This window comes from Oncorhynchus gorbuscha, linkage group LG21, assembly GCF_021184085.1.
Source record: "Oncorhynchus gorbuscha isolate QuinsamMale2020 ecotype Even-year linkage group LG21, OgorEven_v1.0, whole genome shotgun sequence".
NCBI classification, from domain to species: domain Eukaryota; kingdom Metazoa; phylum Chordata; class Actinopteri; order Salmoniformes; family Salmonidae; genus Oncorhynchus; species Oncorhynchus gorbuscha.
The window spans coordinates 52,416,357-52,477,620 of record NC_060193.1 but is presented as its reverse complement, the minus strand read 5'-3'; the positions used below and the strand labels follow the sequence as shown (position 1 = coordinate 52,477,620).

At 43.4% G+C, this 61,264-nt stretch overlaps 5 protein-coding genes across 6 annotated transcripts in view; 2 read left to right on the top strand and 3 right to left on the bottom strand.

Annotated features, from left to right (window-relative positions):
* Window positions 1-3,501, top strand: part of LOC124008649 (heparan-sulfate 6-O-sulfotransferase 1-A-like) — a 37,071-nt gene extending 33,570 nt beyond the window's left edge. Inside the window, exon 4 of the mRNA XM_046320125.1 lies at window positions 1,230-3,501. Within this exon, the coding sequence (XP_046176081.1) occupies window positions 1,230-1,541 (312 nt within the window). The 3' untranslated portion in view covers window positions 1,542-3,501. The remainder of the gene's footprint in view (window positions 1-1,229) is intronic.
* Window positions 3,502-13,023: 9,522 nt separating this feature from the next.
* LOC124007804 (UDP-glucose:glycoprotein glucosyltransferase 1-like) lies at window positions 13,024-29,249 on the top strand. Of its 2 annotated transcripts, XM_046318571.1 has the most exons (39): window positions 13,024-13,157; window positions 14,712-14,868; window positions 14,966-15,045; window positions 15,134-15,264; window positions 15,351-15,463; window positions 15,584-15,758; window positions 15,846-16,021; window positions 16,142-16,242; window positions 16,360-16,459; window positions 16,648-16,708; window positions 16,801-16,892; window positions 17,000-17,150; window positions 20,117-20,236; window positions 20,321-20,406; window positions 21,348-21,483; window positions 21,600-21,731; window positions 21,820-21,984; window positions 22,151-22,271; window positions 22,348-22,446; window positions 22,585-22,608; window positions 22,914-23,008; window positions 23,097-23,303; window positions 23,414-23,545; window positions 23,635-23,861; window positions 23,955-24,057; window positions 24,155-24,234; window positions 24,382-24,571; window positions 24,742-24,900; window positions 25,010-25,095; window positions 25,245-25,329; window positions 25,465-25,553; window positions 25,664-25,768; window positions 25,916-26,000; window positions 26,126-26,308; window positions 26,410-26,570; window positions 26,698-26,812; window positions 26,950-27,066; window positions 27,163-27,313; window positions 27,388-29,249. In XM_046318571.1, the coding sequence occupies exons 1-39, from the start codon at window positions 13,124-13,126 to the stop codon at window positions 27,408-27,410; spliced, it is 4,647 nt and encodes a 1,548-aa protein (XP_046174527.1). In that variant the 5' UTR covers window positions 13,024-13,123; the 3' UTR covers window positions 27,411-29,249. The 2 variants fall into 2 exon arrangements, with proteins under 2 accessions (XP_046174527.1, XP_046174528.1); XM_046318572.1 differs by lacking the exon at window positions 22,585-22,608.
* A 117-nt stretch (window positions 29,250-29,366) lies between these two features.
* LOC124007806 (zinc finger protein 501-like) lies at window positions 29,367-33,191 on the bottom strand. Its single transcript, XM_046318575.1, has one exon. It carries the CDS (start codon window positions 33,189-33,191, stop codon window positions 32,148-32,150), a length of 1,044 nt encoding a protein of 347 aa, XP_046174531.1. The 3' UTR covers window positions 29,367-32,147.
* A 53-nt stretch (window positions 33,192-33,244) lies between these two features.
* Window positions 33,245-44,406, bottom strand: LOC124007805 (zinc finger protein 436-like). Its single transcript, XM_046318574.1, has 2 exons — window positions 43,600-44,406; window positions 33,245-34,755 (listed from the first exon to the last, which is right to left on the bottom strand). The coding sequence occupies exons 1-2, from the start codon at window positions 44,017-44,019 to the stop codon at window positions 33,256-33,258; spliced, it is 1,920 nt and encodes a 639-aa protein (XP_046174530.1). The 5' UTR covers window positions 44,020-44,406; the 3' UTR covers window positions 33,245-33,255.
* A 1,121-nt stretch (window positions 44,407-45,527) lies between these two features.
* LOC124008189 (zinc finger protein 79-like) lies at window positions 45,528-50,374 on the bottom strand. Its single transcript, XM_046319288.1, has 2 exons — window positions 49,601-50,374; window positions 45,528-49,302 (listed from the first exon to the last, which is right to left on the bottom strand). Exons 1-2 carry the CDS (start codon window positions 50,003-50,005, stop codon window positions 47,758-47,760), a joined length of 1,950 nt encoding a protein of 649 aa, XP_046175244.1. The 5' UTR covers window positions 50,006-50,374; the 3' UTR covers window positions 45,528-47,757.
* Between the last annotated feature and the right edge of the window lie 10,890 nt (window positions 50,375-61,264).

Below are 61,264 nucleotides of genomic sequence, written 5' to 3'. Positions count from 1 at the left end.
ACAAATCTCTGTCCCAGTCTCAGGTCTTTTGCAGACTCCATCAGGTTTTCTTCCAGAATGGTCCTGTATTTGGCTACATCCATCTTCCCATCAATTTTAACCATCTTCCCTGTCCCTGCTGAAGAAAAGCAGGCCCAAACCATGATGCTGCCACCACCATGTTTGACAGTGGGGATGGTGTGTTCAGGGTGATGAGCTGTGTTGCTTTTACGCCAAACATAACGTTTTGCATTGTTGCCAAAAAGTTCAATTTTGGTTTCATCTGACCAGAGCACCTTCTTCCACATGTTTGGTGTGTCTCCCAGGTGGCTTGTGGCAAACTTTAAACAACACTTTTTATGGATATCTTTAAGAAATGGCTTTCTTCTTGCCACTCTTCCATAAAGGCCAGATTTGTGCAATATATGACTGATTGTTGTCCTATGGACAGAGTCTCCCACCTCAGCTGTAGATCTCTGCAGTTCATCCAGAGTGATCATGGGCCTCTTGGCTGCATCTCTGATCAGTCTTCTCCTTGTATGAGCTGAAAGTTTAGAGGGACGGCCAGGTCTTGGTAGATTTGCAGTGGTCTGATACTCCTTCCATTTCAATATTATCGCTTGCACAGTGCTCCTTGGGATGTTTAAAGCTTGGGAAATATTTTTGTATACAAATCCGGCTTTAAACGTCTTCACAACAGTATCTCGGACCTTCCTGGTGTGTTCCTTGTTCTTCATGATGCTCTCTGCGCTTTTAACGGACCTCTGAGACTATCACAGTGCAGGTGCATTTATATGGAGACTTGATTACACACAGGTGGATTGTATTTATCATCATTAGTCATTTAGGTCAACATTGGATCATTCAGAGATTCTCGCTGAACTTCTGGAGAGAGTTTGCTGCACTGAAAGTAAAGGGGCTGAATAATTTTGCACGCCCAATTTTTCAGTTTTCGATTTGTTAAAAAAGTTACAAATATCCAATAAATGTCGTTCCACTTCATGATTGTGTCCCACTTGTTGTTGATTCTTCACAAAAAAAATACACTTTTATATCTTTATGTTTGAAGCCTGAAATGTGGCAAAAGGTCGCAAAGTTCAAGGGGGCCGAATACTTTCGCAAGGCACTGTATATTGGCTGTACTTGGTTGTTAAATTGTTGAACCAAGTTGAACAGACAATTCCCCACCACCCACAGATGTTTGCATCAGGACTGTCAGCTGACACCCTCCCTCCCTCTCTGTACTCCAGGTGCAGCGCATCGAGGAGCTGAATGAGCTGGACATGGAGTTGTATGATTACGCCAGAGACCTGTTCCAGCAGAGATACCAGTACACCAGGCAGCAGGAACGACGGCTGCAACGACTCAGGACCCACAACCAGAACCACAACGGTCAGGGGCTAGGGGTCGAGGGTCAGGGCCTGGAAGTGGGCCTGTGGCCTTCTAGATCCAAACTAACCCCTGGACCAGGAGAGGGAGAAGTGGAGGACCCAGAGGATGGGGAGGTGGGAGGGAGGTTACCGACGGAAGACTATATGAACCAGATAATTAAGCGTTGGTAACGCACACACACTCATCGGAGGTTAGAGGTCAGGGGTGAAAGTGTATAGGGTAGTTATGGAGACTGAAGTAGAGGAATGGATTGAATGTCGCTGATAACCCACTTTCATCGTTCCCTCTCTCTCGCTCTCCCTTGCCTCCTCTCTCTCTTTGAAAGTGCGCGGTGAAAAAAACGATAGTGGTGAAACTCCCAGAAATCCCTTGAAAAGGACCTCTTTACTTCCTGGATGTATAGCTCCAATCAGAGAGCAGAGCTTTGAACTATTGGACAGAAAGTTTTCCTTTGGCTGAGATGAACCAAGAATATGAAAATGAAACATTTACAGTAAAACGTCTACGTAAAGCAAGAGTTGGTCCATGAATAAAAAGCTTTTTGCTTGGAAATCAGCCACCATTTCAGACATGAAAATTGGGGCGGCAGGTAGATTAATGGTTAGAGTGTGTTGGGACTAGTAACCAATTGGTTGCAAGATCGAATCCCTGAGCTGACAAGGTCAAATTCTGTCGTTCTGCCCCTGAACAAGGCAGCTAACTCACTGTTCCTAGGCCGTCATTGAAAATAACAATTTGTTCTTAACTGACTTGCCTAGTTAAATAAATGAACATGTGTCTTAATGACGCAATTCTCATTTTAGAACCACTATGTTTATTATTATATAGTTTTTATGTGTTTTTTAAAAGCAGCATTGTGATGACACTGAGACCGATGTTACTGCCTAAAGAAAGTGATTATTTTATTTGTATGTTTTTTAAAGGAAATGTAACCGATAGATGGACGGACGTACCATGGACCATAGCCATTATTTAAAAATGATGGGGACGTTATGCATATATGTGTGTAGACAACTGGGTAGCAATCCATCCAAATGACATCCTATGCCCTTTGTGGGGCACTACTTCCATTCCAACACCCTATTATTCCTTATGTAGTGTGCTACTTCTGGTGTCCCAATTCTCTATATAGTGCACTACTTTTTATCAGAGCCCTATGTGGCCCTATAAGGAATAGGGTGTGGTTTGAGACGTGGCCATGGATGTGATGAATGTTAGAGCTGATCTGATGCAGTGTAAATGGAACTGAGCCCAACCCTACTTCTGACTGGTAGTTAGTGCCTCTTAGGACAGACATGATGACTATTAGACCTACCTGATATTTCAGGCTCACACAACTTTTTTGACTACTTTTCCACAGTGTTTCTGTGTGTGTCTCTCTGTGTGCACATGCACATGTAAATAGTGTAAATAGTGTGTATGCGTTTGTAAATATCCTGTGTGATTGTGTGTGCGATAGAGAAAATTGCAGTCACTTTGCTGTGTGATTGACTTGCTATATGACCAATCGCTTACCATTAGAGGCTTGAAGGGGAACCCTTTTCATGTGTTCTTAACATGGAGGGAGAGACACACTCACACAGAGATGAATGCTTGAGGTAGACGTTTCCCTTAACCGTAGGTCACCTTGATATCTACCACTGTGTCACTCTCACTCCCATGTCCAAAATAACACACACACACACACACACACACACACACACACACACACACACACACACACACACACACACACACACACACACACACACACACACACACACACACACACACACACACACACACACACACACACACACACACACACACACACACACACACACACACACACACACACCATTATGTCAACTACAGCACTACTCAGCGATGGTAATGCTTTTGGAGTCCCTCAAACTCAAATTATACCAGGCCATACTGCTATAAACTTTCTTTACAATCGTATCGCTTACACTAGTGTCTTAAATATTTCCCATCACAAACGTTTACTTCCTGTGTGTCTCAACTCGTTTGTTGAATGTTCTGCCGATGGTGTCCCGTTCCCACTATCAGCGTCATTCAGGAAATTATCTTATGATTGCAATAACGGATCATCAAAACCACTCATTAAAACATTCCATTTTTGAAAAACTGCCCCTTGTTTTTGTGTTATTTCCAACATTGGTTCACTCATATACTGTATATGTTGTACTTTCTCTCTCTAGTTCTTTTTCCCATTCTCTCACACACACACACACAGTAGAACTGCAGAACCGTGACCTCAGAAAACAGCCGGTTCCCTCTTACTGACAGCCTTGGTCCTGTCAACACTGATCTACTGTCTAATTCAATCGACACACACGTGAACACACACCTCCATCCAAGGCCAGCCGGAAACAGCCCGTGGCTTGAGTGGAGGGGAGTAAATTACACTTCATGTCCTTGGTGGATTGAGGAGAGGAGGAGGAAGAGTGGGTGGATTGAGGAGAGGAGGAGGAAGAGTGGGTGGATTGAGGAGAGGAGGAGGAAGAGTGGGTGGATTGAGGAGAGGAGGAGGAAGAGTGGGTGGATTGAGGAGAGGAGGAGGAAGAGTGGGTGGGGTAGAGGGAGCCAGGATGAGGCAGAGTGGGTAGGGGATCAAGTAGAGTCAGGTCGTTAGAGGTGAGGTGTAAATGACAACACTTGATGCCCTTCATGGAGCAAGGACAGGAGAGCGAACCAGTTATAAGGACAGGAGAGAGAACCAGTTATAAGGACAGGAGAGGGAACCAGTTATAAGGACAGGAGAGGGAACCAGTTATAAGGACAGGAGAGCGAACCAGTTATAAGGACAGGAGAGAGAACCAGTTATAAGGACAGGAGAGGGAACCAGTTATAAGGACAGGAGAGAGAACCAGTTATAAGGACAGGAGAGAGAACCAGTTATAAGGACAGGAGAGGGAACCAGTTATAAGGACAGGAGAGAGAACCAGTTATAAGGACAGGAGAGAGAACCAGTTATAAGGACAGGAGAGAGAACCAGTTATAAGGACAGGAGAGGGAACCAGTTATAAGGACAGGAGAGAGAACCAGTTATAAGGACAGGAGAGAGAACCAGTTATAAGGACAGGAGAGGGAACCAGTTATAAGGACAGGAGATGGAACCAGTTATAAGGACAGGAGAGAGAACCAGTTATAAGGACAGGAGAGGGAACCAGTTATAAGGACAGGAGAGGGAACCAGTTATAAGGACAGGAGAGGGAACCAGTTATAAGGACAGGAGAGAGAAGCAGTTATAAGGACAGGAGAGAGAACCAGTTATAAGGACAGGACAGGGAACCAGGGAAGAGCAGTTATAAGGACAGGACAGGGAACCAGGGAAGAGCAGTTATAAGGACAGGAGAGGGAGCCAGGGAAGAGCAGTTATAAGGACAGGAGAGGGAGCCAGGGCAGCCTTATGATTATTTAATTAACCTTTATTTAACTAGGCAAGTCAGTTAAGAAAAAAATATTATTTACAATGACGGCCTATCACAGACAACACTGGGCCAATTGTGCGCCACCCTATGGGACTACCAATCTCAGCCAGATGTGATAAAGCCTGGATTCGAACCAGGTACTATAGTAACACCTCTTGCACTGAGATCCAGTGCCTTAGACCACTGTGCCACTCAGGATCCCAATATAGCAACCTAGTGATCTTTGATTGATTGATTTTATTAGCCAGTTTAAAAAAACACAAGAATACGTACATTTGAAAAACAATAAAGGGGAAGTCAGAGACTTATTTCCATTGTAGCCCCAAAAGTGCACAGACCTCTGACAACACAGGGCTGGACAATATTTCCCTGGATAGAGAGTACATGGTGGACTATACTAAACTCCATGTCTATGATCTGATTGGCCCTTTGTGTCAGTACACACAGACCCTGGCTCGCTGTCATTCCAAGAGCAGACAAGTATAACCAGCAGTAATGGGTGAGATGCAGCGGACTGGAATACAAGAGATAATACAAGAGATGCAGCGGACTGGAATACAAGAGATAATACAAGAGATAATACAAGAGATAATACAAGAGATAATACAAGAGATAATACAAGAGATGCAGCGGACTGGAATACAAGAGATAATACAAGAGATAATACAAGAGATAATACAAGAGATAATACAAGAGGTGCAGCGGACTGGAATACAAGAGATAATACAAGAGATAATACAAGAGATAATACAAGAGATGCAGCAGACTGGAATACAAGAGATAATACAAGAGATAATACAAGAGATAATACAAGAGATAATACAAGAGATGCAGCAGACTGGAATACAAGAGATAATACAAGAGATGCAGCAGACTGGAATACAAGAGATAATACAAGAGATAATACAAGAGATAATACAAGAGATAATACAAGAGGTGCAGCGGACTGGAATACAAGGAATACAAGAGATAATACAAGAGATAATACAAGAGATAATACAAGAGATGCAGCAGACTGGAATACAAGAGATAATGGCTTAGGAGCAACTCTCCTATCTATCATGTGTGGATTCTTCTATAGGACAGTGAAAGACGGTTCGTACCGTGACTTACCATCTCATCAGGGCCCCAGCCATCCTACGAGGTCGAGGCTAAATCGTACCCCTGTGACAGTTCATAGAGGGTCCTTATAAAGAACATAGCCCAGAGGCTGTGTGTCTGTATTGCTTGTTAATGTCAAATAAATATACAGTAGAACCCCACTGACGCCCAGAGATGTATACTGTCCAGTCTATCTGGCCATGACCCATGGCTTGCCCTCTTGGACCCTCGGTTGAATTACCATTAATCAGACATTTATGGACACACACACACCTAACGGGAAAGCAGATGTGGGTTCGGCTGAGTCAATGGAAGCTATATGGATTACAAGAGATGAGCCGTAAGAGATGAGCCGTAAAGATGAGCATATTACAACCTGTAAGAGATGAGCCGTAACAGATGGGCCGTAACAGATGGGCCGTAAGAGATGAGCCGTAAGAGATGGGCCGTAAGAGATGGGCCGTAAGAGATGGGCCGTAAGAGATGGGCCGTAAGAGATGAGCCGTAAGAGATGGGCCGTAAGAGATGGGCCGTAAGACATGAGCCGTAAGAGATGGGCCGTAAGAGATGAGCATATTACAACCTGTAAGAGATGAGCCGTAACAGATGGGCCGTAACAGATGGGCCGTAAGAGATGAGCCGTAAGAGATGGGCCGTAAGAGATGAGCCGTAAGAGATGGGCCGTAAGAGATGAGCCGTAAGAGATGGGCCGTAAGAGATGAGCATATTACAACCTGTAAGAGATGAGCAGTAAAAGATGGGCCGTAAGAGATGGGCCGTAAGAGATGAGCCATAAGAGATGGGCCGTAAGAGATGAGCATATTACAACCTGTAAGAGATGAGCCGTAACAGATGGGCCGTAACAGATGGGCCGTAAGAGATGAGCCGTAAGAGATGGGCCGTAAGAGATGAGCCGTAAGAGATGGGCCGAAAGAGATGAGCCGTAAGAGATGGGCCGTAAGAGATGAGCATATTACAACCTGTAAGAGATGAGCCGTAACAGATGGGCCGTAACAGATGGGCCGTAAGAGATGAGCCATAAGAGATGGGCCGTAAGAGATGAGCCGTAAGAGATGGGCCGTAAGAGATGAGCCGTAAGAGATGGGCCGTAAGAGATGAGCATATTACAACCTGTAAGAGATGAGCCGTAACAGATGGGCCGTAAGAGATGGGCCGTAAGAGATGAGCCATAAGAGATGGGCCGTAAGAGATGAGCATATTACAACCTGTAAGAGATGAGCCGTAACAGATGGGCCGTAAGAGATGGGCCGTAAGAGATGAGGCCGTAAGAGATGAGCCGTAAGAGATGGGCCGTAAGAGATGAGCCGTAAGAGATGAGCCGTAAGAGATGAGCATATTACAACCTGTAAGAGATGAGCCGTAAGAGATGGGCCGTAAGAGATGAGCCATAAGAGATGAGCCGTAAGAGATGGGCCGTAAGAGATGGGCCGTAAAAGATGGGCCGTAAGAGATAAGCATATTACAACCTGTAAGAGATGAGCCGTAAGAGATGGGCCGTAAGAGATGGGCCGTAAGAGATGAGCATATTACAACCTGTAAGAGATGAGCATATTACAACCTGTAAGAGATGAGCATATTACAACCTGTAAGAGATGGGCCGTAAGAGATGAGCATATTACAACCTGTAAGAGATGAGCATATTACAACCTGTAAGAGATGAGCATATTACAACCTGTAAGAGATGAGCATATTACAACCTGTAAGAGATGAGCATATTACAACCTGTAAGAGATGAGCATATTACAACCTGTAAGAGATGAGCCGTAAGAGATGGGCCGTAAGAGATGGGCCGTAAGAGATGAGCCGTAAGAGATGAGCATATTACAACCTGTAAGAGATGAGCATATTACAACCTGTAAGAGATGAGCCGTAAGAGATGGGCCGTAAGAGATGGGCCGTAAGAGATGAGCATATTACAACCTGTAAGAGATGAGCATATTACAACCTGTAAGAGATGAGCATATTACAACCTGTAAGAGATGAGCCGTAAGAGATGGGCCGTAAGAGATGGGCCGTAAGAGATGAGCCGTAAGAGATGAGCATATTACAACCTGTAAGAGATGAGCATATTACAACCTGTAAGAGATGAGCCGTAAGAGATGGGCCGTAAGAGATGGGCCGTAAGAGATGAGCATATTACAACCTGTAAGAGATGAGCATATTACAACCTGTAAGAGAGGGGCCGTAAGAGATGGGCCGTAAGAGATGAGCCGTAAGAGATGAGCATATTACAACCTGTAAGAGATGAGCATATTACAACCTGTAAGAGAGGGGCCATAAGAGATGAGCCGTAAGAGATGAGCATATTACAACCTGTAAGAGATGAGCATATTACAACCTGTAAGAGATGAGCCGTAAGAGATGGGCCGTAAGAGATGGGCCGTAAGAGATGAGCATATTACAACCTGTAAGAGATGAGCATATTACAACCTGTAAGAGAGGGGCCGTAAGAGATGGGCCGTAAGAGATGGGCCGTAAGAGATGAGCATATTACAACCTGTAAGAGATGAGCATATTACAACCTGTAAGAGATGAGCCGTAACAGATGGGCCATAAGAGATGGGCCGTAAGAGATGGGCCGTAAGAGATGGGCATATTACAACCTGTAAGAGATGAGCCGTAACAGATGGGCCGTAAGAGATGGGCCGTAAGAGATGAGCCGTAAGAGATGGGCCGTAAGAGATGAGCCGTAAGAGATGGGCCGTAAGAGATGAGCATATTACAACCTGTAAGAGATGAGCCGTAAGAGATGGGCCGTAAGAGATGAGCCATAAGAGATGAGCCGTAAGAGATGGGCCGTAAGAGATGGGCCGTAAAAGATGGGCCGTAAGAGATAAGCATATTACAACCTGTAAGAGATGAGCCGTAAGAGATGGGCCGTAAGAGATGGGCCGTAAGAGATGAGCATATTACAACCTGTAAGAGATGAGCATATTACAACCTGTAAGAGATGAGCATATTACAACCTGTAAGAGATGGGCCGTAAGAGATGAGCATATTACAACCTGTAAGAGATGAGCATATTACAACCTGTAAGAGATGAGCATATTACAACCTGTAAGAGATGAGCATATTACAACCTGTAAGAGATGAGCATATTACAACCTGTAAGAGATGAGCATATTACAACCTGTAAGAGATGAGCCGTAAGAGATGGGCCGTAAGAGATGGGCCGTAAGAGATGAGCCGTAAGAGATGAGCATATTACAACCTGTAAGAGATGAGCATATTACAACCTGTAAGAGATGAGCCGTAAGAGATGGGCCGTAAGAGATGGGCCGTAAGAGATGAGCATATTACAACCTGTAAGAGATGAGCATATTACAACCTGTAAGAGATGAGCATATTACAACCTGTAAGAGATGAGCCGTAAGAGATGGGCCGTAAGAGATGGGCCGTAAGAGATGAGCCGTAAGAGATGAGCATATTACAACCTGTAAGAGATGAGCATATTACAACCTGTAAGAGATGAGCCGTAAGAGATGGGCCGTAAGAGATGGGCCGTAAGAGATGAGCATATTACAACCTGTAAGAGATGAGCATATTACAACCTGTAAGAGAGGGGCCGTAAGAGATGGGCCGTAAGAGATGAGCCGTAAGAGATGAGCATATTACAACCTGTAAGAGATGAGCATATTACAACCTGTAAGAGAGGGGCCGTAAGAGATGAGCCGTAAGAGATGAGCATATTACAACCTGTAAGAGATGAGCATATTACAACCTGTAAGAGATGAGCCGTAAGAGATGGGCCGTAAGAGATGGGCCGTAAGAGATGAGCATATTACAACCTGTAAGAGATGAGCATATTACAACCTGTAAGAGAGGGGCCGTAAGAGATGGGCCGTAAGAGATGGGCCGTAAGAGATGAGCATATTACAACCTGTAAGAGATGAGCATATTACAACCTGTAAGAGATGAGCCGTAACAGATGGGCCATAAGAGATGGGCCGTAAGAGATGGGCCGTAAGAGATGGGCATATTACAACCTGTAAGAGATGAGCCGTAACAGATGGGCCGTAAGAGATGGGCCGTAAGAGATGAGCCGTAAGAGATGGGCCGTAAGAGATGAGCCGTAAGAGATGGGCCGTAAGAGATGGGCCGTAAGAGATGAGCCGTAAGAGATGGGCCGTAAGAGATGGGCCGTAAGAGATGGGCCGTAAGAGATGGGCCGTAAGAGATGGGCCGTAAGAGATGGGCCGTAAGAGATGGGCCGTAAGAGATGGGCCGTAAGAGATGGGCCGTAAGAGATGGGCCCACACACACACACCTAACGGGAAAGCAGATGGGCCGTAAGAGATGGGCTGTAAGAGATGGGCCGTAAGAGATGGGCCGTAAGAGATGGGCCGTAAGAGATGGGCCGTAAGAGATGGGCCGTAAGAGATGGGCCGTAAGAGATGAGCCGTAAGAGATGGGCCCACACACACACACCTAACGGGAAAGCAGATGGGCCGTAAGAGATGGGCCGTAAGAGATGAGCCGTAAGAGATGGGCCGTAAGACATGAGCCGTAAGAGATGGGCCGTAAGAGATGGGCCGTAAGAGATGAGCCGTAAGAGATGGGCCGTAAGAGATGAGCCGTAAGAGATGGGCCGTAAGAGATGAGCCGTAAGAGATGGGCCGTAAGAGATGGGCCGTAAGAGATGAGCCGTAAGAGATGGGCCGTAAGAGATGAGCCGTAAGAGATGGGCCGTAAGAGATGGGCCGTAAGAGATGGGCCATAACGTGCTTCTCTTATATGTGATTTAATATGTTGAATAATATTAAAATGATATGCCAATATATCATCAATAACTGGGACTAGTCAGTATTAATACCAAATACAACTGCTTCCTACTCCTCTCTACAGGTTCATGTTAATGATAGTGTTCCCCGCTTCACTAGTGGGGAATTAGCTTCATGTTGGGGACCTCTCCTCACCCCCATTATACTGACATGGAGACTTTAATTAGCAAGGACTCACATGAAACCAAAGACTCACAGACACACAGTAGAGTGTGTTAATATTAATGTGAGTGAGTTTAATTGAGGTTGTTTGCACAGTGCTGGTCCTGTGTGTAACCTATAAAATGGCAGTCGTGCGAGGTGCGACAGCAGCCAGGGAGAACGCTGACCTCCCACCCCAGGGACACCATGTTGTATTTGACCCCAGAGATGACAGCCACATCCCATAATTCATCTGGAGACATCACCTTCCTGACAGACAAACGGCCCCTATGGGGAGTGTGTGTGCGCGTGCATTTGTGCATTTGTGTGTTTGTGGGGGAGGAGGGCATGTGTGGTGTGTGTATTGGTGTGTGTGAAGGTCAGGTCTGACAGGATAATTAATGGACCAGCTCTTTGTTGTATTAATATTAAATCAAACCATTGAGCTAGTACAGGCCCTCAGGAACTGACCCTCTCTCCTCTGTTATTTCTAAAGCAGACGGGGTGCAGACTGCAGTCCGGTTACCTACCCTTCCTACAGCTGGTGGCCTGGTGCAGTCGCAATAACCTGTAGATTATGTACATGTCTTTGTCTATATTATGTCTGTATATTTTTTTTCTATTGCTAGCAGCAGCACTTTACTAAGTCAAATTCTGATATGTGAAAATATACTAATGAAGGTGATTCTGATGTGTCCACCATAGATATGCACTGTAGAGCCCAAAAGCCTGTTTTAGCATGGTGTGTGTGTGTGTGTGTGTGTGTGTGTGTGTGTGTGTGTGTGTGTGTGTGTGTGTGTGTGTGTGTGTGTGTGTGTGTGTGTGTGTGTGTGTGTGTGTGTGTGTGTGTGTGTGTGTGTGTGTGTGTGTGTGTGTGTGTGTGTGTGTGTGTAAAGTCTGGGACCAGAAGGCTCCTGAACAGCTTCTACCTCCAAGCCATAAGACTGCTGAACCAGTTAATCAAATGACTACCCTGACAATCTACATTGACCCCCTTTTTATTTGCGCTGACTCTATGCACACTCACTGGACTCTACCCACACACTCACACATACTACACTGACACTCAAACATACACAAGACTACATACGCTCACACACACACAAAACATCCAAACACTCATGCATATTGACGCCACACACACAACCAAACTTTCACACTCTTCACATATGCTTCTGCTGCTCTGTTTATTATCTTTCCTGGTTGCCTTGTCACTTTCACCCCTAACTACATGTACATATTACATCAATCACCTCAACTATCTCATACCCCTGCACATTGACTCAGTAGTGGTACTCCTTGTATATAGTCTCATTATTGTTATTTTATTGTCTTAATATTTAGTTTTTTGATAATTTGTCTTTCTTTTGAACTTTTTAACTGAAGGACTTGAAAACAAAGCATTTCATGGTAAAGTCTACACCTGTTGTATTCGGTCCATGTGAAGAATAAAATTGATTTAATTTGATTACTTTCACCATTTTGAAGTAGTCAACTTACTATAGGTTAAGGAATGATTCTACATAATTCCAACAAGGTCATCAGGAAGGATCCACCAATGAATTCTACTCGTGAGCAAACATTCCACAACTGCAGGTGGCAGTTCTGGAGAGGTACTGGGTGTGCAGGGTTTCATTCCAGCCCTGCAGTAACCCACCTGATGCAGTTAATTATGGTCCAGAGAGAAGGTGGTGTATAGGAACATGGGAATAATATTTCTTTAGTTTTATTTATTTAACTAGGCAAGTCAGTTAAGAACAAATTATTATTTACAATGACGGCCTACCCTATAAGGGCATTCAATCACAAATCAACGATTCTGATGATAAAATAAAAGTGGAAAGTCTAGCAATTCATTGGAAGTTATCTGAATACGTAGAGTGTTGAGTTGACTTGGTGTTGGTACATTAGATGCGGAGAAGGAACTATTTATAACTTCTCTGTTGATACATTGAACAGTATTGCAGTGCCACAAAATGCAATGAAACCTCTATAAGCTGATGAAACTACGGGAAATCTTGGCCCTTTTGAGCCAACATGGCGCCCAAGTTGCCAACTTGAAGCGTGGATAAATGTAGCAAATATTTTATTTTGTACTGCTTTGATTAATTTAAGTGATAAAACATAATTCATACATACAACAAGGGGTAGTCATATATCCAATAAAATGAAACGTAAACTTACAGGCAATACTTTTTCTTAGATTTATAACAGGCAAAAAAAGCAATCTACCTACACTGAAGTTGCCAGGACCCCACCCACTCCCCTCTGATCATGGCAGATGCGGGAAGTTACCAAGCCGGTTTCGGTATGTACGTTTACATTCATTTAATGTTAGCAAAACATTCTGTAAGGTGTCACCACTAGCTACTATTGGTCAGAGGTTGCACCACAAATTGTTTGTAAGTTTGCACGTATTCTGACGCGAACTAACTAGCTAGGTTATCCTGTGTGCAAGCAAGCTAACCAATGAAGGCTGCAGTTATTCTAACGAATAGCTAGCAAGCGACAGCAAGTTAACTTAAACATCAAACATAGCAAGACCAACACGTAGGGTGTCAACTTCTGACACGTAATTTAAATAGCTAAAGAATAGCTAACCATTCGGGTTTAAGTTGCCAGCTAGCTGACCATATCGGATTTTATTGAAACAATCCGGAAGTCCTGTCAAGATGCTCATTGGATATTTCTCCCTCGAACAGCCACGCTGAGCACTCTAATTGGTTAGAATTAGTGGCGCAGTGTTTACAATCATGACAAGTGTGCTAACTGCACAGCTAATTTTGGGCTGATTAGAATTAAGCAATAACGCCCGAGGGGTTGTGTTATATGGCCATTATAAACTGTGTGGTTTTAGCACCGAATGCTGACATGGTATATCAAACCGTATACCATGGGTATGACATTTATCTTTACTGCTCTCATTACGTTGGTAGCCAGTTTATAATACCAATATACCACGGCTAAGGACTGTGTCGTGTGTACAAACTGGGTGGTTCTGTTCAGCCCTGAATGCTAATTGTCTGACAGCCATGGTATATCAGACCGTATACTACGGGTATGACAAAACATTTATCTTTACTGCTCTAATTACGTTGGTAACCCGTTTTATAATAGTAATAAGGCACCTCGGGGGTTTGTGATATATGGCCATATACCACACCTCCTCAGGCCTTATTGCTTAAATATACTACAACTGTCAGCCAATCAGCATTCAGGGCTTGAACCACCCAGTTTATAATATAAAATATACAGCTATACTATCTCAAACACATAAAACAGGGAAGGCAACATCATTACTTGCATGGTTGCCAGTCTTTCAGTCTCAGCACTGATACAATACAGATCTCCATTGACCCTGTTCTCTTTCCTCCTACTTCTCTCCCTCATCCTTCTCTCCTTTCCTCCTCTCTCCAAACTAAACCATCCTTCTCTCCTTTCCTCCTCTCCCCCTCATCCTTCTCTCCTTTCCTCCTCTCCCCATACTAAACTCCCTCATCCTTCTCTCCTTTCCTCCTCTCCCCATACTAAACTCCCTCATCCTTCTCTCCTTTCCTCCTCTCCCCAAACTAAACTCTCCCTCATCATTCTCTCCTTTCCTCTTCTCTCCAAACTAAACCATCCTTCTATCCTTTCCTCCTCTCCCCCTCATCCTTCTCTCCTTTCCTCCTCTCCCCAAACTAAACTCCCTCATCCTTCTCCTTTCCTCCTCTCTCCAAACTAAACCATCCTTCTCTCCTTTCCTCCTCTGCTTTCCTCTTCTCTCCAAACTAAACTCCCTCATCCTCCTCTCCTTTCCTCTTCTCTCCAAACTAAACCATCCTTCTCTCCTTTCCTCCTCTCCCCAAACTCTCCTCTCCAGGCCCCAGGATGTGGCAGCACTGTGCCCTGCTCCTGTCCCTGTCCCTGTCCCTGTCCCTGTCCCTGCTACCAGTGGTATCTGGAGGAGCTGACTCCAAGGGTGTCACCACCAGTCTCACCACCAAGTGGGCCTCTACCCCTCTGCTGCTGGAGGCCAGGTAACATATGCTCAACACATAAACAAGATAAAAAACATCCTTTCTTTCTCTTCATACCCTCTTTCTCTTCACACCCCCCACCCCCTTTTTTTCTCAGTGAGTTCCTGGCAGAAGAGAGTCAGGAGATGTTCTGGGATTTCGTCAAAGCAAATCAGAACATCAAAGGGGAACATGATGGTAGCCTTAATGTTTTATTCCACTGATAATGTTGATTTATGTAGCACTTGGTCTCTGGAAGATCTATTAAAGTGTTGTTCTGTTACAGATACAGACCAGGCGTACTACGACCTGATCGTGAAGAGAGCCAGTGCTCTGCTCAGCACAGTCCAACTCAACATGCTCAAGTTCGCCCTCTCTCTCAGGGCCTACTCTGCTACTGTACACTCCTTCCAACAAGTAATATTACTACAATACTACTAGATGACTACTCTCTCCCTCTCTGTGTGTGTGTAATCACTGTTTCTCGCCTCCTTCTCCTGTAGATAGCGTCCAACGAGCCCCCTCCATCCGGCTGTTCAGCCTTCTTCAATGTCCACGGAGAGAAGTCTTGTGACACGGAGAAACTGACTGCACTGATGGAGACCGCAGCAGAACGGTACAAACACACTGGGAGACACCCACACACAAACTGTGAATATCCACATTGATTGATAAAGACCTGTTGAAGTGATAATAATTCATTAAATAGTCCATATCTCATCCCTCTTTATCCCAGGCCTAAGCCCTACCTATTCAAAAGCGATCACAGGTTCCCGGGATCAAATCCCGACATTCCGGTTGTTATCCTGTATGCCGAGATTGGAAGTTCGGAATTCACAATGTTCCATCAGCTGATGCTGTCCAAAGCCAACAAGGGATTGGCCACCTATGTGCTTCGTCACTACCTGGCTGTAAGAAAAACACCCCAATACACATGATGGGAAACATAATTCCGACAGCATTTTGTGTTCATCTTTTCCTCTTTCTCTTGTTGCCAGTCTCCCAGCAGTCGTAGAGTGTATTTGTCTGGTTATGGAGTGGAGCTGGCCATCAAGAACCAGGAATACAAGGCTAAGGATGATACACAGGTCCAGGGAGCGGAAGTGAATGCTACACTGATGGGGGAGAATGACCCAGTGGATGAGGTCCAGGGATTCCTCTTTGGAAAACTGAAGTAACCAACCTACCAAAATGAAATGCTATTCCACAAACCCACTCTGCTTTGGAGCGTTATGGGTGGAGAAACTTCTTTCCCTCTCATTTTCCTCTCCGTACCTCTCCTCTCCCTCTCCAGGACTCTGTACCCTGAGTTGAAGGAGCAGCTGAAGGAGCTAAGGAAACACCTGGTGGAGAGCACCAATGAGATGGCTCCCCTTAAAGTCTGGCAGATGCAAGGTGGGCGGGACTTTATTTTTTCTTTGCCTCTCTTCTCCTGCATCAAGACAACTGTAACTACAGTAATCATCTCCTTTTCCCCCACTATATTTCATTTTTTATCTCTTCGTGTGTCAGATCTGAGTTTCCAGACTGCAGCTCGGATCCTGGCTGCTCCATCTTCAGATGCCCTGAACGTCATGAGAGACCTCAGTCAGAACTTCCCCACCAAGGCTAGGTACACACACACACACACACACACACACACACACACACACACACACACACACACACACACACACACACACACACACACACACACACACACACACACACACACACACACACACACACACGGAACACAAACATATTTTTTTTATATCTCTGTGTAGTGTGTGATTCTGGTGGTTTCTCTCCCCTTCTCAGGTCCATCACTAAAACAGTGGTCAGCTCTGAGATACGTAAAGAGATGGAAGAGAACCAGAAGGTAAGAGCTCAGTCATCCATAACTCTCCTTCTGTCTCACTCTACTACCCATTAACATGTAATGACCATAACGCTCTTCTTCTCTCTCTCCAGTTCTTTAAGGGAACTCTGGGATTGCAGCCTGGAGACTCTGCTCTCTTCATCAACGGACTACACATAGACCTGGACACACAGGACATCTTCAGGTACACACACACACACACACACACACACACACACACACACACACACACACACACACACACATACATCTTCAGGGACACACATTGACTGTGTGTGTGTGTGTTTCCAGTGTGTTTGAGGTTCTCCGTAGTGAGGCCAGGGTGATGGAAGGTCTGCGTTCTCTCCTTATCGAGACTCCCTTCATCCACGACATCCTCAAACTCAACGTACAGCCTTCTGACTCGGACTACGCTGTGGACATCCGCAATCCTGCTGTCAACGTAAGACACACCTACCCCTTTGTTTAACCCTGACCATCCAACTATGTCATCCGTATATATACTGAACAAAAATATGAACGCTACATGTAAAGTGTTGGTGTCCTGTTTCATGAGCTGAAATAAAAGATCCCAGAAATGTTCCATACCCACAAAGTTTATTTCTCTCAAATGTTGTGCACAAATCTGTTTACATCCCTGTTAGTGAGCATTTTTCCTTTGCCAAGATAATCCATCCACCTTGACAGGTGTGACATGTCAAGAAGCGGATTAAACAGCATGATCATTACACAGGTGCACCTTGTGCTGGAGACAATAGGCCACTAAAATGTGCAGTTTTGTCCTACAACACAATGCCACAGATGTCTCAAGTTTTGAGGGAGCATGCAACTGGCATGCTGACTGCAGGAATTTCCACCAGAGCTGTTGCCAGAAAATGTAATGTTAGTTTCTCTACCATACGCCGCCTCCAACGTTGTTTTGGAGAATTTGGCAGTACGTTCAACTTGCCTCACAACCGCAGACCACATGTAACCACTCCAGCCCAGGACCTCCACATCCGCCGCCTTCACCTGTGGGATCGTCTGAGACCAGCCACCCATTTACATTTACATTTACACTTAAGTCATTTAGCAGACGCTCTTATCCAGAGCGACTTACAAATTGGTGCATTCACCTTATGACATCCAGTGGAACAGTCACTTTACAATAGTGCATCTAAATCTTAAAGGGGGGGGGGGTGAGAGGGATTACTTATCCTATCCTAGGTATTCCTTAAAGAGGTGGGGTTTCAGGTGTCTCCGGAAGGTGGTGATTGACTCCGCTGTCCTGGCGTCGTGAGGGAATTTGTTCCACCATTGGGGGGCCAGAGCAGCGAACAGTTTTGACTGGGCTGAGTGGGAACTGTACTTCCTCAGTGGTAGGGAGGCGAGCAGGCCAGAGGTGGATGAACGCAGTGCCCTTGTTTGGGTGTAGGGCCTGATCAGAGCCTGGAGGTACTGAGGTGCCGTTCCCCTCACAGCTCCGTAGGCAAGCACCATGGTCTTGTAGCGGATGCGAGCTTCAACTGGAAGCCAGTGGAGAGAACGGAGGAGCGGGGTGACGTGAGAGAACTTGGGAAGGTTGAACACCAGACGGGCTGCGGCGTTCTGGATGAGTTGAAGGGGTTTAATGGCACAGGCAGGGAGCCCAGCCAACAGCGAGTTGCAGTAATCCAGACGGGAGATGACAAGTGCCTGGATTAGGACCTGCGCCGCTTCCTGTGTGAGGCAGGGTCGTACTCTGCGGATGTTGTAGAGCATGAACCTACAGGAACGGGCCACCGCCTTGATGTTGGTTGAGAACGACAGGGTGTTGTCCAGGATCACGCCAAGGTTCTTAGCGCTTTGGGAGGAGGACACAATGGAGTTGTCAACCGTGATGGCGAGATCATGGAACGGGCAGTCCTTCCCCGGGAGGAAGAGCAGCTCCGTCTTGCCGAGGTTCAGCTTGAGGTGGTGATCCGTCATCCACACTGATATGTCTGCCAGACATGCAGAGATGCGATTCGCCACCTGGTCATCAGAAGGGGGAAAGGAGAAGATTAATTGTGTGTCGTCTGCATAGCAATGATAGGAGAGACCATGTGAGGTTATGACAGAGCCAAGTGACTTGGTGTATAGCGAGAATAGGAGAGGGCCTAGAACAGAGCCCTGGGGACACCAGTGGTGAGAGCGCGTGGTGAGGAGACAGATTCTCGCCACGCCACCTGGTAGGAGCGACCTGTCAGGTAGGACGCAATCCAAGCGTGGGCCGCGCCGGAGATGCCCAACTCGGAGAGGGTGGAGAGGAGGATCTGATGGTTCACGGTATCGAAGGCAGCCGATAGATCTAGAAGGATGAGAGCAGAGGAGAGAGAGTTAGCTTTAGCAGTGCGGAGCGCCTCCGTGATACAGAGGAGAGCAGTCTCAGTTGAATGACTAGTCTTGAAACCTGACTGATTTGGATCAAGAAGGTCATTCAGAGAGAGGTAGCGGGAGAGCTGGCCAAGGACGGCACGTTCAAGAGTTTTGGAGAGAAAAGAAAGAAGGGATACTGGTCTGTAATTGTTGACATCGGAGGGATCGAGTGTAGGTTTTTTCAGAAGGGGTGCAACTCTCGCTCTCTTGAAGACGGAAGGGACGTAGCCAGCGGTCAGGGATGAGTTGATGAGCGGGGTGAGGTAAGGGAGAAGGTCTCCGGAAATGGTCTGGAGAAGAGAGGAGGGGATAGGGTCAAGCGGGCAGGTTGTTGGGCGGGCGGCCGTCACAAGACGCGAGATTTCATCTGGAGAGAGAGGGGAGAAAGAGGTCAGAGCACAGGGTAGGGCAGTGTGAGCAGAACCAGCGGTGTCGTTTGACTTAGCAAACGAGGATCGGATGTCGTCGACCTTCTTTTCAAAATGGTTGACGAAGTCATCTGCAGAGAGGGAGGAGGGGGGGGGGAGGATTCAGGAGGGAGGAGAAGGTGGCAAAGAGCTTCCTAGGGTTAGAGGCAGATGCTTGGAATTTAGAGTGGTAGAAAGTGGCTTTAGCAGCAGAGACAGAGGAGGAAAATGTAGAGAGGAGGGAGTGAAAGGAGGTCCGCAGGGAGGCGAGTTTTCCTCCATTTCCAGACAGCTGGTGAAACTGACAAATATTTCTGTCTGTAAAAAAGCCCTTTTGTGTGGAAAAACTCATTCTGATTGGCTGGGCCAGGCTCCCCCCTATGCCCTCCCAGGCTCACCCATAGCTGGTCTCCTGCCCAGTCATGTGAAATCCATAGATTAGAGCCTAATGAATTAATTTCAATTGACTGATTTCCTTATATGAACTGTAACCCAGTAAAATTGTTGAAATTGTTGCATGTTTCGTTTTTATATTTTTGTTCAGTATACAATCAAGCCGTTAAAAAAACATATATAACCCAACTCTTGTTTTTTCGCATTGATAATCTAATCTCTCTCTCCTCAGTGGATTAATAACCTGGAGACAGACAGCAGGTACGGCTCATGGCCCTACAGCGTCCAGGAGCTCCTCAGACCAACCTTCCCCGGAGTCATACGACAGATCCGGAAAAACCTTCACAACCTCGTGAGTAGATGATACGTGTGTCAGACCGCGACACCAAACATTATTGGAACTGACAGCAAAAAGCAATGATGTCTTGTGTTTTAGGTGGTGATTCTGGACCCGACCCATGAGAGTTCTGCTGAGCTGTTGAATGTTGCTGAGATGTTCTACAGCAATAACATCCCACTCAGGTGTGTGTTTCTGGTGGATTAAGAAAAAGTTACATATCGGGGTATAATCTTTGACGTATTGCATCTTTTTGACAATATCACAATATTATAACTCCTGTCTTTTTTCCTTCATAGCTCGTTCTCAATCTTTTTACAATGGGAGCCAATTTGTTTTTGGCACTTTTGTTTCCATGACTTTTATTTTGTTTTCTCGTGGCTCTTGTCTCTCGTCTCCCTGCAGCAGACATGGTGAGCAATATGTCTGGAACATCGAATCGCAATAAAATCACAGTATCGAATCACAATACATGTAGAATCGTGAGAATCACAATGCATGTAGAATCGTGAGAATCGCAATGCATGTAGAATCGTGAGAATCGCAATGCATGTAGAATCGTGAGAATCGCAATGCATGTAGAATCGTGAGAATCGCAATGCATGTAGAATCGTGAGAATCGCAATGCATGTAGAATCGCAATACATGTAGAATCGTGAGAATCGCAATACATGTAGAATCGTGAGAATCGCAATACATGTAGAATCGTGAGAATCGCAATACATGTAGAATCGTGAGAATTGCAATGCATGTAGAATCACAATACATGTAGAATCGTGAGAATCGCAATACATGTAGAATCGTGAGAATCGCAATACATGTAGAATCGTGAGAATTGCAATGCATGTAGAATCACAATACATGTAGAATCGTGAAATACATGTAGAATCGTGAGAATCGCAATACATGTAGAATCGTGAGAATCGCAATGCATGTAGAATCGTGAGAATCGCAATACATGTAGAATCGTGAGAATCGCAATACATGTAGAATCAATACATGTAGAATCGTGAGAATCGCAATACATGTAGAATCGTGAGAATCGCAATACACAGCGTATCGGCACCTAGGTGTCGTGAGAGTATCGAGAGGTCCATCCCTAATAACCCTGCTGTGTGTGTTGTAGGATTGGACTGGTGTTTGTGGTGTCTGATGTTGATGAGATCGATGGTATGGAGGATGCAGGTGTGGCTCTGCTCCGAGCCTTTAACTACATCACAGAAGAGCTGGACGCTCCCGCCGCCTTCGACACCATCATCTCAGTGAGTCGGTCTGACCAATGAGAATCATTGATGAGTCTTTTGACCAATCCCAGTGATCTGGAACATCAGCCTGACCAATCAGATGGAAATGCTCTATTTGAATCTCCTCTCTCTAGATGTTTAACCGCGTGCCTAGCGGTGGTAAGCTAAGTGTAGGTGATGTCGTCAAGGTGTTGGAGAAGAAGTTTCCCTATGTGGAGGTCGGCAGCATTCTTGGACCAGACTCCACTTACGACGACAACCGGAAGGTATGGTTCTGCTTTTATGTGCCGTTATGTTTCCTGACAGAACGGTATGTTTTTCATGTACCGTCTTCCTATCTATCTCCGCCTCCAGGAAGGGCGTGGCTACTACATGCAGACTGGTGTAGGTCCGTTGCCAGTGGTGATGTACAACGGAATGCCGTACCAGCGAGAACAGCTAGACCCAGAGGAGCTAGAAACTGTCACCATGAACAAAATACTGGATACTACCAGCTTCTACCAACGGGCTGTCTACATGGTGAGACAGACAGACAGACAGACAGACAGACAGACAGACAGACAGACAGACAGACAGACAGACAGACAGACAGACAGACAGACAGACAGACAGACAGACAGACAGACAGACAGACAGACAGACAGACAGACAGACAGACCTACCTTCTCTTGTTGTGTCTTCCTAGGGTGAGCTGGCCACTGATCAAGATGTGGTGGATTTCATCATGACCCAACCCAACGTTGTCCCTCGTATCAACCCTCGAATCCTGTCGACTGCCAGGACGTACCTGGACCTATCTAATACTAGTGAGTTTTACACACACGCGCACACATACACACACACAGACGGAACCATCTTAACCACCTCTCTCTTTCCTGACAGATAACCATTTCATAGATCAGTACGCTCGCTTTCTGTCCCTGGACAGCAGAGAGAAGAGCACTGCTGTGGCTAACAGCATGAACTACATGACCAAGAAGGGTAAGATAGATATATATACACACACGCACACACACACAGCTACACATGCAGAGCTTCATCTTATTGAGCTAAACATTTCAGCCCTAAATCTCTTGTCTATCTATTCTGTTCTTTCTCCTCTGTGCTTTTGTTCGTCAGGGATGGCCCCCAAAGACCACCATGGTAACCCTTATTTAGTTTCCTGCACTTCCTCTCTTTCTCTCTCAACAGACAGTATTACGAGCCATAGTTCTGTGAATTCACCATATCTCACTTCTCAGCAACATTATCTCACCATCTTGCATCTCTGTGAGATGACATGCTTGGATGTGTTTGTTTCTGCCAACTGCCTTAGAGAGAGAGAGAGTCAGTCTTGCTCATACACTAAGAATTGAGATGGCACTGCAACATCAAACCTCGTATGTTTCAGGATCAAGGTCTGTGACCCTTTTACTCTAATCTCCTCCTCTTCAACTCTCTCTCTCTAGATGATGGCTACATCCGTCCAGTCACGTTCTGGGTTGTGGGAGATTTTGACCAACCTTCCGGGCGCCAGCTACTATACGATGCCATCAGACACATGGTATGATGATGTCACTAACACGACCCAAAAAATCCACACACAAAAAAACCTACCATCTGACAGATTCTCCTAAATCTGCCTTCAACAGAAAACCAGTAACAACGTGCGATTGGGCCTGATCAACAACCCTAGCGACAGCCCATCCGAGGACAACAGTCATGTTGCCAGGGCGATATGGGCCGCCATGCAGACCCAGACGGCTAACAACGCTAAAAACTACATCACCAAGCTGGCTAAAGAAGAGACCGCTAAGGCACTGGAGACTGGGGCCGATGTCACACAGTTCACTGTCGGGGTAAAGAGTTTACACACACTCGCATACACACACGTTATACACCGTTCTGTCTCACCCTTTACTATACTGTCCTACACTAAAAACAATCATTTCTTTCTCCATCTCTCCAGGGTATGGACGTTGCCTTGTTTAAGAGTGCGTTTGAAGGTCCTAAGTTTGACTTCCTGCTGTCTCACGCTGTCTACTGCCGAGACGTTCTCAAGCTGGGGAAAGGACAGAGAGCAGTCATCAGCAACGGACGGGTGAGTGGGCAACACACACACACACACACACACACATTTCCTACTGTGATTGAAGTGTCACAATGGCGTTTCTCTCTCTCTGCCGACAGATCATCGGTCCGCTAGAGGATGGGGAGGTCTTTAACCAAGATGACTTCCTCCTATTGGAGAGTATCATTTTGAAGACCTCGGGAGAGCGAATCAAAAGCAAGGTCCAGCAGTTTGGGGTGGAGGAGGACCGGGCCAGTGACCTGGTGATGAAGATTGACTCTCTGCTCTCCTCTCAGCCCAAAGGAGAGGCCAGGATGGAACATGCCTTTGCTGATGACCAATACAGGTACTGGAACTAATAAAACATTTCACTTCATGTTTTTATTCATTGCCTATATACTTTCTGCTTACCTCTGTCTGGTCTATGATTGGTCCACAGTGCTGTAAAGATCCGTCCCACAGAGGGAGACGTCTACTTTGACATGGTTGCCGTGATAGACCCAGTAACCAGGGACGCCCAGAAACTAGCTCCGCTCCTATTGGTTCGTACTGCTTCAAATAATTGTCACTTAGAGTATTTGGAGTGACAGAACTCCTGTCTCACAGCCATCTGTCTCTCCGTGTTTCTCTCTCTACCAGGTGTTGAAGAAGCTGGTCAATGTGAACCTGCGCGTGTTTATGAACTGCCAGTCCAAACTCTCAGACCTGCCTCTCAAAAGGTGAGCAGACCCCAGCTACATGCAGGTCATCCTATTTTAACTGCTGGGACCTCGTTTCTGTTGTCTTACTTTCCTTACCCTTAGAGGTCCCTGGTAGTACCTGAGGGTTTTTCCTGTGTTTCTCTAAACCCTCCTCTCTTCTCCCAGTTTCTACCGGTATGTGTTGGAGCCTGAGGTGTTGTTCCAGACTGACGGTAGTTTCTCCCCTGGTCCCCTGGCTAAGTTCCTGGACATGCCTCAAACTCCCCTCTTCACACTCAACCTCAACACCCCTGAGAGCTGGATGGTGGAGTCTATACGCACTAGATATGACCTGGACAATATCTACCTGGAAGAGGTTTGTTAACTGTGCTGTTTTGTTTTTAGGATTGTGTTCTATTTATAGCACGGTTGCCTTGGCTAATGTTGTCCTTCACTCTTCAGCTGGAGAGTGTAGTGACTGTGGACGGAGGTATTCTGGTATTTTTTTTAAAGGTTTAATAATGGTTCTCTATTCTCCCTGTCTAGGTGGACAGTATAGTAGCAGCAGAATACGAGTTGGAACATCTGCTGCTGGAGGGTCACTGTTTTGACGTGAGTACAGGTCAGCCCCCCAGAGGACTTCAGTTCACCCTGGGAACTCCCTCCGACCCTGTCATCGTCGACACCATCGTCATGGCCAACCTGGTGAGTCACCCCTGACCTCTAACCCTAACCTCTGTTGATAGGCAGACACCTTTCTATTCTCCGTTGTTGTGGTTGAACGAGGGCTTTGTGTTGTCGTCGTCCTCCTCAGGGTTATTTCCAGTTGAAGGCTAACCCAGGAGCCTGGATCCTGAAGCTGAGGAAAGGACGGTCTGACGAAATCTACAAGATCTACAGGTACGGAGGATCACATCTCGACATATCACGCCGTCTTCAGTTTAGCACATGACTAGTGGAACCAGGCGTGTTAGTGCTGGGTTGGAACGAAAGCCTGCACAATGCACACCCTGTTGTTCTTCTCTCTGACCTCACATCCTCTCTTCCAGTCATGATGGAACAGACTCTCCAGCCGACGCTGATGACCTCATCGTGGTGCTGAACAACTTCAAGAGTCGGATCATCAAAGTCAAGGTACTGCTCTGACCCCAGCTGTAGAGTACAGCTTTCATATTGTTGGTTGCTGCCAGGTCCCAATAAAGCTTAGGTCGAATTCAAGTTGATCAATAAGTCCATTGCTAAGTAATGTATTGGTCGTGTGTTGATCAGGTCCAGAAGAGGCCAGAGAAGTTCAGTGAGGAGCTGTTGAGTGATGGAACCCAGGAGAACGACTCGGGCTTCTGGGAGTCACTCACCAGGTGTCTCTCTCTAAGCATCCAGCTCCACCCTTTACATCGACTGTTTCATACCTATTTGATCTCTGCTGAATGTGATGGTGTTTATTCTCTCCCTGTCTTTCTCTCCCCAGAGGGTTTACAGGAGGTGTGAAGACGGAGGAGAGTAAACAGGAGAAGGATGATGTCATCAACATCTTCTCTGTGGCTTCTGGACACCTCTACGAACGTTTCCTCAGGTGTGTGTGTGTGTGTGTGTGTGTGTGTGTGTGTGTGTGTGTGTGTGTGTGTGTGTGTGTGTGTGTGTGTGTGTGTGTGTGTGTGTGTGTGTGTGGTTTTTCCAAGTGTTTGTCTGTTGTAATCCCACAATTTGTTCTCTCTCTTAGGATCATGATGTTGTCTGTTCTAAAGAACACCAAAACACCAGTCAAGTTCTGGTTCCTCAAAAACTACCTGTCCCCAGCATTTAAGGTAGTTAAGTATAAAATATAAATATATACTACTCTAGGAGTTTACTTTGAGTGTGGCGGTATGAATAGGGTTTCCAATATTGAGTTTTCATTGAGTTCAGTCCAGAATAAATGTTATTCCCACAGGAGTTTATCCCGTACATGGCAGAGCAGTATGGTTTCCAGTATGAACTCGTCCAGTATAAGTGGCCGCGGTGGTTACACCAGCAGACCGAGAAACAGAGGATTATCTGGGGTTACAAGATCCTCTTCCTGGATGTCCTGTTCCCTCTGTCCGTCGACAAGTTCTTATTCGTGGACGCAGATCAGGTACACACACACACACACACACACACACACACACACACTCAATGTCCATGTCTCTGATTTGCGTAAAGCTGAGAAGTACTCTTTCCTCTCTCCTCCTACAGATAGTGCGTACCGACCTGAAGGAGCTCCGTGACTTTGACCTTGAAGGAGCCCCGTATGGCTACACACCGTTCTGTGAGAGCCGGAGAGAGATGGACGGCTTCCGCTTCTGGAAGTCGGGCTACTGGGCGAGTCACCTCGCTGGACGCAAATATCACATCAGGTAACTGATTGTGTGTGGTAAAAGGGTGTGTGTGTGTGTGTGTGTGTGTGTGTGTGTGTGTGTGTGTGTGTGTGTGTGTGTGTGTGTGTGTGCATACCGACGTGTGTGTAACCCTCTGTCTCTCCAGTGCTCTGTATGTGGTAGATCTGAAGAAGTTCCGTAAGATAGCAGCAGGAGACAGACTGAGAGGACAATACCAAGGCCTGAGCCAAGACCCCAACAGCCTGTCCAACCTCGACCAGGTGTGTGTGTGTCTATTAAAAGTGAATATGGGTGTATAACATTCAGATTTTTGATATTCCCAAACAACCTTTGTGAAGTTAAATATCCTCCAACTCTGTATTTATATTTCTAATATTGTCCTATTCTCTGTCTCCAGGATCTGCCTAATAATATGATCCACCAGGTGCCTATCAAGTCTCTGCCTCAGGAGTGGCTCTGGTGTGAGACTTGGTGTGACGACAACTCGAAGAAAAAGGCCAAGACTATCGATCTGGTACGAAGTGTGTGCAGATTCTAGTCACTTCTGTGTTTTTACACTCCACTGTGTTTATTTGGACGGTGAAACCAAAATGTTTAACCCTTCCTCCAGTGTAACAACCCCCAGACCAAGGAGCCCAAGTTGCAGGCAGCTGTTCGTATCGTAGCAGAGTGGAGCGACTACGACCAGGAGATCAAACGCCTGCAGAACAGAGTCCAGGAGAGAGGAGCAGAGAACCATACCACACAGAAGGACAAGCCAGGTACATACATACATAACATAACACTGATTGGCAAACCTATACAGTTGACTAATCCCGCTCTCTGTCTCTCCCAGATGATACACGTATAGAGTTGTGAGACCAGTGGATGGAAGATGTGGCTGTTCTCCTTTGGAACAGCATTGACAGACTGATTGCAAACCAATAACCATTCAATCTCCATTTATTAGTATTTTCTCTGTTGTGAGAGTGGCGAGGATACGGGACAGGGAAGGGGTGCTGGGTGGGGATGATATGGGGTGACTGTTAGTGGATGATAGAGGTGTGTGTTTGTGTGTGGGTCTGTAAAAAATTCCAACAGTCCCCGCCCCCCCAAATATTTTTGATCCATCTGTGTTTGCACTGATTAGGACACCTTCTTAAACAACTGTCTGTGGGTCTGTGGGTAGAGGTTTGAGCTTAGGAGTTAAACCACACTGATAAATAGCAGCTCATCTCATTATGAGATCAGTTTTTGTCCTGTTCTATGCCTTCTGTTTCTGTACTTTAGACTTCAGTTGTCCATGGCCTGTGTCAAACTCAGGGAAAGATGGTTTTGGCCAATCGATCCGATTCAATCTCCTAATGACAATACAAAGAGGACTGGAGCGACATTTTATTTAATGTGAAACAGACATTAGTTCTGTCATGTAGTAAAATAGGGATTAATTTCTCTACAATTTACCTGCAACATTCAGAACGTTGCATCCTTGTGAGCGTGATGTGGAGTTAAGGGATGTGTGGGTGAGGACTGGTGGGGGCGTATCAGCGACAGACGGCACTGGGAGTTCCGTGATCACTCAAATTGATTGTAACAGCGCTTGAAAGGCAGCAGGCATATGACTAGAATGTTGTAGTTCAGGGTGGCCGATCTCATCCACAAAAGGTCTGTGGGTGCAGGGTTTTGTTCTAGCAACACACCAATTTCATCTAGTCGGTCTAATGATAATGATGATTAATGGGCTTGTTGAATCTTGTTGACTGCTTGACTGGAACAAAGCCTAGGGTCAGATTGGCCTACTGTAGTTAACTCCTGTTTTCTCCGCTGTGGTCTGTTCTGGAGTAAACACTGTTAGTCATCCATTACCAACCGCTGGCTGTTTCCGTTCTTTGTTTTGGCTAAATATGTACTGTTAATTGTGGGAAATCAATATTTTGTAATAAAAATCAAGGAGCCCAACAACACTTGTCATTTAGTGATCCCTCTTACGTGTGTTGGTGTTTCCTTTGTTTGTTTTACTGGTAAGACATTTTGATTATACTCTTATACTGTGCCATCTATAATAATACAGTAATGGCTGGAGAATGACTACAGATTTACTACTAAAAGGCTGGGCTTACACAGGCAGCCCAATTCTGGGGTGCGCTCAGTACAGAGAGGAAGAGGCAAAGCGAGGGGGATAACTGGGCCCAAAATCTGTGTTCTCCAGCAATGAGTGTCGAATTTCATTAACACAAAATGTAATGGCTTATTTGATCTAATAACAGTTGAAATGCTTGGGTCCTTGGTTGTTACGAGTGTACTGTTACATCCCGGCTATTTTTAGAAAACTATCGGCTGTGCCTGTTGTTCACATGCTTATTTTCTTTAACCTTTAACCAGGCAAGTCCATTAAGAACAAATTCTTATTTACAATGACTGCCTAGGAACAGTGGGTTAACTGCCTTGTTCAAGGGGCAGAACAACATATTTGTACCTTGTCAGCTCAGGGATTCAATCTTGCAAACTTTTGGTTACTAGTCCAATGCTCGAATCACTAGGCTACGCTGCCACCCCATCTGTCCTCTCATTGGCTAGAATGGTCCCCCACCTGATCTTGCCTCCTCCCGAATACCTTCTACTTTTGAAGACATTTATTTTCATTGTTAGAGTGGCCACTTGAGTATCTTGACAATATAACTGATAATCTGTGGTTTAATTAAACAAACAGTACTGTAATGAATGTCTGAAGAACTGTGTGTACTGTTTTGGGAAAACGTGTCATTCAGTACAAACCGTCACACAACGTAGCAACCTTTTGAAATAACTGAATGCACCCCAGAATTGGACAGCCTGTGTAAACACATCCTACTCATCTTTTATTCAAAATTCTAGTTTGCAATGCAGATTGTATTACATAGTGGGAATAACAATATACAAATAAGAATATGATTAAAAGCAGAAACCTCTTAAATGTGAACCTCTTCCCCATCGAGTGATGTTTAAAAGCCTAACTAATGAAGGTATTGGGTTGCCTGACGATACCCTGAACCTAATTCTGCTGCTCTATTCATCACTACATACATTGGCTTTAGAAAGTATTGATACCACTTGACCACATTGTATTACAGCCTGAATTCAAAAAACATTTTTTTTACTTAAAATCACACCCATCTACCCAAAATGACAAAAGGGATAACATGTTTTTAAAAATGTATTGAAAATTAAATCTCTAATTTACATAATTCACACCCCTGAGGCAATGCTTTGTAGAAGCACCTTTGGCATCGATTCCGTATTTCAGTCATGTATGTCTGTATCAGCGTGGCACATCTGTTAAATTAGATGGGGAGTGGTGAACAGCAATCTTAGTCTTTCCACAGATTTTCAATGGGATTCAAGTCTGGGCCACTCAAGGACTTTCACATTCTTGTTCTGAAGCAATTCCAGCATTGCATTGGCTGTATGCTTGGAGTCATTGGAACGTAAATCTTCGCCCCAGTCTAAGGTCGTTCTCGTCAAGGATCTGCCTGTATCTGGCTCCATTCATTGTTCCCACCATCCTTACCAGTCTCCCAGTCCCTGCCGCTGAAAAACATCCACATAGCAGGATGCTGCCATTATCATGCTTCACAAAAGGGATGGTATTAGACGAGTGATGAGTTGTGCCTGGTTTTCTCCAGACATAGCGCTTTGCATTCAGGCCAAAGAGTAAAAGTGATTTTATCATACCACAGAATCTTTTACCTTGTTCTTTCAGTCGTTCATACTTTTCTGCAACTCCAGGGGTGCTGTCATGTGCCTTTTTCTCAAGGAGTGGCTTCTGTCTGGTCACACTCCATAAATCCCAGATTGGTGAAGTGCTGTAGAGACTGTCATCCTTCTGAACAGGTTTTTCACCTCAGTCAAGGAACTCTAGTTCTTTCAGAATGGTCATTGGATTCTTTGTCACCTCCCTGACCAAGGTCCTTTTTTACCCGGTAGCTCGGTTTAGTCGGACGGCCTGCTCTCGGCAGTCTGGGTAGTTCCGCATTTTTTCAATTTCCCAATGAGGGAGACCACTGTGCTCTTGGAAACTTTCAACACTCTAGAAATTGTTTTATACGGTACCCTTTCCTGGATATATGCATCATCACAATTCTCTCTGAGATCTATGGACAGTTCCTTGCACTTCAGGGTATAGTTTCTGCTCTGACAACTGTGGGACCTTTCGAAAGAAACACACCTGTCTTTATAAAGCCACAGGTGGACTCCAATGAAGTTGTAGTGACCTGTCAAGGATGATCGAAGGAAATTGGATCCACATGAACTCAGTTTGGATCGTCATATGAAAGGGCTGTCAATTCTGTATTTCATTTTCTATACATTTGCTAACATTTCAGAAAACATGTTTTCACACTGTCATTATGGGGTAACGTGTGTAGAAAAAAATATATTTAGAATTCAGGCTGTAACACAACAGACTGTGGCATAAGTCAAGGGGTATAAATACTTTCTGAAGGCGTTGCCATCCTAGACGTCGTTTGTGCGACTTCAAAATGAGGAGCATTGTACAAAACAAACTCATCAGCGACAAATCTTATCCATGCAAAGTATCAAAAGTGATAACATCATCATGGAGGCTGGCGCTGGGCCAACCCATCAATTTCTGGGACCAATCAGAACGGTGTTTGTATTCTAGAAATCTAAGGCAAATCCAGACTCATAGTGGAGAAGAAACGTCAGTTGGCTGGATCGATGTAAATGGGTAGCCAGGCAAGGTATTGGGTTTTGTCTGTAGCGTTCAGTAGTGCATCTGATCTGTAGATGCCCACCCTGCCCTAACTCTGGGTCGCTGATACCTCACAGGTGGCAGCCAGCTGGAGAATTTGTTTGACCTCTGCAGCTTAAGAGCACATTTCAGGCAAACGTATACACTCTCTGAAGGCTGTAGTTGGGAACCTTTCATAGGCATTATTTCAAAGTAGCGTGTGGCCCACCTGATAATCAAAATATCAACATTAAAGCTGCAATATGTAACTTCTTAGGCGACCCGACCAAATTCACATAAATGTGTGTTATAGATCTGTAATTCTCATCGAAATCAAGTCTAAGAAGCGATAGATATGTTCTAGGTGCGCCATTTCTACACTTCCAGTTCGGAAGTTGCCTCTTCCACTTTCGGTTTTGGACACGAGCTGAAAGTACAATATTTTTGGTTCTGGAAAATATATTTCACAACCGGTATAGATGGTATCATTGTACGCTATCCTTGCTTGTTATGTCACAAACTGAAATAGGCGATCTATTCGAATTTTTGCAACCAGGAAAATTGTGGAGCGATATCTGCATTGTGCATCTTTAATACAATATAGCTGACTGCAAACCACTTATGGGGAAGGCCCATCATTTAACAATGACCGCTATTGATAGTATACTATGCCTTTTTGGAACAAAATATTAAAACACATTTAAAAAAAAAATGTTTTTTTAAATACTGCATGAAAACAGTAATACTCAGACTTGTGTATCAGCAACAGTCTGTCTGTGTCTTTTCTACAGTCTGTGGTGGCAATTCCAGGCCACCTGGAGGCAAAAGAACAACTGGTTAGAAATCACATTGGGTGGGTTCCTGCAATGCCAAACACCACTTCTGCATTATAGATCGAGGAAATCTGAGACACCAGAGTAGTGCCTCTTCTCGTGCCGTTTTCTGTCGCCATCTTGAGAGAAGCGTTGCCCACAGACAGAGCATTGGTATGGTTTCTCTCCAGTGTGAACTAGACTGTGTCTCTTCAGTGACTCTTTTCGAAAGAATCTTTTTCCACAGTCTCCGCACTGATGATTTCTCTCTCCAGTATGAACCCTCCTCACGTGTCTCACCATGCCATCTATGCGAGTAAATGTCTTTCCACATTCCAAACAAGGATAGGTTGCTCTTTCTCCAGAGGTATGTGTTAATATATGCATTTTGTACGATTTTGTATATGCAAAACTCTTCCCACACTCAGTGCAGTGATATGGTTTCTCTCCAGTGTGTACTCGCATGTGTATTTTAAAGTTGTGAATCTCCTTCCCACATATTGTGCAGAGAAATTTCTCTCTTTTTCTCAAATGTGTTCTCCTGTGTCTTTCAAAAAGTCCCTTGTACAAGAACTGCTTGTTACAGTCAGGACAGTGGAGGATCTCTCGGTGTACTAAAAAGTGTGCTTTCCAGTCAACCAGGTCTGAAAACCTTTCCTCACACTTTGAACAGCTGTAACTTTTCTTGTGTGTTAGCTGATGTTTTTCAAGCTGTTCCAATCGGACAAAGCTTTTCACACAGTCAGAGCAGTGGAAATTACGTTCCTCCTTCATGTGTGTTTTTTGGTGTGACTTAACATGATCTAATCGCGCAAAACTTTTGTCACAGTCAGGGCAGTCGTAAGGCTTCTCTCCTGTATGTGTTCGCTGATGTCTTATAAGACGATTCTCTAGTCTGAAGCTCTTACCACAGTCGGAGCAGATGTATGGCTTCTCTACAGTTCTGAAACTCTCGGTCCAGTTATCAGAAGTACCTTCAGGATCCTCTTCATTCTCCTGCGTTGTTTGGGGTTGTTGCAGTTTTTCTGAGTGTTGATTCTTTCGAACTGAACTTTTGTAAGGTGAGTCTTTGCCTGGATGTGACTGGCCCATTTTTTCCCCTGGTGCACTAGCTCGCATTTTATTCTTCTGCCTGCCTCTGCTGGCTGTTCCCTGCTGTGTGTGCACACAGTCTACATTCATTTCAGTTTGATGGTTTAGTGTGACATATTTTAATATGTATTTTTTGGTGTAATTTAAGATTATCTAATCGAGCAAAACTTTTCTCACAATCAGGGCAGTGGTGAGGCTTCACTCCTGTATGTATTTCTTGGTGTAATTTAAGTTTATCTAATCTAGCGAAAGTTCTGTCACAAACAGGGCAGTGGTGAGGTTTCTCTCCCGTATGTGTTCGCTGGTGTCTTATAAGATCCCTCACTTTTCTAAAGTTCTTACCGCAGTCAAAGCAGTAGTGTGGCTTCTCTCCTCCAGGACTGAAACCTTCGATCCACTCATCAGAATCATCAGTCTCTAGGGGCTCCTCTTCCTTCTCCTGTACTGTTTTGCTATGTGTTAGTGTTCTCTTTCCTGGAGCTCTAGCTCGTACTTTACTCTGCTGCCTTTTACTCCCTCTGACTTTGCTTAATGTTTTCTGCTGTGTGAGCACCCAGTCTACATTTGATGCACTGCTGGTAGCTTTGAAGGTATTCTCCAGCTGGTGTTTTTCAAGCTTCTCCAATAGAACAAAACTTTTTACACAGTCAGAAGAGTGACAAATCTGTTTCTCTTTTGCATGTTTTTTTTGGTGTGACGTAAGCTTATCGAAACGAGCAAAACCTCTGTTGCAATCAGGGCAGTGGTGAGACTTCACTCCTATGTGTATTTCTTTGTGGATCTTTAGCTTATCTAATCGAGCAAAACTTCTGCCGCAATCAGGGCAGTGGTGAGGCTTCTCTCCAGTATGTGTTTGCTGGTGTAATTTAAGCTTATCTAATCGAGCAAACCTTCTGTCACAATCAGAGCAGTGGTGAGGCTTCTCTCCAGTATGTGTTTGTCGGTGTCTTATAAGATCCCTCAGTTTTTGAAAGCTCCTACTGCAGTAGGCGCAGTAGTGAGGCTTTTCTCCTCCAGGACTGAAGCCATTAGTGTCATCAGTATCTAGGGGCTCCTCTTCCTTCTCCTGTGTTGTTTGGAGTTGTTGTAGTCTTTCTGAGTTTTGATTCTTCTTCTCTGATTGGCACTGGACATTGGCTGGGCATTGATGCTTTCTATATGAAAGCACACAGCCTTCATTTTCTCTTCTGCTGGCAGTTCTGAAGTTATTCTCCTGCAGGTACTGTTGCTTTTCCACAATTTCATTTTGACGAATGCGTGTGACAGCTTTATCCAGTGTTAGTTCTGGGTCTAATTGTAATTGCTTGGACAGTGTTCTGTCAAGTAAGCCTGCGACTAGTCTGTCTCTTATCATCTCACTGAGCAGAGCTCCATAACCACAATGTTCTGACAAACAATGAAGTGCAGTGATAAAATCATCAGCTGTCTCTCCTGCTTCTTGTTGTCTTTGATTGAATTTAGTTCGTTCTAATATTACATTCCTCCTAACTGCCAAATGTCCATCTTGCTGTTCATTATTAGAACTGTGGAAGTGTTCCCGCTCGATCAGGTTGTCATCTTGCAGGTCTTCTGAGGTGTCCATCTCCTCTGCCTGGAAATACATTTAAAATGGCATAATTACTAATAGGCCTATCGTCTCTGTTCTCTAAAACATTCATTTTGTAATAGATAGGTCTAATTTTCGATACAGTTAAAGTCCAAATTAGAAGAGAGAGCATTCAATAATTAGCTAAACAAATAACTTAGGTCTATACATTTTTACAGTAGTAGCTAGTTCTAATCATTTGAAATACCTAGCAGTATCAAGATGATCATGTATTGTTTTTCATTAGGTCTAGAGATCCCCATAGCATGTCATATGCCCACTGGGAAGGCTATGATAAAATTAAAATTAAAATTCTGGTTGAAATCTGGTCAGGACGTATTTTTTATGACATCTTTTCGACGTCATAAAAAAATAATTCCTATTTGGGTTGAACTCTTGATTGATCTACTTACCAGTTGTCTAAAGCACGAAACACACAATCTCACTGCCATATATATTTATCACTGAGGGAGGCCTTCTCTTGCAAGAACAAAAGCAGTACCTGCTGCGTGCCACCCCGGTAGCGACAAACCTATCGTTTCTACTCGTAGAATCGCAATACTTGTCAGTGGCCAACAACTTGACTTTAACCCAATCAGACAGCATGAACCCCCACTTGGGGGACCAACAGGAGTGACAACAAAAGGGGAAGGAAAATAGGAAATTGTCTCCGTACATCCACGGATGAGCCAGTCACACTTCAAGTGCAATGTATGCTATGGGATGGTAGCTAGCTAAGTGCACAGACACCACTGAATACTTACTGCTTATTACATTACACATCAAATCTCCTATTCGTGGTCAGTATCTGAAGCCCAGAGCAGACTTGTTTAGAAAGAACAGTGTGTTTGAATTAAGAGTTATCAAATCAAATTTATTTATATAGCCCTTCGTACATCAGCTGATATCTCAAAGTGCTGTACAGAAACCCAGCCTAAAACCCCAAACAGCAAACAATGCAGGTGTAAAAGCACGGTGGCTAGGAAAAACTCCCTAGAAAGGCCAAAACCTCATCGTCTGACTCTCTGATGCAGCAGTCCAGTAGGTGCTGAATAGAATGAGCTGCTTATCAACTAGCTAATCAACTTTACATACTATAGAAAACCAAAGCCTTTGTTGACACGAGAGTTCAGAGCAGCCTGTTAATTACAAACAAAACAGCGAAAGCACGGTCTTCGTGGAAAAGGCGCATCATTAAAAACATTGGTAAACAACTGGTTGCAGTTCAGAGCCAACCTGGATAATAAAGGAGATCCTGAAGGAAATCTACAAGTATCAACAACATCAACAGAAGGTCAGCATCCTGGAGTCGCCTCTTCACTGTTGACGTTGAGACAGGTGTTTTGCGGGTACTATTTAATGAAGCTGCCAGTTGAGGACTTGTGAGGCGCCTGTCTCAAACTAGACACTAATGTACTTGTCTTCTTGCTCAGTTGTGCACCGTGGCCTCCCACTCCTTTTTTTATTCTGGTTAGAGCCAGTTTGCGCTGTTCTGCGAAGGGAGTAGTACACAGCATTGTATGAGATCTTCAGTTCCTTGGGAATTTCTCGCATGGAATAACCATTTCTCAGAACAAGAATAGACTGACGAGTTTCAGAAGAAAGTTGTTTCTAGCCATTTTGAGCCCGTAATCAAACCCAGAAATGCTGATGCTCCAAATAATCAACTAGTCTAAAGAAGGCCAGTTGTATTGCTTCTTTAATCAGAACAACAGTTTTCAGCTGTGCTAACATTATTGCAAAAGGATTTTCTAATGATCAATTAGCCTTTTAAAATTATAAACTTGGATTAGCTAACAAAACATGCCATTGGAACACAGGAGTGATGGTTGCTGATAAAGGCCCTCTGTACGCCTATGTCGATATTCCATTTAAGAAATCTGCAGTTTCCAGCTACAATAGTCATTTACAACTATGTCTACACTGTATTTGACAAAGTAAGACTGGATTTTATTTATAAAATCGGAAGTTTTATAGTCGGAAGTCGGAAGTTTACATACACTTAGTTTGGAGTCATTAAAACTTGTTTTTCAACCACTCCACAAATTTCTTGTTAACCTCTCTGGGATAGGGGGCAGTATTTTGAAGTTTGGATGACAAACGTGCCCAAAGTCGACTGCCTGTTACTCAGGCCCAGAAGCTAGGATATGCATATGCATGGTAGTATTGGATAGAAAACACAAAAAAGTTTCTAAAACTGTTCAAATAATGTCTGAGTATAACAGAACTGATATGGCAGGCAAAACCCCGAGGTTAAACCATCCCCCCCAAAAGAATGTCAGCCTACCACTGTTTCTAATGGCTGTCATGTTTATTATGAGGCGAAATCCTCCCATATTGCAGTTCCTAGGGCTTCCACTAGATGTCAATAGTCTTTAGAAAAACTACAAATTCTAGCTATTTTTTCTAAGTGGCTCCCATTTTGGCTGTAGTGTTTATGTGCGTGGATGAGAGCGCGTTCTTTGATGTTTATCTCCGGTAAACACAATAACGATTCTCCGTCTTAACTTGTATCGTTTATTTACGTATTAGGGTACCCGAGGTTTGATTATAAACGTTGTTTGACTTGTTATGGAGAAGTTTATTGGTAACATTTTGGGATTCATTTTGTATGCAATTTGAAGGAGGGAAACCGGTGGATTATTGACTGAAGCGCACCAGCTAAACTGAGATTTTGGGGATATAAAGAAGGACATTATCGAACAATTAGCTTTGGAGTGCCAACAGAAGATCTTCAAATGTAAGGCATTTATTATATTGCTATTTCTGACTTCCGTGGCGCCCTTGCCTGGTTGAAATATGTTTTTCATGCTTTTGTATGCGGGGCGCTGTCCTCAGACAATCGCATGGTGTGCTTTCACCGTAAAGCCTTTTTGAAATTTGACACAGCAGCTGGATTAACAAGAAGTTAAGCTTTATTTTGATGTATGACACTTGTATTTTCATGTATGTTAAATATTTCTATAATTTGAATATCTCGCTCTGTAATTTCACAGGATGTTGGCCAGGTGAGACGCTATCATTCCACCTGCCCGTAAGAAGTTAAAACTATAGTTTTCGCAAGTCGGTTAGGACATCTACTTTGTGCATGACAAGTAATTTTTCCAACAATTGTTTACAGACAAATTATTTCACTGTATCACAATTCCAGTGTGTCAGGGGTTTGCATACACTAAGTTGACTGTGCCTTTAAACAGCTTGGAAAATTCTAGAAAATGATGTCATGGCATTAGAAGCTTCTGATATGCTAATTGACATCATTTGATGTGGATGCATTTCAAGGCCTACCTTCAAACTCAGGGCCTCTTTGCTTGACATCATGGGAAAATCAAAAGAAACCACCCATGACCTCAGAAAAAAAATTGTAGACCTCCACAAGTCTGGTTCATCCTTGGGAGCAATTTCCAAACGCCTGAAGGTACCATGTGCATCTGTACAAACAATAGTACCGCAAGTATAATCACCATGGGACCACGCAGTCATACCGCTCAGGAAGGAGATACGTTCTGTTTCCTAGAGATGAACGTACTTTGCTGTGAAAAGTGCAAATCAATCCCAGAACAACAGCAAAGGACCTTGTGAAGATGCTGGAGGAAACAGGTACAAAAGTATCTATATCCACAGTAAAACGAGTCCTATATTGACATAACCTGAAAGGCTGCTCAGCAAGGAAGACGACACTGCTCCAAAACCGCCATAAAAAAAGCCAGACTACGGTTTGCAACTGCACATGGGGACAAAGATGGTACTTTTTGGAGAAATGTTCTCTGGTCTGATGAAACAAAAATAGAACTGTTTGGCCTTAATGACCATTGGTATGGTTGGGGGGGAAAGGGGAGGCTTGCAAGCTGAAGACCACCATCCCAACTGTGAAGCAGGAGGGTGGCAGCATCATGTTGTCAGCGTGTTTTGCTGCAGGAGGTACTTTTGCACTTCACAAAATAGATGGCATCATGAGGGAGGACAATTATGTGGATATATTGAAGCGACATCAAGACATCAGTCAGGAAGTTAAAGCTTGGTCGCAAATGGGTCTTCCAAATGGACAGTGACCCCAAGCACACTTCCAAAGTTGTGGCAAAAAAAGGACAAAGTCAAGGTATTGGAGTGGCCATATCAAAGCCCTGACCTCAATCCCATAGAACATTTGTGGGCAGAACTGAAAAAGCATGTGAGAGCAAGGAGGCCTACAATCCTGACTGAGTTACACCAGCTCTGCCAGGAGGAATTCACCCAACTTATTGTGGGAAGCTTGTGGAAGGATACCCAAAATGTTTGACCCAAGTTAAACAATTTAAAGGCAATGCTACCAAATACTAATTGAGTATGTGAAATTCTGACCCACTGGGAATGTGATGAAAGAAATAAAAGCTTAAATAAATAATTCTCTACTATTATTCTGACATTTCACATTCTTAAAATAAAAGTGGTGACCCTAACTGACCGAAGACAGAGAATTCTTACTAGGATTAAATGTCAGGAAAAAATGTTTTAATGCATTTGGCTAAGGTGTATGTAAACCTCCGACTTAAAATGTAAAAACACTCAACCGCTCTCTAAAAGCTTCACTAAATCAAAAGTCTTACTTGAACCATAAATAGTTCTCCAGAAGATTACGAAGAAAAGCTTATCCATTGTTTAAAAATGGCCTTTTTGCAGATTGCCATGTCTAATTTTCGATTAATTGAAAAATGCTACATTTTTCAAAGGATCTCTTTTTCAAACAAGCATTGCAGAGCTGGCTACAATTTTAATTTCATCCCCCTCTAAAGATAACAAATATTATGGCTGAACTCAAATGTGCTGGTTATTAAAATACCTATATTTATGGGATAGATGTTTGAAAAGGGTATTTTGTTCTTAAATTATATTGTAAATTGGAATGGTAGAGTTAGGTCATTCATGGAGTTATCAGAATTGTACAGGGAGGTCTGCTCAATCCAAGAGTACAGCATTACCCCAAAAATGGAGTAGGCAGTGGCTGCGGAAGGAGGTAGGGACTCGTCTGTCTGCCCAATATAAAGGATCAAAACTGTCAGAGGAATAAAATAGGAAAGTATACCAGTTTCATTTGAGGACCAGGATGTTGACAACTGTGCCATACAGATGACAAAATAGTTGGGAAGAGATTTTTGATGTACCAATTCCATGGTACATGGTGTATGAGTTGGTATGTAAAATGATGCAAGATTCAAGACTGTGCTTTTCAACTAAAATTATTATTTACAGTAGAACTCGTCACCAACAAAATTTTGAATATTTAGGCATACAATCATCGAAGCTCTGCAGATTTTGTTGTGAGGATACAGAATCAATAGACCATTTATTTTGGTAATGCCCTCAGGTAGCCCGTTTCTGGTCTCAGGAATGGCTGAAAATGCATAACATTGATCTAAAATTGACCCTAGACATTGTACTGTTGGAGGATTTGGGGAGACAGGGTCAGTAAATTACTAACACTCTTAATAAAAGTTTTTATCTTCAACTCGCAATCTGTGGATTCTATTCGATAGATTGAAATTGTGTTTTAAACATCACAGCATAGTTGAAAGATATACAGTGGGGCAAAAAAGTATTTAGTCAGCCACCAATTATGCAAGTTCTCCCACTTAAAAAGATGAGAGGCCTGGAATTTTCATCACAGGTACACTTCAACTATGACAGACAAGATGAGAAAAAAAAGCACATTGTAGGATTTTTAATTAATTTATTTGCAAATTATGGTGGAAAATAAGTATTTGTTCAATAACAAAAGTTTCTCGATACTTTGTTATATACCCTTTGTTGGCAATGACAGAGGTCAAACGTTTTCTGTAAGTCTTCACACACTGTTGCTTGTATTTTGGCCCATTCCGCCATGCAGATCTCCTCTAGAGCAGTGATGTTTTGGGGCTGTTGCTGGGCAACACGGACTTTCAAGTCCCTCCAAAGATTTTCTATGAGGTTGAGATCTGGAGACTGGCTAGGCCACTCCAGGACCTTGAAATGCTTCTTACGAAGCCACTCCTTCGTTGCCCGGGCGGTGTGTTTGGGATCGTTGTCATGCTGAAAGAACCAGCCACTTTTCATCTTCAATGCCCTTGCTGATGGAAGGAGGTTGTCACTCGATCTCACAATACATGGCCCCATTCATTCTTTCCTTTACACGGATCAGTCGTCCTGGTCCCTTTGCAGAAAAACAGCCCCAAGGCATGATGTTTCCACCCCCATGCTTCACAGTAGGTATGGTGTTCTTTGGATGCAACTCAGCATTCTTTGTCCTCCAAACACGACGAGTTGAGTTTTTACCAAAAAGTTATATTTTGGCTTCATCTGACCATATGACATTCTCCCAATCTTCTTCTGGATCATCCAAATGCTCTCTAGCAAACTTCAGACGGGCCTGGACATGTACTGGCTTAAGCAGGGGGACACGTCTGGCACTGCAGGATTTGAGTCCCTGGTGGCGTAGTGTGTTACTGATGGTAGGCGTTGTTACTTTGGTCCCAGCTCTCTGCAGGTCATTCACTAGGTCCCCCCGTGTGGTTCTAGGATTTTTGCTCACCGTTCTTGTGATCATTTTGACCCCACGGGGTGAGATCTTGCATGGAGCCCTAGATCGAGGGAGATTATCAGTGGTCTTGTATGTCTTCCATTTCCTAATAATTGCTCCCACAGTTGATTTCTTCAAACCAAGCTGCTTACCTATTGCAGATGCAGTCTTCCCAGCCTGGTGCAAGTCTACAATTTTGTTTCTGGTGTCCTTTGACAGCTCTTTGGTCTTGGCCATAGTGGAGTTTGGAGTGTGACTGTTTGAGGTTGTGGACAGGTGTTTTTTATACTGATAACAAGTTCAAACAGGTGCCATTAATACAGGTAACGAGTGAAGGACAGAGGAGCCTCTTAATGAAGAAGTTACAGGTCTGTGAGAGCCAGAAATCTTGCTTGTTTGTAGGTGACCAAATACTTATTTTCCACCATAATTTGCAAATTCATTAAAAATCCTACAATGTGATTTTCTGGATTTTTTTTTCTCATTTTGTCTGTCATAGTTGAAGTGTACCTATGGTGAAAATTACAGGCCTCTCATATTTTTAAGTGGGAGAACTTGCATAATTGGTGGCTGACTAAATACTTTTTTGCCCCACTGTATACCTGCTGGAGCGCATGCTACGGGTGGGTGCTGTTATGGTGACCAGTGAGCTGAAATAAGGCAGGGCTTTACCTAGCAAATACTTGTTTCTTGTTACATTGTACAATCTTCAATGTTATGTCATAATTACATATGATTCTTGCAAATTAGTTTGCAATGAGCCAGGCTGCCCAAACTGTTGCATATACCCCGACTCTGCATTTAATGAACGCAAGAGAAGTGACACAATTTCACCTGGTTAATATTGCTTGCTAACCTGGATTTATTTTAGCTAAATGTGCAGGTTTAAAAATATATACTACTGTGTATTGCTTTTAAGAAAGGCATTGATGTTTATGGTTAGGTACAGTAGTGCAACGATTGTGCTTTTTTCGCAAATGCGCTTTTGCTAAAACATCCCCCAGCGTTGTATCGATTATATGCAGGACACGCTAGATAAACTAGCAATATCATCAAACATGTGCAGTTAACTAGTGATTATGATTGATTGATTGTTTTTTATAAGATAAGTTTAATGCTAGCTAGCAACTTACCTTGGCTTCTACTGCATTCGCGTAACAGGCAGGCTCCTCGTGGAGTGCAATGAGAGGCAGGTGGTTAGAGCGCTGGACTAGTTAACCGTAAGGTTGCAAGATTGAATCCCTGAGCTGACAAGGTAAAATTCTGTAGTTCTGCCCCTGAACAAGGCAGTTAACCCACCGTTCCTAGGCCGTCATTGAAAATAAGAATGTGTCTGACTTGCCTAGTTAAATAAAGGTGTAAAAAAAAATGTTATGAAAACTTGAAATCGGCCCTAATTAATCGGCCATTCCGATTAATCGGTCGACCTCTAGTCTGCGTAGAGGTGAATCAGAGACTCACCAGTAGCGAGAGGGACATCATTGATGAATACAGAAAAGAGAGTCGGCCCGAGAATTGAACCCTGTGGCACCCCAAAAGAGACTGCCAGAGGTCCGGACAACAGGCCCTCCAATTTGACACACTGAACTCTATCAGAGAAGTAGTTGGTGAACCAGGAGAGGCAATCATTTGAGAAACCAAGGCTGTTGAATCTGCCAATAAGAATGTGGTGAATGACAGAGTCGAAAGCCTTGGCCAGGTCAATGAATAAGGCTGCACAGTAATGTCTCTTATCGATGGCGGTTATGATATCGTTTAGGACCTTGAGCGTGGCTGAGGTGCAGCCATGACCAGCTCTGGAACCAGATTGCATAGCGGAGAAGGTACGGTGGGATTCGAAATGGATGGTAATCTGTTTGTTAACTTGGCTTTCTAAGACCTTGGAAGGCAAGGTAGGATAGATATTAGTCTGTAGCAGAATTATGAAACAATTACTGTATGCAGAGATGCAAAAAAAAAAAATCCATTTATTAATCTATTTTAAATGTAAGAATATGTTGCAGAATTAAACTTTCATTGGTGCCTATGGAAACAAATAGAAATATAATGAACAATCCAACTTTCACTATCCAACTTACTCCACTGAAATACTTTTTACAGTATGTAATAAACTGTAGTCGAGTGGTCATTACCAGGTTGATGGTCTATAACCAGTACATAATATAGTGGCCAGAATTATGACCAACTGGTCATATGGTGGTCAGTAAAATACGTCATACCCTGGTCAGTAAAAAGGCATAATGTTTTGCCAGGTTTTGCCCACTGGGTAGTGATCTGGGTTAGAGAAGGTTAATTGGCAGTAGAAGTAGTATCTTTACCTGTGGATAGTCTGACTTCGTCTCCTTGTGTTTAATGAAGCCAGACAGCCAGGACAGTGTGGTGAGTATTTGTGGTTGTATTCCTGATGCGGCATCCCCACTCTTCCCCTTAATTTTCCTCCTCAGTCTGACATATCGGTCTCTCAATTTCTTCCATTTCGTCCTGCAAATCTGTTCTTCTACTCTCAGAGTTTGGGCTATCTCCTTCCAGCTGTTGCTGGTTATTGTGAAGTCTTTATAGTCTTTCAATGAGGTGTTGTACAAATTGTTGTACCTTCTGACCTCTTCAATTAGCTTTTCCTCGAAACTTGCGTCGTCTTGCATCTTGCTTGTCTTAGCGTCATCAGTATAATGGGGCTCATCTTCATCTTGGTTCTCCTGCATTGTTTGGTTCAGTCCTTCCTTCTCAAGTTCCGCCATTTTCTCTGATGTGTTATATATCCGAACAGAAAGGGTGTGGGTAAAACCAGAGGCTGCAAACCAACGAAGTCTGGTGTGCTATTCTATAAACAACATTTTTGTCTGCTTCTGCAGGTAGCAATTGAAGCTTTTGGTTAGATTTGATTCAAAGAAAATAAAAATTCCATCATCTCACACGAGCCAAGGCTTGTTGTTGCTACTGCATATCTATTCTACTTTCTACGGTATGCTATTCCTCTCTCCACACCAGACGCAGTGTGGTCAGGTTTAGAAAGAACAAGACAAACACAGCAACATAAACTACCGATTGATAACGACTCTGGCTGACTATTTTCTGCAATCATTGGCACTTTAGAGTTGGCATTTTACATGATCCGATATGCAAATCACATGCACGGCGAAATGTCGTAAAATGCAGGCAGACGTTTCACTTTACTTCTCAATGCCGAGTATGGAAAGTCCAAAGGGCCTATAAGTGGGTCATCACTAGTTACCACAGCCACAAAGTAGAAATGTCTAAACCCTGTCTATTTAAAACATTTATATTTTTCAAATCTGATTTTAAACCTAACCTTAACCGTTTTTTAAAAATGTTTTAAAAAATTCGATCTGATTTTTTTACTCGAGACTTTTGACTTAGTGGCTGTGGTAACTACTGGCAACCCCAAAAAGTGTGGAGAAAAGACAACTGTGGAGAACGACCCCAGTTGGTAAACCTGGTTGAAAAGACGTATTTTTATTAAGTTTTATTCTGGTCGCAAACTGGTTGAAAAGTACGTTTTTTTACGACCACCAGTTGGTGATAATAGTGACCTATCTTACCAGCTGGTCATCATTCTGTCCACTATATTATGTGCTACATTATGCAGCCTACTGGTCATAGTTAAGACCTCATCATAACCTGGTAATGACCACCTGACTACAGCTGATTATCAGCATTCTTAGAAAAAAGGGTTCCAAAAGGGTTCTTTGGCTGTCCCCATTAGAGACCCCTTTTTGGTTCCAGGGTGAAGCCTTTTTGGTTCCACATACAACCCTTTTGTGTTAAATATAGAACCTTCTGTGGAACGTGTTCTACCTGGAACCAAAAAGTGTTCTTCAAAGGTTTATCCTATGGGGACAGCCAAATAACCCCTTTAGGTTCAAGAGGACACCTTTTTTTCTAAGAGTGTACTGTAAAAAGTACTGCAGAGGATAAAGTTGGATATTGAAAACATTGTTCATTAAATGTATATTTGTTTCCATAGACGCCATAATCTGAAACATATTCTTACATTTAAAATAGATAAAGCAATGGCAAAAAACATTTTTTTTAAAACCTTTATTTAACTAGGCAAGTCAATTAAGAACAAATTCTTATTTTCAATGACGGCCTAGGAACAGTGGGTTAACTGCCTGTTCAGGGGTAGAACGACAGATTTGTACCTTGTCAGCTCGGGGGTTTGAACTTGCAACCTTCCGGTTACTAGACCAACGCTCTAACCACTAAGCTACCCTGCCTACTGCATACAGTAATTGTTTCATAATTCACCCACAGACATTACATGCATAGAAATACCGGAATACAATATATTTTTATTTGTTTTATTTGATTAATGATTAATATGAGTGGTGTGATGGGGTAGATCGTCATCAAGGACCTCTGAGCAAAGAATGCGATCTGGAGTGTAGTGGTCCTCTTGAAGAATCATGTGATGGGTCAGATCTGCAGTGAAGATAATCATTTTGTGGAATAGACACTGCCTGGAATGCGGTTTTAACCAATCAGCATTTTGGATTAGAACCACCCGTTGTATAAAAAAGCGCATCTAACACCGGATCCGGAAGTTCAATTTCGTTGCTAGCTAGAGTAAAGAAAATAGTGCTTCGTCCCATTTTGCTTGGTCAAGCCACCTAATGGATATACACTACACAAGGCGGACTTCCTCTGTGGGCGTAACGCAAGTGTCCGCTGCCCCCCAAAATGACTCCACCCACGAACATGCACGCACGTAAACCGTGTAACCACCTATAGAGATGTCTTCAAAAAAGAGCAACTTGCTCATACTTTGCATCCTTTTCCACCACTACGGCAGGGACATATTTTAGGACTTTCCAGAGGGCCCGCAACACACCATGACAATTACTGTCAGCATATAAAATACATTTCCGATTGGCATAATGTGGGCATGCCGGACACAACAGAACAATAACTCACAGTAAAATATTTAAGTCAGAATCTACTAGTGCTGAGCGATTAACCAACATTTCGTTTTGTTATTAAACAACTAATTAACCGACGACGCTTCAATTACTTGAATTGCATTTCGTTTGTTTTGTGTATGTGAGTCTAACGCACTGTTTCTCTAATCATTCAAGTCAGAAATCAAGTCAGGATCCATTTTTTTATTTTATGTTTTATTTTTGTACCTTTATTTAACTAGGCAAGTCAGTTAAGAACAAATTCTTATTTTCAATGATGCCTAGGAACAGTGGGTTAACTGCCTGTTCAGGGGCAGAATTACATATTTGTACCTTGTCAGCTCAGGGATTTGAACTTTCAACCATTCAGGTACTAGTCCAATACTCTAACCACTATGCTACCCTGCCACAGAGCTGGGAGGCAGAGTTTTTATTTAAAAAATATTCAACCTAGTTTAACTCAAACGTGGTAAATAACTACAATGACCATAATCCATTTTGATATCTGTTTAGAACACATTTCCTTGATGTTCTTCTCCCAAACATGCCACTGCTTTACTTACAAATGTAAAACAAGATTGCAGGAGAACAGGAACTACCACAGCAGTCAAATCTTTTCTTAGTTTCTTAAAATGTACACAAAAAAACTGTCTTTGTTTTCCAGCTGTATTGTTGTGCAGACTACCTGCACTCTGTCCCAACTGCTGTATGGAAAGTTGACCGATGCACTCCAGCAAGCAGGCTGCCTGCATGCACATATCTATTACTGCTAGCGAGAAACAAGACTCCAATCTAAATTACTGCACACATTGTTAATTGCTGAAAAGCTTAATGGGAAAATATATAATAGTAATATTTTCAGGGTCAATTTCAGGTGGAACTAATTATTTGTGGAAATTCTTACACAAGAACACTCAAAGTCAATCTTAAATTAATCATTGTTCATTTGTCAGCGCACTGGAGAGGTTCCAACTAACTCAATGCACCATAGTACACATGTTAATCAGGAGCTCTTTTTGGGCAGTCCCAGCAGTTGTCTTATATATGGCTCTACACAGACAAGTTATATTTGCATGATTTAGCATAATTAATTAATCATTACTGTTTTGTTTCATTCATGTGACCGACCAATACTGGTTCATAACATGTGACAGACTAACACCTCACGAGGCTTCTCTCTAAACGGAGACCTTGAAAATGAGATATATTTTGTTTGTTCTCAAAACAATGTCTGGGTATACTGCCAAATTGCAGTTACTGATAAGAGTCAACCACTTGAAATCTGTTGAACACAGAAATTGGTTTATAGAACAGCACATGAATAGAACACAGAAATTAGTTATAAGAAAAGCACAAATATTAAAATTCCCATTACAATAGGGTTTTGTAAATCTTACACAAGATGACGCAAGTTTGGAGGAAAAGGTCATTGAAGAGGTCAGAAGGAAAAACAATAGGGTTTTGTAAATCCTAATAATCTGATAACATTTTAGCTAACAGATTATTAGATTGTCAGTGATTAGGTAGGTTCCCACTTCCTGCAACCCCACTTCTGCATTATAGATCGAGGAAATCTGAGACACCAGAGTAGTGCCTCTTCTCGTGGTGTTTTCTGTCACCATCTTGGGAGAAGCGTTGCCCACAGACAGCACATTGGTATGGTTTCTCTCCAGTGTGAACTAGCATGTGTACCTTAAGTTTCTCTTTTCGAAAGAATCGTTTTCCACAGTATCTGCACTGATGATTTCTCTCTCCAGTATGAACCCTCCTCACATGCATCACCATGCCATCTTTGCGAGTAAATGTCTTTCCGCATTCCAAACAAGGATAGGTTGCTCTTTCTCCAGAGGTATGTGTTAGTATGTGTCTTTGGTACGATTTTATGTATGGAAAACTCTTCCCGCACTCAGTGCAGTGATAAGGTGTCTCTCCAGTGTGTACTCGCATGTGTATTTTGATGTTGCGATACTCCTTCCCACATATTGTGCAGAGAAATGTTTCTATTTTTCTCAAATGTGTTCTCCTGTGTCTTTCAAAAAGTCCCTTGTACAAGAACTGCTTGTCACAGTCAGGACAGTGGAGGATCTCTCTGTGTACTAAAAAGTGTGCTTTCCAGTCAACCAGGTCTGAAAACCTTTCCTCACACTTTGAACAGCTGTAACTTTTCTTGTGTGTTAGCTGATGTTTTTCAAGCTGTTCCAATATGACAAAGCTTTTCACACAGTCAGAGCAGTGGAAATTACGTTCCTCCTTCATGTGTGTTTTTTGGTGTAATTTAAGATTATCTAATCGAGCAAAACTTTTGTCACAGTCAGGGCAGTCGTAAGGCTTCTCTCCTGTATGTGTTCGCTGATGTCTTATAAGACGATTCTCTTGTTTGAAGCTCTTACCACAGTCAGAGCAGACGTAGGGCTTCTCTACAGTACTGAAACTCTCGGTCCAGTTATCAGAAGTACCTTCAGGATCCTCTTCATTCTCCTGCGTTGTTTGGGGTTGTTGTCCTTTTTCTACGTGTTGATTCTTTCTAACAGAACTTTTGCAAGGCGAGTCTTTGCCTAGCTGTGACTGGACCATTTCCCCCCCTGGTGCACTAGCTCGAATTTGACTCTTCTGCCTGCCTCTGCTGGCTGTTCTCTGCGGTGTGTTCACACGGTCTACATTCAGTCCAGCCTGTTCGAGCCGTGTGACATGTTCCTCTTTCATATGTCTTTTTGCGTGTAATTTAAGCTTATCCAATTGAGCAAAACTTTTGTCACAAACAGGGCAGTGGTGATGCTTCTCTCCAGTATGTGATCTCTGGTGTCTTATAAGATCCCTCACTTTTCTATAGCTCTTACTGCAGTCAAAACAGTAGTGTGGCTTCTCTCCTCCAGGACTGAAACCCTCGATCCAATCATCAGAGTCATCAGTATCTAAGGGCTCCTCTTCCTTCTCCTGTATTGTTTTGCTATGTGATGGTGTTCTCTTTCCGGGAGCTCTAGCTCGTATTTTACTCTGAACTACAAAATGTCCATCTTGCTGCTCATTATTAGAACTGTGGAAGTGGTCCCGCTCGATCAGGTTGTCATCTTGCAGGTCTTCTGAGGTGTCCATCTCCTCTGTCTGGAAATACATTTAAAATGGCATAATTACTAGTGGGCCTACTGTCTCTGTTCTCTAAAACATTTGTTTTGTAATAATATAGTCTACTTTTCGATACATTTAAGTCCAAATTAGAATAGATAGCATTCAATAATTAGCTAAACAAATTACTTACATCTTTACAGTAGTAGTAGGGCCTAATCGTTTGAAATACCTAACAGTATCAACATGATAATGATTTGTTTGTCATTAAGCCTAGAGATCACCATAGGTTAGTGATCTAGGCAAGAAAAGATTAATTGACAGTAATAGTATTTACCTTCTTCTCCTTGTGTTTAATGAAGCCAGACAGCCAGGACAGCGTGGTGAGTATTTGTGGTTTTCCTGATGCTGCATCCCCACTCTTCCCCTTCATTTTCCTCCTCAGTCGAACATATCGGTCTCTCAAGTTCTTCCATTTCGTCCTGCAAATCTGTTCTTCTACTCTCAGAGTTTTGGCTATCTCCTTCCAGCTGTTGTTGGTCATGGTAAAGTCTTTATAGTCTTTCAATGAGGTGTTGTACAAATTGTTGTACCTTCTGACCTCTTCAATTACCCTTTCCTCCAAACTTGCGTCGTCTTGCGTCTTGCTTGTCTTAGCGTCATCAGTATATTGCGGCTCCTCGTCATCTTGGTTTTCCTGCATTGTTTGGGGCAGTCCTTCGTCCTTCTCAAAGTCCGCCATTTTCCCTGATGTGCGTTTTGTATCTGATCAGAGGGGGTGTGGGTAAAACCACAAGCTGAAAACGAAGTCTGCTGTGCTATTCTATACACAACCGCTGTCTATTTTTTCTTGTAACAATTTAAGCTTTTGGTTAGATTTGATTCGTAGTGAAACAAAAATTAAAAGCCCATCATTTCACACGATCCTTGTTGTTGCTACTGCATATCTATCCCACTGACTGGTTAGGTTGTCCTCTCTCCACACCAGACGCAGCGTGATGAGGTTTAGAAAGAACAAGACACACACAGAGAAAGCTAAACTACCGATTGAAAACGAATCTAGACGACAAGATCGGATATACAAATCACATGCATGTTGAAACGTCAAAACTGCCACTTCTTCGGGATTGTGTTGGTGTATCGCATCCAATTTAAGATGCATACACCGCCGCCTACTGTACTGGAGTTTGAGGCCATTCACGGCCTACCTACATTAAATTATTTGTGATATGGTCCTATACAATTTGGGGAGTGTAAAACATATGTTTGTTGTTGTTGTATTTACATTTACATTTGACATTTAAGTCATTTAGCAGACGCTCTTATCCAGAGCGACTTACAAATTGGTGCATTCACCTTATGACATCCAGTGGAACAGTCACTTTACAATAGTGCATCTAAATCTTAAAGGGGGGGGTGAGAAGGATTACTTATCCTATCCTAGGTATTCCTTAAAGAGGTGAGGTTTCAGGTGTCTCCGGAAGGTGGTGATTGACTCCGCTGTCCTGGCGTCGTGAGTGAGTTTGTTCCACCATTGGGGGGCCAGAGCAGCGAACAGTTTTGACTGGGCTGAGCGGGAACTGTACTTCCTCAGTGGTAGGGAGGCGAGCAGGCCAGAGGTGGATGAACGCAGTGCCCTTGTTTGGGTGTAGGGCCTGATCAGAGCCTGGAGGTACTGAGGTGCCGTTCCCCTCACAGCTCCGTAGGCAAGCACCATGGTATTACCCTACCAACGGCCTGGGAGGACAGAACACTACCACTCAACACCCCCTGCAACTGTTCTGCAGTAAAACCTCGCAATCCCAAGTATGTATCTGCCGCTGCCACCACAACCTCTCTTTTCTGGGACTTTAGATCCATTTTTGTAGTACAATTGACAACCATAGCTACTGTATGAATGCCAATAAACCTACCTTACTGAAGCACATGTTATTTCAATCACTCTCTATTAGTCTATGCCCACTCACAGGAATCCTCTCAGGATCCCCATTATAGTGAATGGGGAAATGTTCAATATTCGTGCACATTTAAAAAAAAAAAATTTTTAAGATTAACATAGTACCAACAATTGCTTCTATTACACAAGATGCAACGTTATGTCCTTGAACCGATTGTTTTAATATCACACAGAATAAATTATAAAGATAATTTAGTTGCTTCACCAGCTTGCAGTATCCCGTCGGCCATCATCTTGAAATACTGGTCCGAATACCGTACTTGAGTTTTAAATAGTAAGCATTTTGAGTATGCGAAAAGATTAAGTTTTATAGAATGTTACATTTCGAAACTTCATCGCATACCCAATACCATAATTAGTTAGTCTAATTTCAATGTGAACATCTACCCCAACCGAGTATGTTCTTCAAATTATGTATTTATATTATTGCCTGTGCTGCTGTGGACACTTAGGGTAAGGAAACATAGTGCAGGGGTGCAGGGGTGTCGTGGTGCCTGAGCGCGGAGGAGAGGGGCTATAAAATGACAAACAAAATAAATATGCTTGACCACTTTCGCCAATCAGAATGTTGAAAAAATTAATTCAACGTGTCTGCCTTGATGTTTATAAAACTCCATGGGCCCACTCTCTACTCTTCCGCAGTGGAACCCAGAGCGATATGTGAACACTTGGTTATGCCGAGGACAGCCAAACCTGAGTGGCCACAGCAAGGCTAAAAGGAGTTTGACCCACTCGAAAAGTTCAGATAGGCCTGCTAGGGTATTATAGTCTACATTGGCTATCGGTTGAAACGCAGGGCCCGTTCAAGCTTGATATGTCAGGGTGGTCAATTAGAAATGTGAATTGGGAGAAGTTGGAGGTAATAATGCCTGGACGTTGTCCTGTCTCCAGATTATTAATCCACTGAGTAGAGAAATTAGATTATCATCAACATTAACAATGCAAAACAAGAGTTGGGTTATATACGGGTTTTAACGGCTTGATTGTATACTGAACAAAAATATTAACGCAACATGCAACAATTTCAAAATTTTACTGAGTTACAGTTATATAAGGAAATCAGTCAATTGATTAGGCCCTAATCTATGGATTTCACATGACTGTTGGTTGCAGATACCTTTAAAAAAGGTAGTGACGTGGATCAGAAAACTAGTCCGTATCTGGTGTGACCAGTGGCGACCCTGTTTTGTGACCCACATTTAAAAATATATATATATATTTTTGGGGGGTGGGGGGGGTTGCCTGTTTTTGCATTTTATTTTGACATTAATACGTGTCACATATCAGTTTGCAAACAATGTGGAAAAATTCATAATTGAGTTAATAAAGCCTTGTACAAACATGGTCTCTTTTTTGTTTTCTTGAGTAAGGCAGCTCCAAAGTGCAGGTGTTTCAGCCTAGCTCAGTGCTTTCTGTGGTGGTGGGGCAAGCTAGCAGAAATAATGCACTGTGATTGGCTTAGTGGCTTAGTGTTCTGTCACTCATGGGTACACTGTGTCACCGCCAAGTCTAAGGGTAGAGATCAAAAATTCAAGCCCCTTGGGTGCTGCCATAGAGTTACATTAGAAGTGCCCACCCAAGGAGGCTCAAGGTCACTGGCCACAGATAAAATGACGTAAAGTCACGTTATATCTACAGTAGCTTTGATTGGACTGATTGGACAAAATCTTAGCTAGCAGTCATCATCATAAATCAAGTTGACAATCTACTGGCAAATCCTTTTTAATCCTTGTCATATGAAGAGAAATAATATAGAGAAATTATAGATAATAAGAATTGGTGCTCATCGGCTATTGGACAAGATTAAGGGTCTCTTTTCCTAGTTTAAAATTATAAACATTCAATATTGGCCATGCTGTCAATGAAGCAGGATTTGTGCCACGCTTAAAACAACTGCAAAATCTGACTTTAGTGAGTTGAAGACAACTGGAAAATCAGAGAAAACGAGCTACGACTGGGTAAAAACTCTCATCCAACTTGGAATTGTAAATCTGGAATTCGGACCTCTTTCTAGAGCTACAACCTGAAGATCACTGACGTCATTATGATTCAACCTTTTTTCTTTGTTTTGAGTTTACAGTTGTCTTGAAAGCACCATGAATCCAGAGAATAGCAGACTTTGATGACAAAGTTTGATGACCACATTCTCCCACAATGGACAGCTGCACCACCTTCCTGTCCAAGTGAGCACAGCACAACAAGGTGAGTCCAAAAATGTATTGTATGCTGCTGCATAAATTATGTAATATGCCAGGGAGATATGTGTACTGTAGATTAGAAAGTAATACTACGTTTATTTTGTGTAGTAAGCTGTTATTGGCCCTGTCTAGAGCATATCGGACTGTTAGCTGAGGAGGACCATCAGCCAATTTCTTGGGCTACAATACCTATTTTGCCAATGGGCCTGGACCCTTTGCTGCCTACAGTGAGCCCTGCTGATCCAACACGACTGGTCTGCCGACGTAACCGTCCGAGGGGGCTGCAACAGACTTCTTCCATCGCAACGCCCCCCTAAGGCCCTTCTGCTAGCCTGCTAACCCCGGCCCGTCTGATTCGCTGTGTCTCCAGCTCGCCTAGCTACCCACGGGTCCCTATGATCACTCGGCTACGCATGCCTCTCCCTAAAGTCAATATGTCTTGTCCACTTCTGTTTTGGTTAGTGATAGTCTTATTTCACTCCTCCAGCCTCCAGCCCTGCTCAATATGCCTCAGCTAGCCATTTTGTTTCACCTCCCACACATGCAGTGACCTCACATGGTCTAAATGATAAAAAACCTGTCTCATCGTCACACAATGCCTAGGTTCACCTCCACTGTATTCACATCCTACCATACCCTTGTCTGTACAGTACATTATACCTTGAATCTATTCTTCCCCTCCCAAAAACCTGCTCCTTTTACTCTCTGTTCCGAACGCACTAGGCGACCAGTTCTTATAGCCTTTAGCAGTACCCTTATCATACTCCTCCTCTGTTCCTCTGGTGATGTAGAGGTTAATCCAGGCCCTGCAGCACATAGCTCCACTCCCATTCCCCTGGCGTTTTCATTTGTTGACTTATGTAACCGTAAAAGCCTTGGTTTCATGCATGTTAACATTAGAAGTTCTGTCTTAATATCCAGGTCTATGCCCAAACAATTCGAGCTTCTACTTCTAAAAATCCACCTTTCCAGAAACAAGTCTCTCTCCGTTGCCGCATGTTATAGACCACCTTCTGCCCCCAGCTGTGCCCTGGACACCATAAGTGAATTGATTGCCCCCCATCTATCTTCAGAGCTTGTACTGTTAGGTGACCCTTACTGGGACATGCTTAACACCCCGGCCGTCCTACAATCTAAGATAGATGCCCTCAATCTCACACAAATCATCAAGGAACCCACCAGGTACAACCCTAAATCTGTAAACAAGGGCACCCTCATAGACGTTATCCTGACCAACTGGCCCTCCAAATACACCTCCGCTGTCTTCAATTTGGATCTCAGCGATCACTGCCTGTATCCGCTACGGGTCCGCAGTCAAACGACCACCCCTCATCACTGTCAAACGCTCCCTAAAACACTTCTGCGAGCAGGCCTTTCTAATCGACCTGGCCCGGGTTACCTGGAAGGATATTAACCTCATCCCGTCAGTTGAGGATGCCTGGTCCTTCTTTAAAAGTAACTTCCTCACTATCTTAGATAAGCATGCTCCGTTCAAAAAATGCAGAACTAAGAACAGATATAGCCCTTGGTTCACTCCAGATCTGACTGCCCTCGACCAGCACAAATAATCCTGTGGCGGACTGCAATAACATCGAATAGTCTCCGCGATATGGAACTGTTCAGGGAAGTCAGGAACTAATACACGCAGTCAGTCAGGAACACAAAGGCCAGCTTTTTCAAGCAGAAATTTGCATCCTGTAGCTCTAACTCTAAAAAGTTCTGGGACACTAAAGACCATGGAGAACAAGAGCACCTCCTCCCAGATGCCCACTGCACTGAGGCTAGGTAACACGGTCACTACCGATAAATCCATGATAATCAAAAACTTCAACAAGCATTTCTCAATGGCTGGCCATGCCTTCCTCCTGGCTACTCCAACCTCGGCCAACAGCCCCCCCCCTCCCCACAGCTACTCGCCCAAGCCTCCCCAGCTTCTCCTTTACCCAAATCCAGATAGCAGATGTTCTGAAAGAGCTGCAAAACCTGGACCCGTACAAATCAGCTGGGCTTGACAATCTGGACCCTCTATTTCATAAACTATCCGCCGCCATTGTCACAACCCCTATTACCAGCCTGTTCAACCTCTCATATTGTCTGAGATCCCCAAGGATTAGAAAGCTGCCACAGTCATCCCCCTCTTCAAAGAGGGAGACACCCTGGACCCAAACTGTTACAGACCTATATCCATCCTGGCCTGCCTATCTAAGGTCTTCGAAAGCCAAGTCAACAAACAGATCACTGACCATCTCAAATCCCACCATACCTTCTCCGCTGTGCAATCAGGTTTCCAAGCTAATCACGGGAGCTCCTCACCCACACTCAAGGTACTAAAAAATATCATAACTGCCATCGATAAAAGACAGTACTGTGCAGCCGTCTTCATCGACCTGGCCAAGACGTTCGACTCTGTCAATCACCATATTCTTATCGGCAGACTCAATAGCCTCGTTTTTTCTAATGACTGCCTCGCCTGGTTCACCAACTACTTTGCAGACAGAGTTTAGTGTGTCAAATCGGAGGGCATGTTGTCCGGTCCTCTGGCAGTCAATGGGGGTGCCACAGGGTTCAATTCTCGGGACGACTCTTTTCCCTGTATATATCAATTGATGTTGCTCTTGCTGCGGGCGATTCCCTGATCCACCTTTACGCAAACGACACCATTCTGTATACTTCTGGCCCTTCCTTGGACACTGTGCTATCTAACCTCCAAACGAGCTTCAATGCCATACAACACTCCTTCCGTGGCCTCCAACTGCTCTTAAACGCTAGTAAAACCAAATGCATGCTATTCAACCGTTCGCTGCCTGCACCCGCACGCCCGACTAGCATCACCCAGGTGTCTGGCTAGACTGTAAACTCTCCTTCCAGACTCATATCAAACATCTCCAATCTAAAATCAAATCTAGAGTCGGCTTTCTATTCTGCAACAAAGCCTCCTTCACTCACGCCGCCAAACTTACCCTAGTAAAACTGACTATCCTACCGATGCTCGACTTCGGCAATGTCATCTACAAAATAGCTTCCAATACTCTACTCAGCAAACTGGATGCAGTTTATCACAGTGCCATCCGTTTTGTTACTAAAGCCCCATATACTACCCACCGCTGCGACCTGTATGCTCTAGTCGGCTGGCCCTCGCTACATATTAATCGCCACCCCCACTGGCTCCAGGTCATCTACAAGTCCATGCTAGGTAAAGCTCCTCCTTATCTCAGTTCACTGGTCACGATGGCAACACCCACCCGTACATGCGCTCCAGCAGGTGTATCTCACTGATCATCCCCAAAGCCAACACCTCATTTGGCTGCCTTTCCTTCCAGTTCTCTGCTGCCTGTGACTGGAACGAATTGCAAAAATCGCTGAAGTTGGAGACTTTTATGTCCCTCACCAACTTTAAACATCTGCTATCTGAGCAGCTAACCGATCGCTGCAGCTGCACATAGTCCATCGGTAAATAGTCCACCCAATTTACCTACCTCATCCCCATACTGTTTTTATTTATTTACTTTTCTGCTCTTTTGCACATCAGTATCTCTACCCGCACATGACCATCTGATCATTTATCACTCCAGTGTTAATCTGCTAAATTGTAATTATTATCCTACCTCCTCCTCATGCCTTTTGCACATCAGTATCTCTACCTGCACATGACCATCTGATCATTTATCAGTCCAGTGTTAATCTGCTAAATTGTAATTATTATCCTACCTCCTCATGCCTTTTGCACACAATGTATATGGACTCTTTTTTTTCCTACTGTGTTATTGATTTGTTTATTGTTTTACTCCATGTGTAACTCTGCTGTTGTCTGTTCACACTGCTATGCTTTATCTTGGCCAGGTCGCAGTTGTAAATGAGAACTTGTTCTCAACTAGCCTACCTGGTTAAATAAAGGTGAAATAAAAAAATATATATTTTTAAAAAATACAAAAAAAATATATATATATATATATGACTAAGTATTTTCCACCAGGTTTTGCCCACTGGGTAGTGATCTAGGCTAGAGAAGGTTTATTTACAGTAGAAGTGATCTTTACCTTTGGACAGTTAGACTCTTGTATTTTATGAAGCCAGACAGCTAGGGCAGTGTGGTGAGTATTTGTATTTCTAATGCATCTCCACCCTTCATTTTCTTTTTCAGTCTAACATATCTCTCAAATTCTTCTATTTCACCCAGCAAATGTGTTAGCCCAAACTCTTAAGAGTAGAATCTCCTTTCATCTATCATGGTGAAGTCTTTGTAGTCTTTCAATGAGGTGTTGTACACATTTGTGAACCTTCATTTAGCTTTTCTTCTAAACTTGCAACATCTTGCATCCTGCTTGGCTTAGGATTCATCAATATCTTCTTTGAGCTCCTCTTCACCTTGGTTCTCCTGCATTTTTGGGGGCAGTCCTTCCCCGTCAAATTCTGCCATTTTCTCTGTGTGTTTTGTATCCCAACAGAAGGAGTGCGGGTAAAACCAGAGGCTGCAAACCAAAGAAGTCTGCAGTGCTCTTCTATACACAACAGTTTGTCAGCTTTAGCTGGGAGCAATTAAAAGCTTTTTGTTAGATTTGATGGAAGTGAAAGAACATTTTTAAAAAGCCCATGCCTGTGACTTTCCCCACAGTCCGGTTAGTGTGATTCCTCTTGGCTTCCTAGTTACCACCAATCAGAGTGCCCGAATGCACATTTGGACTCTGACCCCTCCCACTCCAGGACAGAGTGGCCAAAGATGTTTATAAGTAAACCAAGATAGATGACAGTCCGTCGTTTCAAAGAGAACAAATTAGTCATATTGGGCCGAACAGGCATGGAGATGGGCAAAACCAAGCACAATCCTATTTGCGTGTTCTATCATTCATGTGCATATTTCTGTTAGGGAACGTCTACTCAGAAGTGTGCTACTCAATTTTCCTTTGCACTCCTAAACAAAGCTTTTTTTTTTTTACTTTGGCAAAGGGTAAAGTCTACAAAACGTAACATTTTAGTTTTGGGAACATAAAATTGTATTAAGATCAAATGTTTAATCGATTAGAAAATTAGCATTATGTCGGCCAAAATCCATCTTCTCCCACTGCCGGCTACTGTGCTTCCTATAGAAATAACTACCATATTTGGTAGTGAGTGGAAACCCAAGCAGATTCTTCACATTTATACATCCAGTGAAATATCGGTCTATGTCAGTTAAGTCAGTTAAGAACAAATTCTTATTTACAGTGACGGCTTACCAAAATGGCAAAAGGCCTCCTGTGAGGATGGGGGTTGGGATTAAAAATAGAAATAAATTAAAATATAGGACAACTATAGTTTGTTAATCATGAGAAGAGAGTAGAGTCGCAAAGGGTGGGAAACTTTCCGGTAATTTTCCAATGGCAAGTTAAATCCGTGAATTTGGGGAATCTTGCTTAAATTCATCAAAAAAAAGTGCTTACAACAGTGAACCTTTTTTTGTGGGATATACATAAGGTAATTATAGTTCTTGTGGCATATTTTGGTTAAACAATCCCCAATTCAATGGAATTGCAACCCTCTGCAGGTACAGTGCATTCCTCAATCACATGTAGAGCTGATTCTCAAGATCTTGCACACTAATGAGACACAACACACACATCAAAGCACCCAACAGGCTGACCAATACAAGGGTTGATAAATTGGTGGCCATCCGGGCAAATTTGAAGCTTTTTGAGAGCCTGACATCCTCAAAAAGGTTGGAAAGTGACAGTGAAGATGGGGCCTCAGAGTCTGATGTTCAAGAGGTGGACATTGAGGAGGTCCAGGGAGAAGACATGGAAGCCTGAGAGGAAGACAACCAAAGCTTTAGTTTCTAGACTATCATTTTACAGACATATGTTGAAAACATTTTTGGGAGATGCGATGGATCATTGGGGATCATTCAATATTCCCTTTTGTTGTTCAGTGAAATCATCCCATGTGAAGATTCAACTAATTTAATTAAAGTTACATTCATAACTAAATGGTTTATTTTATTTCTATTGGAAGGATTTTAATAATTTGCAATTATGTCTACTTATGATAAGGTAAAAGGTTTAGGTTTGTCTCCATATGTTAAATATATCCAATGCAAAAAAACATCTACATTTAAATTATATTAATTTGCATATATTCCCCTTAATTCCCACAGAAAGTTTCCACCTCTGAATACTCCCCAAAATGTGCAACCCTAGAAGAGACAACACTACATAAAGAGACCTTTGATGACAACACAGCAACACATGACGGTAGGAACACAACATGACAACAACACATGGTAGCAGCACAAAACAGGGTACAAACATTGTGCTGTTGTCTGTGCCCAAGAAAGGGCAAGGTAGAGACAACAATACATCACTCAAAGCAGCCACAATTATCAGTAACTGTCCATGATTGAGTCTTTGAATGAAGAGATTGAGATGAAAGTGTCCAGTTTGAGTGTTTGTTGTAGCTCGTTCCAGTCGCTAGTTGCAGAGAACTGAAAAGAGGAGCGACCCAGGGCTGTGTGTGCTTTGGGGACCTTTAACAGAATGTGACTGGCAGAACATGTGTTGTATGTGGAGGAGCTGCAGTAGATATCTCAGATAGGGGGGAGTGAGGCCTAAGAGTGTTTTATAAATAAGTATCAACCAGTGGGTCTTGCAACAGGTATACAGAGATGAGCAGTTTACAGAAGAGTATAGAGTGCAGTGATGTGTCCTATTGGTGGCAAATCTGATGGCCGAATGGTAAAGAACATCTAGCCGCTCAAGAGCACCCTTACCTGCCGATCTATAAATTACGTCTCCATAATCTAGCATGGGTAGGATGGTCATCCGAATTGTTGTCGGCAGACTAAGACGCACATTTGGATGCCGGTAGGGTTATCAGTGTGTTTGAGGAAGATTGTTTGTGCATCCAATAAGTGAGTTGTGGGGTTTATTGTCTAGAGAGGGTTAATGCTATGTTATGGTGATTGACTGAAAGCAATTACCTGAGGCCTAATTCGGTGGAGGCTGCTGAGGGGAGGACGGCTCTTAATAATGTCTGCAAATGAGATAATGGAATGGCATCAAACACATGGAAACCGTAGCTGTGTTCGAATACTCATACTAACTGCACTAACCATACTCTTTGTGACGTGAATTGAGGATATAGTATGCTTATTGGTCATAGTTAGTATGCAAAAAGTTCCCGGATGTCGTACTACATACACCAAAATACAAATTCATTGCTTTATCTAATTATGAACAATTTTAAGAAAATGTTGAGCAATGTAATAAAGTAATGACTTTTCAAATAAGTAACAGTACACATTGTGTTGCCTGACAATTTGTTAGCTACGCTGTCCTTACGAACCGCATAGGATTACAGCAGTATGTACCGGTATGTTAGCTACACTGTCCTTACGAACCGCATAGGATTACAGCAGTATGTACCAGTATGTTAGCTAGCTACCTAATGTTAGTTGGCTACTAATACACCGAATTTGCCAGGCAGTATATTAACTAACTACCCAACGTTTATTGACTTGATTATTGACATTATTCTTCGCTAAGTACTATAGTCGTTGTGCGTGTCGATGGACATTGTTCATTCTAACTATCTACTCTGATTCTTAAAATGTTAGCTAGTCATTTGTTATGCTAACAAGCTAGCAAGAGGTTGCATAGCAACTGCATCACGGTAGACAGGCGAAGTTCTAGTACGCTCAACTGAAACCATGTTTACAGTATACTAAAATGAACTAATAGTATATAGATTGTATTATATATTCATTAAGTATGTTAGTATGGGTATTCGAACACAGCTTGTGTGTTTGATTTATTTTATACCATTCCACTGATTACACTCCAGCCGTTACAAAAAGCCTGTCCTCCCCAATTAAGGT

Excerpts from the sequence above, each read along its gene's own strand:
- LOC124008189 (XM_046319288.1), bottom strand. The coding sequence starts at position 50,005 with ATGGCGGACTTTGAGAAGGACGAAGGACTGCCCCAAACAATGCAGGAA. Across the intron at positions 49,303-49,600 it reads TTAAACACAAGGAGAAGAAG|ACAGAGGAGATGGACACCTC; the intron begins GTAAATACTATT and ends ATGTATTTCCAG.
- LOC124007805 (XM_046318574.1), bottom strand. The coding sequence starts at position 44,019 with ATGGCGGAACTTGAGAAGGAAGGACTGAACCAAACAATGCAGGAGAAC. Across the intron at positions 34,756-43,599 it reads CGAAGTCAGACTATCCACAG|GCAGAGGAGATGGACACCTC; the intron begins GTAAAGATACTA and ends ATGTATTTCCAG.
- LOC124007804 (XM_046318571.1), top strand. The coding sequence starts at position 13,124 with ATGGCAGATGCGGGAAGTTACCAAGCCGGTTTCG. Across the intron at positions 23,009-23,096 it reads ACGATGCCATCAGACACATG|AAAACCAGTAACAACGTGCG; the intron begins GTATGATGATGT and ends TGCCTTCAACAG. Across the intron at positions 24,901-25,009 it reads CCATCGTCATGGCCAACCTG|GGTTATTTCCAGTTGAAGGC; the intron begins GTGAGTCACCCC and ends CGTCCTCCTCAG.
- LOC124007806 (XM_046318575.1), bottom strand. The coding sequence starts at position 33,191 with ATGCGAGCTAGTGCACCAGGGGAAAAAATGGGCCAGTCACATCCAGGC.